The sequence below is a fragment of the Pristiophorus japonicus genome, chromosome 20 (genome assembly GCF_044704955.1).
Source record: "Pristiophorus japonicus isolate sPriJap1 chromosome 20, sPriJap1.hap1, whole genome shotgun sequence".
Classification (NCBI taxonomy): Eukaryota; Metazoa; Chordata; class Chondrichthyes; family Pristiophoridae; genus Pristiophorus; species Pristiophorus japonicus.
Window position 1 is genome coordinate 28576640 of NC_091996.1, and position 72089 is coordinate 28648728.

General features: G+C 43.8%; 1 protein-coding gene and 1 pseudogene across 4 annotated transcripts; both read right to left on the reverse strand.

The window, feature by feature from the left end:
* Nucleotides 1-6953: 6953 nt before the first annotated feature.
* Nucleotides 6954-7188, reverse strand: LOC139233276 (U2 spliceosomal RNA; annotated as a pseudogene).
* Nucleotides 7189-8930: 1742 nt separating this feature from the next.
* LOC139232898 (uncharacterized) lies at nucleotides 8931-56832 on the reverse strand. 4 transcript variants are annotated; one of them, XM_070863393.1, is made up of 7 exons: nucleotides 56661-56742; nucleotides 44724-44776; nucleotides 42579-42760; nucleotides 39273-39415; nucleotides 38593-38763; nucleotides 32429-32642; nucleotides 8931-12528 (listed from the first exon to the last, which is right to left on the reverse strand). In XM_070863393.1, exons 2-7 carry the CDS (start codon nucleotides 44772-44774, stop codon nucleotides 11907-11909), a joined length of 1383 nt encoding a protein of 460 aa, XP_070719494.1. In that variant the 5' UTR covers nucleotides 44775-44776; nucleotides 56661-56742; the 3' UTR covers nucleotides 8931-11906. The 4 variants fall into 4 exon arrangements, with proteins under 4 accessions (XP_070719494.1, XP_070719493.1, XP_070719491.1 ...); XM_070863392.1 differs by lacking the exon at nucleotides 44724-44776 and having other exon boundaries at nucleotides 56661-56832; XM_070863390.1 differs by lacking the exon at nucleotides 44724-44776 and having other exon boundaries at nucleotides 56640-56832.
* Nucleotides 56833-72089: the final 15257 nt, after the last annotated feature.

Sequence of the window (72089 nt, forward strand, 5' to 3'; positions counted from 1 at the left end):
CTAGGACACCGGGGAGAACTCACCTCCTCTTCGAAATAGAGCCATAGGATCTTTTACGTCCATCTGGGAGAGCAATCAGGGCCTCGGTTTAATGTCTCATTCGAAAGACGGCATCTCCGACAGTGCAGCACTCCCTCAGTACTCGCACTAGAGTGTCAGCCTTGATTTTTCTGCTTTAGTCTCTGGAGCAGGACTTGAACCCACAACCGTTTGAGAATGCTGAGCCACGGTTGACATCAACATTGAACAAAATTCTGAATAGTCTGCCACAGATTGAATTGAATGGCTGAAAAGAAATCTAAATGTACACTGTTGTTATAAGTTCCTTATTAAAAACAAAATGCAAACAGATCCGTTAAGTCCGGTTTATTAAAAAATCTCATGGTTTAGAATGGATTAACCTTGATAATTAAACACACATGTGCTACTAAATCTGCTATATTTTGTACTTAGAAGGAGTTATATGTCATAAATGTGGTCTAAGGCATTTTTAATTAAAGCTAACACAGTTCTTGTCCTTAGCAATTTTCCAGAAGCAGGAAGCATTCTTAAAGCAAATTTATAGATCTGGAGTTTCTGTTTGAGCATCATGTGAATTGTATGATGGAATAGCCTAGCTGTATAGATTGGAGATTCCAACATAGCAGCCCAAGCAAAGATAGAAATAAGAAAATATTGTTTAGTTTAATATTTCCTTGATTTTCAAAACTTTCAAGAAAACGTCAATGACATTGACCCCAAAAACACTGGATGGAGTTTAAAAAAAAAAGTTTAAAAAACCCAAAATGTAACAATCTCTTTTATTAATGTTCTAAACTGGTTGCCAAGAGATCTGAAATGGCAGCCTGGGATGTGGCTCCCTTCTGTTTTCTCTGCAGGGAACAGCCTAGCTGACACTCAGCACTGCTGGCCAGTGGCGGGACTGTGGGGTTGGGGGTTGGGAGGGGGAAGAGAAGACAAATTATTTGCCAGCTTGTCCCCTTGATTTGACAATTTCAAAATAAGAATTAATGAAGCTGCAGGTCAAAGAATTGAAGTTTTTATACATGTTAACATATTGTTCTTTTTGTGTGGAATTATTTTAGCTAGAATTCTCCCGCTGTCAGTCTAAACTTTCCAATGAAGTCTTCAATAGTCTATAACGGTCACTTCTGTTTAATTTTTTTTCTTGGCAGAGCCAAGGTCTGTTAAAAGCAATGTCTATATTAGTCTTTGTACAAGTTATGTTGCACATAATTATATTTTAATAAAACACCAGCTTTAGTAGTTCCTGGCCCACCTTTGAGTTGTTTTTCACTTAAGCAATCAGATACTGATGATGTGACCCATCCCTTCTGGGTAATATATGGTGAATGTATTCCACATGTGTGTATGGGTGCAATCAGGTAGAGCAGATAGATTTGGGGGCTGGTGAGAGGAAGAACAATTAAGAACTTAAGTAGTATTTCTGGATATGTTTGAAACAACTCTAAATTTAATGTACTGTGTTAAATCCTCCACTTTTGTTCCTTACAATGTGCATTATTGCTAATTGAGTGAGTCCATATTGATGATTCCAAGATGTGCTTATTCAGCCAAAAAGATTACAGCAAACCTATTTTGTGCTTCTCAATTAATGCTAATAATTTGTGTTTAGTGCTGTCAGACTCTCATTCTTTGTGATGATGACCAGGTTTGCCTTTTGCAGATTTAAAAAGAATTTCGGGTGTGAGGATGTTTTTGGTCTCATTCTGTTTGAAAATATTGGGGGGAAAAATTGCGGTCGGAGGCTTCCTGCGGGCAAATGCCTCTGACTGAAAATAATTTTATGAAAATACCTGGTGGTCCCGGAGGAACGTAGGATTGCGCTCGGAGGTCCAGTTTCACAGTCCAGCATACGGGAACGTCTTCCATGAATGTATGCGTATCCGGGAATCACGTGGATCTGGACCACCAATCACTATGTAGTGTTCTCATTCATCGTAATGGGAGCTCCGCGCTCTCATTCCTATCAATGAGAACACTCCTAAAATCAAATAAAACACAAACACAAATGAAAAAGAAACACTTCACTATAAAAAAAAATTAATATAAATTGCATTAAATTAAATGTTTTAGAGAAATTTTTTTTTAATTACATTTTTTTGTTAAAAAATAAACTTACCTTCTTGACAAGGTTTTTAACATAAAAAAATAAATAACATTAAATTTTTCTATGTTTTAAAACTCATGCTGGTAAAAGTAGGCCATACGCCTGCTTTTACCAGGCGTAAGAGTTTGAAGGATATTTGTTGGGCAAATAGCCTAAATCTCTGCCCGTAAATGTCCTCCCTGCGAGGATGCGTGCGATCTATCAAAAGAAAGTTTGACAGATCGCAAAAGCCTGTTTTCGGTGCATGCGCATTGCGCGCTGAAAACCGACATTTGCAAGACCTCTTTGGGTGCGTGCGCACATGCGCACATCATACGCATCTGGAGAGGCCACAATTTTCAGCCGTTGTTTATTTTAATGAAAAAAAAGTAATTGTATTTATATAGCTCCTTTCATGAATTGAGGATGTTCCAGAGAGCTTTACAGGTAATGTAACTAGTTCTGAATTGTAGTCACTGTCGTAATGTAGTAGGAAACATAACGGGCTGGATTTTTCCAATGCTCAAAAGGCGGGTCCGCTGTCAAAATCTGAAAGAATGACAGCAGGGCAGTATCCTGCTCTGAACACACCTCCGTGTAAGTTTCCCAAGCGCCGGCTCTGCCTGCGCTTTGCAGACCCGGCACTAAGCGGAGACTGAGCGAACTGAAATAGCTAAGACGGTGTTTAAAGGTATTTAAGCAGCATTTTACCAGCTACTAACCATTTTTGCAATTTTTTTCACGTCGCTCAGGGATCACATCACGAAAGCGCGTCGGGTTTTCAGTGACTCTCCATTGCTTTGAATGGGTGACAGTTTGCAAAACTGGTATACAAGCTACCATATCACAGCTGTTCACTTTCCAATGTTAGAAGCTGGAGCCTTCAGGATTTGGAATACAGGTTTGTGCTTTATACAGTTTGGAAGTCTTTGGAGTATACTCTCTATCCACTGTCACCTCCTTGGAACAATCTATCTTACCATTGACAGATCGCTTCTGTCATCTCAACTTCACCTGCCATCTATTCCATCAGCATCAGTGCCCTTGAAAAAAAATCTCACCTTGGTCCTCAGAATCCCACCATGATCATCAACATCACCAGGCACACCAGCAACACCAACAACAACACCAACCTTCTCCACAATCATCTGATGCTGGATAGGACACAGGGCATCAGCACATGACCACATTTCTGCCAGGGATGTCCTCGCCATGGCCAGATTTGCTTCACTTGTTGTTGTACACCCTGGCTGCCACTTGATGCACCAGGTTGGCACCAACCCACACCAGCTCCATAAAGTATCCCCACAATGCCCAAGTCATTCCTTTCACTCATCAACATTGCAGGGGTTTCGGGGGGGGGGGGGGGCGTTATATCTCACCATTCACTACAGCTCACTAAGTCACTTCCAAAGAAGCACACCAATCTGTCCAAGAAGGCAAATTGTTGAAAATAAAGATTTCACTGTTTGACAACACATTCACAGAAACTTGACACAAACATTTTCGAAAACATCCAAGTGCCTACTCTTGTGTGTTGCTAGTTGGTATGATTGGGCAAGGGTGAGAGTGAGGAGTGGCTAGTGAGATGGGCATGTGATAATGTGGAGGTGTAAGTTAAGTTGGTAGTAAGGATGGCAGGAGTAGGGTAGGGAAGGCAGAGCGATGGGGATGTGATGAGTGGCACAGCAGGATATGAGAGAGTGTGGCTTTGCAGTAACATTTCATGATCGACTGAGATCATTGAAAGGTTGCATCATTGCAGCCAGGTCCTCCTGTACAATGTGCAACCAAGCTGTGTTGGTGTCCTGGGGAGGTCTCTTCCGCCCATTGGAAGGGAAGAGAACCTCCTTGCGTGCTGTGACTCCTTCCATAAGCATATGGAGCGAGTTATGGGGGAGCCTGGGTGCAGCTGTGCATCTTTGTGCAGTGCTTGTCAATGTTTGCAGCACCTCGATGCAGCACCACTGTCAAAATTAATGTGGGCATGGTCCCTTTAAGGAAACCGGCTGATGACATGTCCTCAAATGACATAATCAGACCCGCTTCCTTTTAATTGGCCAGGAACCTCATAGGGCGGGTTTAACAAGCCCAATCGGGAAAGTCGTGGGCGAAGCGGACATTGAGCCAGTAGTGGCATTCGAATCCACACCCGATGTCGCCCATTTCTCTCCCGACCCGGTAGGAAAAATCTCGCCCTATGTGGGAGCCATATTGCACGTAACAATGAAATAAATGTTCAGGACATCTGTTTTAGGTTTTGGTTGAGGGATAAATGTTGGTCAGGACACTGGAAGAACTCCCCTGCCCTTCTCCAAATTGTGCCATGGGATTTTTTACATCTACCTGAGAGGGCAGATTGGTTTAATGTCTCATCTGAAAGATTGCACCTCTGACGGTGTCAGTCTAGATTTTGTGCTCAAGACTCTGGAGTGATCGTTGAACTTTCAACCTTCTGACTCAAAGGCAAGACTGCTACCACTGAGCCACAACTGACACCCCAAACTATTAGTATGTTAATTCTGCCTAAAACATTACTCTGTTAATACATAGCAGAAAAATCTGATAGGTGAACTTCATGTATGAATGCTTATCGCACTCGTGCTACATTCCTGTGTGTGATATTTTAATACCCGGTGTTAATCTGTTTAAAATAAATGGGTTAATATGTGTAAAAACAGAAAACACTGGAATGTTTTAATCATGATGTAGCTTTTCTGCTTGAAATTACCAAAGGACATAATTTCAATGAATTTAACTTCAAGAATATCTCACTGCTTCACATCCTTTTACCTGGGCACCTGATCAATGTAATCACATTCTTGCAACAACAAAAAAGTCCAAAATATAAACTTACCCACATTTGTATTTTTTAAATCTTCATTTTTATTCCCAAAATACTGTGAACTGAAACCATTAGTGGGCTTGTAATTGACGATTTTATAATCACCCTAATAATGAACTAGCATGCACAGCTTGAAAGCTAGAAATGTATTTCAATGCCCGAAAGAGCTGCCATTTTATTACATGTTTGAAATGGCTATTAGCTCTCTGACCTCACTGCGAGGTCGGGGGGCAGGAGCGCTGAGAGATTGCAGAGCGGCGTGATCGGGGCCCAGAAGAGGCGAGGGCCCAGGGGCAGCACGCGCCAGCCCACACTGCGATATGTGCGTGCACTAGGTCCGTGCAGCAGAGCTGGTCTCCAGTCATCTTGGTTAATCCTTGCCACTGGATGAAGACCTAGCTCTGTCAAGCCTGTGTGGTGGCTGATGTGACGGACACCACACGTTAAAAAAATCCATGCACAGGCACCTTCCAACCTTCAACATGTAGTTCGGGACCTGGAATATTAGGTTCTTCATTGAAACACCTGTGATCTCATCCCTTTTTGGCGTGGAAGCAAGTCATCCTTGATATGAGGGACTGCCTATGATGATGACATGCTGAATGTCAGTACCATAGAAGTTTACAGTACAGAAGGAGGCCATTTGGCCCATCGTAGCATTGCTGTCTCTTTGCTAGAACAATCCAAAAATGAATCCTATGTGCTCTCTTCTCATAGCCTTATATCGTCTTCTGCTTTGAATATTATCATCATCATAGGCAGTCCCTCGAAATCGAGGAAGACTTGCTTCCACTCTAAAAGTGAGTTCTTAGGTGACTGAACAGTCCAATATAGGAATTACAGTCTCTGTTGCAGGTGGGACAGACGGTCATTGAAGGAAAGGGTGGGTGGGACTGGTTTACCGCACGCTCCTTCCGCTGCCTGCGCTTGCTTTCTGCATGCTCTCGGCGACGAGTCTCGAGGTGCTCAGCGCCCTCCCGGATGCTCTTCCTCCACTTAGGGTGGCCTTTGGCCAGGGACTCCCAGGTGTCAGTGGGGATGTTGCATTTTATCAAGGAGGCTTTGAGGGTGTCCTTGAAATGTTTCCTCTGCCCACCGAGGTTCGCTTACCGTGTAGGAGTTGGGAGTCTTGTGTCAGACATGCGAACAATGTGGCCTGCCCAGCGGAGCTGGTCGAGTGTGGTCAGTGCTTCAATGCTAGGGATGTTGGCCTGATTGAGGACGCTAACGTTGGTGCATCTGTCTTCCCAGGGGATTTGCAGGATCTTGCGGAGACATCGTTGGTGATACTTTTTCAGCGATTTGAGGTGTCAACTGTATATGGTCCACGTCTCTGAGCCATACAGGAGGGCGGGTATCACTACAGCCCTGTAGACCATGAGCTTGGTGGCAGATTTGAGGGCCTGAGCTTCAAACACTCTCTTCCTCAGGCAGCGCTGGTGCACTGGAGGCAGTGTTGAACCTCATCTACGGTGTCTGCCCTTGCTGATAATAGGCTCCCGAGGTATGGAAAGTGGTCCACCTTGTCCAGGGCTGCGCTGTGGATCTTGATAACTGGGGGGCAGTGCTGTGTGGCGGGGTCAAGTTGGTGGAGAACCTTTGTCTTACTGATGTTTACTGTAAGGCCTATGCTTTCGTACGGCTCAGTGAAGATGTTGACTATGACTTGGAGTTCGTCATCATCATAGGAATCGAGGAAGACTTGCTTCCACTCTTAAAATGAGTCCTTAGATGGCTGAACAGTCCAATACGAGAACCACAGTCCCTGTCACAGGTGGGACATAGTTGTTGAGGGTAAGGGAGCGTGGGACAGATTTGCCGCACGCTCTTTCCGCTGCTCGCGCTTGATTTCTGCATGCTCTCAGCGATGAGACACAGATTTTTTTTTTTTAATTCGTAGCCAATCGTTCCAATTCTTTGTCAAATCACAAACGCCAGAGGTCACCTTGCACATGCCAAGGATCACTCTGCGCCAATGCTCTTAGCCAAAAGGCCTAGAGCCACTGCACCGTTCCTGGAAGTACTGCAATACCAGGTTCGTGCCATGGAGGTGGATGGCTCAGGTCCCCCACACACCTCCGTGGAGGTGGATGGGTCAAACCTCCCCACCCACCTCCTGTTTCCAAAAATGCAAGCATATACCTTCCTGACCAGGGAGAAACCACCCGGAGGTCATGGTGGCTGGTCAGAAACGGTACTACACTTGATCTTAGCCAAAAGGCCGAGAAGCGATGAGACACAGATGCTCAGTGCCCTCCTGAATTCACTTCCTCCACTTAGGGCGGTCTTTGGCCAGAGAGTCCCAGGTGTCGGTGGGGATGTTGCACTTTATCAGGGAGGCTTTGAGGGTGTCCTTGTAGCGTTTCCTCTGTCCACCTTTGTCTCGTTTGCCGTGAAGGAGTTCCGAGTAGAGTTCAGTCTCTGAATGTGCACAGATGCAAGCGTCGTCCACGTACTGTAGTTCGACGACAGAGGTTGGGATATTAATTAATATATATTAACATATTAATTAAGTTAAAGATCCAATGGGCTCTGCCTCAGTCACTCCTTGTCATGGCCCAACAAACCACTATATAAAAGACATTTTCCTAACCTCTTTCCCCACTCTCTTAGTGATGACTCCTCAATTGATCCAGCATCAACTGCCATTTGCAGAAGAAACTTGTACCACCCTTTTCGTGTTGAAGTGTTTCCTAACCTCACTCCTGAAAGGCCTTGTTCTAATGTTTAGGTTATGTCCCCTAGTCCTAGACTCCCCAACTAGCCGAAACAGTTTCTCTCCATCTACCCTATCAGTTTCCCTTAATATCTTGAAAACTTTGATCAAATCACCCCTTAACTGTCTACATTCCAGGGAATACAACCCCAGTTTGTGTGATCTCTGCTCTTAATATAACCCTTGAAGTCCAGGTACCATTCTGATAAATCTACTCCCTGCAAGGCCAATATATCCTTCCTAAAGTATGTTGTCCAGAACTAAACACAATACTCCAGGTGTGGTCTAACCAGAGCTTTGTATAACTGTTGCATAACTTCTACCCCCTTGTATTTTAATCCTCTAGATATAAATCTCAGCATTCCATTATCCTTTTGATTATTTTCGGTACCTGTCCATGACATTTGAACGATCTATGTACATGGACCCCTATGTCTCTTGGGTTTGCTTCTAATTCTTTGAAAGTTCTTATTTTAGTAAGTAGAGCTGCATTTCTTAAATTGTAATGATTAGTGATGGAATAATTCTTAATTATATACTTTGAATTAGGGAAGAAGGAACAGCTGCATCAGGAAATCAATTCCCTGATTTATATAAGTCCTAAATCAATTTGTATTGAAGTATCATGAGGAGGAATTAAACATAAGAAATAGGAGCAGGAGTAGGCCATTTGGCCCCTTGAGCCTGCTCCACCATTCAATAAGATCATGGCTGATCTGATCATGGACTCAGCTCCACTTCCCTGCCTGCTCCACATAATCCTTTACTCCCTTATCGCTCAAAAATCTATCTCCGCCATAAATATATTCAATGACCCAGCCTCCACAGCTCTCTGGGGCAGAGAATTCCATAGATTTACAATCCTCAGAGAAGAAATTCCTCCTCATCTCAGTTTTAAATGGGTGGCCCCTTATTCTGAGACTATGTCCCCTAGTTTTAGTTTCCCCTATGAGTGGAAATATCCTCACCTTGTCGAGCCCCCTCATTCTTATATGTAAACTGTATTAAAACTACATAAAATTAAAAATGTCATTCTTGTGCAGGCATGATGGGCTAACTGATCTGTTTCAGCACTCTTACATTCTATGATAACTTTAATAAAAAGTTGAGGTGAAAAAATTATATAATTTATACCTCTCCAAAACTATCTTCTTACTGTTGCGTATTCGAAGTTTTACTTATTTCATTATTAATAAAAATGTATATAGCGTTTTAATGAGTCAGTTTAATTATGCCTGCCTTGTGGAATACCATGCTTTTATTCAGAACTTCAAAGTACATTTCAAATAAGTAGGACATCTTGACCATAGAACACAGGGCTAAATCACTTGCATCACTCAAGTTTTAAAATAGTAAAATTCGGAAGGGTCAAAGTGAAATGCAAAATACACAGAACACAAACAAAGGCTGACAACTGATCCCCAGTCATTTTTTAAACAATTCACATCTATTGATTACTTAAATTGATTTTCTGAGAAATGGATTTAGACAAGGACTGCATATTGTACACATGTATTTTAATAAAAAGTATGAAACACAGTGTGACAAATAGTCACAGTTCAGTACCATTTTGGAATCTCCCTTCTGTGCTAATTACTGTACATTATTCTCATACACAGATATATTTAGTAATGGGCTTTAAAAATCCCCAGCAGATCAGAGATTGGCAGAATATTAATATCCTTCTTTAATTCTTGTATCCTTTTGTGCAGACATCATATAAATGAGAATAGATTGTCTGGAGACTAGCTGGCTAAAATATGCTGGGAAGCTTAAGGAGCCATTCCCTTCCCGCAGGCATCACGCATGTTTCTTTTGTGCACATTTGTCCATAGTTATTTATTCTGTCTTGATCTGTGCCTGAATAAATGCATTGAAGTTGTAGAAGACTACCCATACATCTGGAGCATACTATATGAATAATAGATCATATTTCAGCTCTTTATTACTATTTTACTACTTTATTCCAAATGCATCACTGTATTTAGTTAGATGTATAAGAATAAGTCCCACAAATCACAGTGATGACAAGATGCTGTCGAGTTCATAGGATAAAGCTTTGTTGAAGGGCTGTTTCAGACCTCGATGTTGCCATTTTCCTGTGCTGATTATTGCATATAAAGATTATTTTGTCTAACTTTACAGATTACAGTATTCGGATTAGGGCTAACCATCAATTAATACTCCACTGCCCCCAAATAATGCAGTGAAGCAGATAAATATGCCCAATGCAAAATAACAAACAACAGTCACGTGTCACATTTTTTTCTATTTTCAACTAAAACGTTGGGGGTTAACTAACCTACTACTATGGTGTATCTCTGCATTTGTTATATTCTATTTTATAAATTCCATTGGGCACAGAACTGGAAAAAAATACTGATATTGTGCATATAATTATGAACTCAGTCTGAAGACTATTAGGTTACCTAATCTGACCATGTTAATCCATAGTAATTGCATTCAGGATAGTCTAGTATGTAGGTTTGGTATATAGCTGTCTATTGAATAACTGAACTTGCAATGCTGCATAGTTCACTGTCCTCATGAAAAGAAAATAGTGGATCCTATGTGCAGAATAACATGGTTGTGAATGACTAAATTAAGAATAATTTTAGTTGAGTCCACATGAGCTCAAAAGCAACGAGTGCAGCTCAAGTCACTTCATGGATGTCTTCTGAACTCAGGATTAAATCATCTTGTTGTATCGTCACAGTTCTTTACTTTTAGGTTGCCTTAAAAATTGACAATTGCATTGCAGTTAAAGATGTTGGTCATTTTGCTAATAGGATTCATTAACAGCAGAATGTGATCATATGTTTTCTTGGGAGTATAAGGGAATTTACAGTGCCCAAATAAAAAATGACCATAATAGCCTGACATATCTTTTACATTAGAATTTCCATAGTAATTTTTCCTCCATTTCTTCAAATTAAACTGGATTGAAATCATTCATTCGGAATGATTTACTTTAAATAATTTTTGAAACTTGCAAAAAAAAAATGGTTGTACAATGCACGTTCAAAGAAACAGTAGGATATATGCCTCTGATCTTCACACCAACTGTATTAGAGCCAAGTATTCAGATCAATTCTTGGCTAAAGGGAGGTATGTTAATGCGTTGTCAACTTGAGGTCATTTTTCACACCACCTAGTGGTTGATATGGGTGATAGTGGCAGAGTCTCAGGCAAGTTTTCCACAAACAATGGAATGGTTTATCAGCCAGAAAGCCCTAAGGAGGGAGCAGAAAATAAAGGAGGTGGTGAGAATTTGACACGTTTTGCAGGAGCGTCTGATCGAAAATGGAAAAACTGTTTCCTCAAAAATTGGTGAAATTTCCCCTGCTGCAACCACCGGATTTTATTCAAGGTAAAAAGGGTAATTTAAAGCTCATCAAAAGATCCATAGTTCTCTTAAAAAATGTAATCAGAAGTAAATCTGGAAATGTGTCAGTTTCACTATGAACAAATTTTTGGATAAGCGCTAATTTTATCTATGCACCAAAGTATGATGCAATACGAGTGCCAACTATTTCCTGCTTAAGATATTAAAGTACTTTAAATCAAATCTAGGATGTTTCTCATGTTTGGTTTTTCACTTCATAAACCACCTGATAAATGATCAAAATATTTCTGTATGTTTGTAAATGTTTGCATGCTTTGAAACTGATATTACTAATTATTCCTGTAGTGACATCAAAGACTGAAGATATCCACAATATGCAACAGTAATTTCTCACTTGATAAGCTCAAATTCATTTCATATTTGGTTCCAATAATCTTAACTTTAAACAAAAATCCTCACTGCACAACAATGCTAACATAGAATCATACAGCACAGGAGACCATTCGGCCCATTGTACCTGTGCCAGCTCTTTGAAAGAACTATCCAATTAGTCCCACTCCCTTGCCCTTTCTCCATAGCCCTGCACATTTTTCCTTTGAGTACATATCCCATTCCCTTTTGAAAGTTACTGTAGACTCTACTTCCACCGCCCTTGCAGGCAGTGCATTCCAGTTCATCACAACTCGCTGCATAAAATAATTTCTCCTCTTCTCCCAAATGATTGTTTTGCCGATTATCTTAAATCTGTATTCTTTGGTTTCTGACCTTCCAGTGGAAACAGTTTCTCCTTTATTTACCATCAAAACCCCTCATCATTTTGAACACCCTTATTAAGTCTCCCCTTAACTGTCTATACAAGTTGATGATCAGCTTTTTAAGTTGGCAGTCACTACTGCTTGGCATGAGGCGGCTTATATCGGGCCATTTGTATCCTGGAAATGCATTGTTTTTGCTGAATGTTCTGTGGTCTACCCAAGAGGTTAGCTTTGTTATTAATATTGACAACCCAGTATTTTAGTTTGTATGTACTGAATCCAAAGGTCTTTGTTTTTTCTTTGTCATTCTCTGTGTCAGTAACAAGAGTAGGATTCTCATTGGTATTGGACTGTGAATTGTTGATGTGCGCATTCTCCTGAGGTCTGTGGGCATCGTCCGGTTCAGCTTCCAAGTCACATATGGTTAAATCAACCACTGGACGGTTGATGTAATTGTGCTCTAATGGTTGAGTTTGATTTAGACTGCTTGGATGGTCCGCAAATGTTTCTTCTTTTTTTTGTTCTATAAAAACACCAGTAATAGTAGCAGCAGGAACACTTTTCCTTGTACATGTTGGTCTTCTCTGCATCTGATCTTTGAATCCACTACCAGGCCGAGATGCCCAGGTAGAAACTTTGATCCTACTGTCTTTCTTATCATCTTGTTTTTTTTTAGTATTTTTGTATTTCTCTCTTCTCTTTAAATTTCCATTGGATACTTCAGAGTTCTTTGAAACATCATCTTCAGGTGGTTCACTGTGAGATAAGTTAAAACAAAAATTTCTCAAATGAGAAATTCTAGCGTTTTCACCATTCATTCTGTAGCTAACAGTTTTCATTTACACTAATAACTTTATAAACATATGCTCCTGGACAGATGCACTACATTTTAAAATGTAATAGTTCACAGATATTTTTGAAGGGGTGATAGCTTAATGTGTTAATGCATTGTATGGTGTGGTACTCAACCATACATATTACAAAGTCATCAGGTTTAATTTCTGGTGTGGGTTGAGTTAAGCTGATCTTTGTCAGAGTGAAGATGGGAGGAGGTTGGGCATGATAATTGGCCAACACATCCGTGAGCTTGGGAAGGGGCAGAATGGGGAGCCATCAATTCCGCTTCTGATTGCTATTAAATGCTCCCACCTTCTCCACTACTAATATGCTTATGTGAATTTTAGGTGATAACAGGAACAAGCTCAGCTGTGATGGCCTACAGAGTCAAATAACCCATCAACACTGTGACCCAGTTCACGTGAAAAGTAGTCCCTTTGGTAAGGTACTATGGCACTGCCAATACCACTGAAACTGTTTCCCAGCATGAATCTTTCTTTCTCTTCAGATGAGATGTGACAGAAATGATGCGTTTTTGTTCAGGTTTCGTTTTGACGGCTGCCTCGTTAAAACTCAATCATCGTGTATAAAGATTTTAACAGTCGATAGTAATGAAACTATACTCCAGTATGAGTCTTTCAGAAGAGGAGGGTAAGGGGAGAAAACTGGAGGAGGCAAAAAAAAAACGTAAGTAGTAATTGTTTTACCAATCAGTGCTAAATCTATCACTTTATGATAATGGTGGTCTGAATTATGAATCTTGACTGGATTATTAAACACAAATAAAGTGTGCTTCATTTTAATTGGTTTATTGCTGTGATTTGATTATCTCTGTTAAATGTCTATTTGAACATAAATCTGCCACTTTACTTTCAGTAGATATACACAAAGCAAGAACCACACCGCACCAACAAGAATGTGACATGATTCTAACAGTGTTCCCAGGCCCCTGTTTTTCACATATTTACAAGTATCCATGTTATTTGGTTATGCTAACTTTTTGACTTGTAAACAACTGACTGGAGGAATGCGTTGCATTTGGACAAACACTACACTCTCAATCCAGAGGGTCAAAATCCTAGTGTTGACTATCATTTGAATTCTGGCACCTTCACCAATTTTCATCCAGGTCACTAAAGGAAACATTTCATCATGGTAACAGAATCCTGTTCCCGAGGAATGTGTAGGGAGAAAAAGGGGATAAATGGACGGGGTCACTCCTTCACTTCCACCTCCACTGAGAGTATTCAATGTTTTATTGAAGGATCAGGGCGAGATATTAATTTTGTTCATGGTTAAGCCTTCAGCTTACACTGTTCTACGAGACGAACAAAGGGAGGAAGCACAGTAACAGCAGAGACCTTAACGGAGAAATTTAGGTTAACAATATATTTTAGCATGATTCATCCTATAAATGTATATATTTGGGACAGAAAGGAGCTGTACTGTTGGAACAGGCTCTACCTGAATCAGAATGGGACCAGTGTCCTAGTGAAAAGGATAAATAGGGATGTGGATAGGACTTTAAATTAGTAAGATTGGGTGGGGCGGAGGGCAGAGATGTATCTGGTGAAAGTAACATAAATCTGAAGATAAAAGAAATAGGAGATCAGAGTACAAGTCAGATCTAGGTAAAGAATAAGGCTATCATAAACGGTCAGGGAACAGATACAGTTAAAGAATATAAGTGTAAAAGGACTTAAAAATTAAGTGAGGGCAACAATTAATAAAAACAAATTAAATTGTCTGTACAGCTGGGACCACTGTTACAATTTACATTAATGATTTAGACTCGAGAATTGGAAGTACAATTTCAAAACTTGCGGATGACACCAAATTGGGAGGTGTAATTAACGCAAAACAAGAATGTGACAAAATACAGGAAGACATTAATAAGCTTGCAGAATGGGCGAGTAATTGGCAAATGAATTTCAAAATAGATAAGTGTGGGGTGGTTCTTTTGGTGGAAAGAATAAGGAGGCCATATACTGCTTGAATATTAAGTGGTGGAATAGCATTCGGGAGGGCGCTGAGCACCTCGAGTCTCGTCGCCGAGAGCATGCAGAAACCAAGCACAGGCAGCGGAAAGAGCGTGCGGCAAACCAGATTCCCCATCCACCCTTTCCTCCAACAACTGTCTGTCCCACCTGCGACAGAGACTGTAATTCCCGAATTGGACTGTTCAGTCACCTGAAAACTCACTTTTGGAGTGGAAGCAAGTCTTCCTCGATTTCGAGGGACTGCCTATAATGATGATGGATATTAAGAGTCTGAATGGGATAGAGGAGTAAATAGATTGAGAGGCACAATCAATCAAATCACAAAAAGTAGTGACGAAGCAATCTTGTTGTGCGAGGCCCCTTGGGGAAGAGTGACCATAATATGGTGGAATTCTACATTAGGATGGAAAATGAAACAGTTAATTCAGAGACCATGGTCCAGAACTTAAAGAAGGGTAACTTTGAAGGTATGAGGCGTGAATTGGCTAGGATAGATTGGCGAATGATTCTGAAGGGGTTGACTGTGGATGGGCAATGGCAGACATTTAGAGATCGCATGGATGAACTACAACAATTGTACATCCCTGTCTGGCGTAAAAATAAAAAAGGGAAGGTGGCTCAACCGTGGCTATCAAGGGAAATCAGGGATAGTATTAAAGCCAAGGAAGTGACATACAAATTGGCCAGAAATAGCAGCGAACCCGGGGACTGGGAGAAATTTAGAACTCAGCAGAGGAGGACAAAGGGTTTGATTCGGGCAGGGAAAATAGAGCAGGGAAGCTTGCAGGGAACATTAAGACGGACTGCAAAAGCTTCTATAGATATGTAAAGAGAAAAAGGTTAGTAAAGACAAATGTAGGTCCCCTGCAGTCAGAATCAGGGGAAGTCACAACGGGGAACAAAGAAATGGCAGACCAATTGAACAAGTACTTTGGTTCGGTATTCACTAAAGAGGACACAAACAACCTTCCGGATATAAAAGGGGTCAGAGGGTCTAGTAAGAAGGAGGAACTGAGGGAAATCCTTATTAGTCGGGAAATTGTGTTGGGGAAATTGATGGGATTGAAGGCCGATAAATCCCCAGGGCCTGATGGACTGCATCCCAAAGTACTTAAGGAGGTGGCCTTGGAAATAGCAGATGCATTGACAGTCATTTTCCAACATTCCATTGACTCTGGATCAGTTCCTATGGAGTGGAGGGTAGCCAATGTAACCCCACTTTTAAAAAAAGGAGGGAGAGAGAAAACAGGGAATTATAGACCGGTCAGCCTGACATCGGTAGTGGGTAAAATGATGGAATCAATTATTAAGGATGTCATAGCAGCGCATTTGGAAAGAGGTGACATGATAGGTCCAAGTCAGCATGGATTTGTGAAAGGGAAATCATGCTTGACAAATCTTCTGGAATTTTTTGAGGATGTTTATAGTAGAGTGGACAAGGGAGAACCAGTTGATGTGGTGTATATGGACTTTCAGAAGGCTTTCGACAAGGTCCCACACAAGAGATTAATATGCAAAGTTAAAGCACATGGGATTGGGGGTAGTGTGCTGATGTGGATTGAGAACTGCTTGGCAGATAGGAAGCAAAGAGTAGGAGTAAATGGGTACTTTTCAGAATGGCAGGCAGTGACTAGTGGGGTACTGTAAGGTTCTGTGCTGGGGCCCCAGCTGTTTACATTGTACATTAATGATTTAGACGAGGGGATTAAATGTAGTATCTCCAAATTTGCGGATGACACTAAGTTGGGTGGCAGTGTGAGCTGTGAGGAGGAAACTATGAGGCTGCAGAGTGACTTGGATAGGTTAGGTGAGTGGGCAAATGCATGGCAGATGAAGTATAATGTGGATAAATGTGAGGTTATCCACTTTGGTGGTAAAAACAGAGAGACAGACTATTATCTGAATGGTGACAGATTAGGAAAAGGGGAGGTGCAACGAGACCTGGGTGTCATGGTACATCAGTCATTGAAGGTTGGCATGCAGGTACAGCAGGTGGTTAAGAAAGCAAATGGCATGTTGGCCTTCATAGCGAGGGGATTTGAGTACAGGGGCAGGGAGGTGTTACTACAGTTGTACAGGGCCTTGGTGAGGCCACACCTGGAGTATTGGTCTCCTAACTTGAGGAAGGACATTCTTGCTATTGAGGGAGTGCAGCGAAGGTTCACCAGACTGATTCCCGGGATGGCGGGACTGACATATCAAGAAAGATTGGATCAACTGGGCTTGTATTCACTGGAGTTCAGAAGAATGAGAGGCGATCTCATAGAAACGTTTAAAATTCTGACGGGTTTAGACAGGTTAGATGCAGGAAGAATGTTCCCAATGTTGGGGAAGTCCAGAACAAGGGGTCACGGTCTAAGGATAAGGGGTAAGCCATTTAGGACCGAGATGAGGAGAAACTTCTTCACCCAGAGAGTGGTGAACCTGTGGAATTCTCTACCACAGAAAGTTGTTGAGGTCAATTCATTAAATATATTCAAAAAGGAGTTAGATGTAGTCCTTACTACGAGGGGGATCAAGGGGTATGGCGAGAAAGCAGGAATGGGGTACTGAAGTTGCATGTTCAGCCATGAACTCATTGAATGGCGGTGCAAGCTCGAAGGGCCAAATTGCCTACTCTTGCACCTATTTTCTATGTTTCTATGAAGGTCAATAGGGACATAAAAATGCAAACCATGCACTGATGTTTCTTTCTAGAGGGATAGAAATGAAAAGCAGAGAAGTTATGTTACACTACTATAGAACCTTGGTTAAAACACACTTGGAGTACTGTTCCAAATTCTGGTTTCAAGGATATAGAGGCATTGGAGCAGGTGCAAAAAAGATCCACAAGGATGATACCAGAACTGAGGAGATCTATTTATCAGGAAAGGATGAACTGGCTGGGTTCTTTTCTCTCAAAGAGAAGGCTGATGGGTGACCTGATAGAGGTCTTTAAGATAATGAAAGAGTTTTGATAGGGTTTGCACTTATGGGGAAAAATAGAGGCCATATATATAAGATAGTCACTAATAAATCCAATAGGGAATTCAGGAGAAACTTCTTTGCCCAAAGAGTGTTAAGATGTGAAACGCGCTACCATAAGGAGTAGATGAGGCAAATAGCATATATCCATTTGAGGAGAAGCTAGATAAACACGAGGGAGAAAGGAATAGAAGGATATGCTGATCGGGTTAAATGAAGTAGGGTGGGAGGAGGCTTATGTGGAACATAAATGAGACCAGTTAAGTTGACTGGCCTGTTTCTGCGCTGTACACGATATAAAAAAGACTATAGAAGGTTGACAACCACCAGACGTCCCAAAGTGCTTTACAGCCAGTGAAGTACTTTTGAGGTGTAGTCACTGTTGTAATGTAGGAAACCTGGCAGCCAATTTGTGTTCAGCACGGTCCCACAAACAATAATGTGATAATGATCAGATGATCTGCTTTTGTTATGTTGATTGAGGGATAAATATTGGCTAGGACACTGGGGATAACTCTCCTGTTCTTCTTCGAAATAGTGCTATGGGATCTTTTACATCCACCTGAGAGCTGATGGGGCCGCAGTTTAACGTCTCATCTGAAAGACAGTACCTCTGACAGTGTCGCGCTCCCTCAATAATGCACTGGAGTGCCAACCTAGATTTTTGTGATCACGTCTCTGGAGTGAGACTTGAACCCACAACCTTTTGACTCGGAGGCGAGGGTGCTACCCACCCATTGAGCCATGGCTGACATATTTGCCGGTGTATCGTCCAACCAAATACTCCTAAAATCTATAAGTCACCATGCTGCGTAGTGGACATACCCTTAATCAAACCAGTTATGGTCCTCGCAGTCAGTGTCGGAGCAGTGAATGACTGACCGCAACTTCAGGATTTCCGCATTAGGATGCGCTGGCGCTAAATCCTGAAGTTGTGCTCAGTTTTAAAGGGGTAATAACGCCAAACGCTGCTCATTCGCTGTTGTTACCCACTGCAAATTCTGGGCCATTATGATTTCCTGATTGTCAATGGTTATCCTGCACTGGTACAAAGGTTTTAAATATAGCACACAAAAATTAATTTTTCATTTCTATCATATTGCTGGGTGAAATTACATCACAATCTTTCAAAAAGGTGTTATTGATCTCTCCAAAGCAGTAAATGGGGAATATTCACTTTGAAACTGTTTTTGCTCTTAAAGGTGCATTTTAGTGTCAGGAAATAGATATTGGAGATGATGAATAGCAAAATTGCTTGGAGCCTGGAATTTCCTTTTTTATTAAAAAAAACACCACAGAATTGTACATTGCACTTATGGTAATTGCATCTAGAAACCACCAGCAACTAGTTTGCATTCAAGCCATAAATCTTCCATGGTTAGCGCCTTTGAATAGAAAATTACATTCTTAACTTCTGGCACAGTAATCTTTCCTAAATGTTTGATGTGCCAACGCATGTTTTTCAGTTGAAGATAAAAGTTTGGGGTTGTAGGTTTTTGATGTAACCAACCCTGTACAAGTAGGCATCTGCCTGTAGACTCTCAAAATATTGTAAGACTGTTGAGTTTTACAGGTTACATTTCTGCATCATAGGGCAATCATCATTATATACTTCAATATAATACACAATATAATAGGACTGCATTTTATGCTCTCTTCAGCAAAATTGCAAAGCAAGGGACTAAGAATAATTTATAGGCAGATAATTTGTAGATGTTCTCCTTTTACCCTCCTGCTCTTACAATCACATCTGCATATTCAAAATCCGTGTTTAGGACCCCTTCACCTTTCACTTGTTCAAAGGCATCACATTTTCCTGGGGCAATAGTGTAGTAAAGTGAGGGCAGTTCAACATCACTTCAGGAAAACTGAAGATGATGTAAATGCTGAATTGCACCAATTTGTTTTATATACACAGACAATTCTGTCGAAAAATTGCCATTTTAGAAACTGCAAAACAGTAATTTTGTAGATCAATTGTTGCAGATCAGCATTTCCTCTTTTATATGTCTTTTATAGTTCTCATTATTCGCTCAATGGCATACTTTTGTGTTGTTTGCAAATTTGGATATTGTACTCCCTTTGTCCAAGTCTAAATCATATACCGAGAACAAAGGTGGACCCAGCAATGACCCCTGGGATATATCACTTCCAACCTTTATTTAATCTGCGCAACACCCATTCACTGTAATCATTTATTTTCCTTCCATCAACCAACTTTCTTTCTATGCTGCTACATTTCCTCTTGTACCATATGCCTGAATTTTTGTAATAAGCTTCTCATGAACCACCTTATCACACACCTTCTGAAGATCTATATACATTATACAGATTTACTGCATACCCTTTATCCAATCACCTATTTCTTCAAAAGACTTGATGTTTTTTTATAAATACATGTAGACTGTCCATGAATAACCCATGCAGTTTTAAATGTTCGTTACTTTCCCTCAAATTATGGATTATAAATTTGTCCACAATTAACATTAGATAAGTGGTCTGTAATTACCAGGTTTATTCTTCTCTTCCTTGAACTGGAGTGTTACATTGGCTACCCTCCAAAAACAACCTATCCAAGAAAGATTGAATACTTGTGGTCAGAGTCTCTGGCAAGTTTTCTTTGACTTTCTTCAAAAGGCTAGGATACATCAGGGCCTGGTGACTTATCCATCTTGAGTTCCACTTTTTTTTTACAGAAACAATTCCTTTTCTACAGTTGCATATCCTTCTCTGGCCTACCTATATATCTCACTTCCACCATCATTTGTAAAGACTGACTTAAAATATTTATTTAATATATCGCCGCCATACTTTCATCCTCTAGTCAGAGTAGGAATCGCAGGATAGCTCAGATGAATACGTGGCTTGAGCAGTGGTGCAGCAGGGAGGGATTAAAATTCCTGGGGCATTGGAACCGGTTCTGGGAGAGGTGGGACCAGTACAAACCGGACGGTCTGCACCTAGGCAGGACTGGAACCAATGTCCTAGGGGGAGTGTTTGCTAGTGCTGTTGGGGGGGAGTTAAACTAATATGGCAGGGGGATGGGAACCAATGCAGGGAGACAGAGGGAAAAAAAATGGAGACAGAAGCAAAAGACAGAAAGGAGATGAGTAAAAGTGGAGGGCAGAGAAACCCAAGGCAAAAAACAAAAAGGGCCATTGTACAGCAAAATTCTAAAGGGTCAAAGTGTAATAAAAAGACAAGCATGAAAGCTCGGTGCCTCAATGCAAGGAGTATTCGGAACCCAGGAGAGGGCTCTGAGCTCGTTAGAGTGGGTGAGAGCTCAGATGAACAGGACCCCAAGAAAGAATGCAAAAGGCAGGAGGCATCAGAGCAGAGTAGCACTGGGGTAAGTGTAAACCACAAGGTGATAGGAAGGGACAATATGTATGAATATAAAGGGGCTGCAGGAGGGGTCAAAACTAAAAATCATGGTTTAAAAACTAGTATTAAAACACTCTACCTAAATGCACGCAGCATTCGAAATAAAGTAAATGAGTTGACGGCACAAATCATTACAAATGGGTATGATTTGGTGGCCATTACAGAAACGTGGTTGCAGGGGGGCCAAGACTAGGAATTAAACATACAGGGGTATTTGACAATTTGGAAAGATAGACAAGAAGGGAAAGGAGGTGGGGTAGCTCTGTTAATAAAGGATGATATCAGGGCAGTTGTGAGAGACGATATTAGCTCTAATGAACAAAATGTTGAATCATCGTGGGTGGAAATTAGAGATAGTGAGGGGAAAAAGCCACTGGTGGGCGTAGTTTATAGGCCCCCAAATAATAACTTCACGGTGGGGCTGGCAATAATCAAGGGAATAATGGAGGCATGTGAAAAAGGAACGGCAGTAATCATGGGGGATTTTAACTTGCATATCGATTGGTCAAATCAAATCGCACGGGGTAGACTTGAGAAGGAATTCATAGAATGCATACGGGATTGTTTCTTAGAACAGTATGTTACAGAACTTACAAGGGAGCAAGCTATCTTAGATCTGGTCTTGTGCAATGAGACAGGAATAATAAACGATCTCCTAGTAAAAGATCCTCTCGGAATGAGTGATCACAGTATGGTTGAATTTGTAATACAGATTGAGGGTGAGGAAGTAGTGTCTCAAACGAGCGTACTATGCTTAAACAAAAGGGACTACAGTGGGATAAGGGCAGAATTGGCTAAAGTAGACTGGAATCACAGACTAAACGGTGGCACAATTGAGGAACAGTGGAGGACTTTTAAGGAGCTCTTTCAAAGTGCTCAACAAAAATATATTCCAGTGAAAAAGAAGGGCGGTAAGAGAAGGGATAACCAGCCGTGGATAACCAAGGAAATAAGGGAGAGTATCAAATTAAAAACCAATGTGTTTAAGGTGGCCAAGGTTAGTGGGAAACTAGAAGAAAAATTTTAAACGACAGCAAAGAATGACTAAGAAAGCAATAAAGAAAGGAAAGATAGATTACGAAAGTAAACTTGCGCAAAACATAAAAACAGATAGTAAAAGCTTTTATGGATATATAAAACGGAAAAGAGTGACTAAAGTAAATGTTGGTCCCTTAGAAGATGAGAAGGGGGATTTAATAATGGGAAATGTGGAAATGGCTGAGACCTTAAACAATTATTTTGCTTCGGTCTTCACAGTGGAAGACACAAAAACCATGCCAAAAATTGCTGGTCATGGGAATGTGGGAAGGGAGGACCTTGAGATAATCACTATCACTAGTGGGGTAGTGCTGGACAGGCTAATGGGACTCAAGGTAGACAAGTCCCCTGGTCTGGATGAAATGCATCCCAGGGTATTAAAAGAGATGGCGGAAGTTATAGCAGATGCATTCGTTATAATCTACCAAAATTCTCTGGACTCTGGGGAGGTACCAGCGGATTGGAAAGCAGCTAATGTAACGCCTCTGTTTAAAAAAAGGGGGCAGACAAAAGGCAGGTAACTATTAGCCGGTTAGTTTAACATCTGTGGTGGGGAAAATGCTTGAAGCTATCATTAAGGAAGAAATAGCGAGACATCTAGATAGGAATAGTACAATCAAGCAGACGCAACATGGATTCATGAAGGGGAAATCATGTTTAACTAATTTACTGGAATTCTTTGAGGATATAACGAGCATGGTGGATAGAGGTGTACCGATGGATGTGGTGTATTTAGATTTCCAAAAGGCATTCGATAAGGTGCCACACAAAAGGTTACTGTAGAAGGTAAAGGTATGTGGAGTCAGAGGAAATGTATTAGCATGGATAGAGAATTGGTTGGCTAACAGAAAGCAGAGAGTCGGGATAAATGGGTCCTTTTCGGGTTGGAAATCGGTGGTTAGTGGTGTGCCATAGGGATCAGTGCTGGGACCACAACTGTTTACAATATACATAGATGACCTGGAAGAGGGGACAGAGTGTAGTGTAACAAAATTTGCAGATGACACAAAGATTAGTGGGAAAGCGGGTTGTGTAGAGAGGCTGCAAAGAGATTTAGATAGGTTAAGCCAATAGGTTAAGGTTTGGCAAATGGAATACAATGTCGAAAAATGTGAGGTCATCCACCTTGGAAAAAAAAACAGTAAAAGGGAATATTATTTGAATGGGGAGAAATTATAACATGCTGCGGTGCAGAGGGACCTGGGGGTCCTTGTGCATGTATCCCAAAAAGTTAGTTTGCAGGTGCAGCAGGTAATCAGGAAGGCAAATGGAATGTTGGCCTTCATTGCGAGAGGGATGGAGTACAACTCATTGAATGGCGGTGCAGGCTAGAAGGGCCGAATGGCCTACTCCTGCACCTATTTTCTATGTTTCTATGTTTCTATGTAAAAGCAGGGAGGTCCTGCTGCAACTGTATAGGGTATTGGTGAGGCCGCACCTGGAGTACTGCATGCAGTTTTGGTCACCTTACTTAAGGAAGGATATACTAGCTTTGGAGGGGGTACAGAGATGATTCACTAGGTTGATTCCGGAGATGAGAGGGTTACCTTATGATGATAGATTGAGTAGACTGGGTCTTTACTCGTTGGAGTTCAGAAGGATGAGGGGTGATCTTATAGAAACATTTAAAATAATGAAAGGGATAGACAAGATCGAGGCAGAGAGTTTGTTTCTACTGGTCGGGGAGACTAGAACTAGGGGGCACGGCCTCAAAATACGGGGGAGCCAATTTAAAACCAAGTTGAGAAGGAATTTCTTCTCCCAGAGGGTTTTGAATCTGTGGAATTCTCTGCCCAAGGAAGCAGTTGAGGCTAGCTCATTGAATGTATTCAAATCACAGATAGATAGATTTTTAACCAATAAGGGAATTAAGGGTTACGGGGAGCGGGCGGGTAAGTGGAGCTGAGTCCATGGCCAGATCAGCCATGATCTTGTTGAATGGCGGAGCAGGCTCAACGGGGTTGGTTGGCCTACTCCTGTTCCTAATTCTTATGTTCTTATGTACAATTAGATTTCTCCTACTGTCCTTGAATAGAGACCTACCCTGTATATAACTATTTTACTTTTTAAAATCTTATAAAAACCCTTTTTATTTGCTTCTAATATTATCAACTAGCCATGTTCCCTTTTAACCCATCTAATCTCCCTTTACACCGCTCCAGTTTTTATATTTATTCAAAATTTTCTTTAGCATTGTTAGCCCAAGTTGTCATAGTTTTAGTTTAGTTTAGTTTTCATTTTTGTATTTATCTACAAACTTTATCCTTAGTTTCACCCCTTTTATCCCAATAAGAATATATTTTGTACTCTATCCAACTAATATTTGAAGATTCTTCACTGCTGATAAATTGTTTCGATTGCTAACTTTTCAGCTAGTTAAATTGGACCAGATCTCCTCTCATCACACCAAACTTTGCCCTTTTTATGAGCTAGCACCTTTGATTATTCAGTATCCTTTTCTATTTTTGCATTAAACTTACTCTGTTGTGATTTTTATTTCTCAAATTGGGAGACCAGATGAAGACCAATGTTTGATCTTCATTAAAACATTGGAGATCTCATTACGTTTGCTGTTAGCTGAAAGATACTTTACCAACATCTAGAAAACAAAATACAAATGCTGTTTGGTATTGCCTGGTCGTGAGTTCTCTCCAATACTTTAAAATATCATTCTATCTTTATAAATGTCTGGTACTCATCTTTGTGGGTAATTTTTCTTGGATATATCCTCACTCACTAAGTGAAGTGTGAGTATAACAACTGTTAAATTTATGTAAGTTGCCAAAAATTGCCTGACTAATCTCTAACACTCTAGACCATGATTAGGAATTCTGTATGTAGCTGTTACAATGTCTCTTTTGCAACTCTGTTCTTTTCTGAGAAGGCATTCTATAAACAGTTCAGTTCTGTTGAACAGAAGATACTAATTTCTCATCACCAAGTAGCAGAGCCCAAAGTATCAGATTGCATGCAGAATTCATGTCTGGCTTTCACCGTTTTCAGGAGAAGCGTAACAAGAAGTTATTTTAACTATATTTTTTTGTTTCCACATTGTTTATAAACTTTTAAAATTCCAGTTGTTGTTAAAACTTTTCACTCTGGAGATCAGTTTAATTCCAGACTTTAATGAACTTTAACTTTTGAAGATCTTGAGTGACAAAACTTATTGAAGAAAAGACTGAGGGCAGATATGATGTAGGTCTTTAAATTTTATGAAAGATATAGATAAGATTGAAGTAAGCAACCTATATAGCTTGGATAATCAGCATAGGGGTAGAGGACCCAAATATAAAATTCACAAGTTTGACCAAAGTTAGGAATTAGTAAAAACTGTTTTTTCCCACAAGCCAGTAGATCAATGTAACAGTCTTCCGGAGATTTAGAATCAATTGACTGATTTAAAAGGGAGACCTTGCTACCTCTGACAAGACCATCTCCAACCACTTCTTTGTATCCCTCACCACCCACATCCCTTTCCAATTCCACTTCCTTCTGCATCTATCCCTTGAAAAAGCTACTCCCTAAGAGAATTCCAACAATTGGAATCATGTATTCAGTCAACTACCTAGCCTTTGCCTTCCAATCGCCACTATACTTCTGCATCTTTTGATCTATTCAACCACTCCATTACATTTGATGCCCTTTTATCCTGAAAATCCTTTGCTCTCTCTCATCCGGTGATTCTCCTGATATGGGGCCCAATTTTCCCCAACCCCTTTTTTCGGCGCACTTACCTTAAATGCGCCGACTTTGCGTGCTGGAAACGGTGCCGAAAAAAAGTGGCCCCATCCTGCCCGCTCTGCCAAGTTCCTTGGTGTCCCGAAGTGGGGGCGGAGCAACAGGCCAGCGCAGAGAACCCAGCCGGCAGCTGCGCGCATGCGCAGTGAAGTCTGCGCACATGCTCCTCGCCCTCTTAGCGTGTCCTGCGGGCTGTTAGCAGGGCCCGATGCTCGCAGCCCCTATCCCCGGCCAAAGGGACGCCCCGATGTTCGCTGCACCCTATCCCCGGCTGAGTGGCCTCCCACACCGGCCGGCCGGCCTGCTAAGTTCCCGGGCCGAGGTAGGACTTGAGTTTTATTTTTTATTTATTGATGGTTGTACTTTGTTTAGTGAGGAGAGTTTTGATTGGTGCGGGGGGGGAGAAGGAGGAGAGTTTTGATTGTGGGGGGTGGGGGGCGGCGTGGAGGAGGAGAGTTTTGATGGGGGGGGGGGGGGGGGGTTAGAAACTTTAAAAAAAAACTTGTTTCTGGCATAAAGGTAGGACTTCTATTTTTTATTTGTTAGTGATTGATTGCTGCTTACTTTTTGTGATTTGTTTAGTGCTTTGTAAGTCTTGGTGCAGGACCTCAGCTTCCTTCTTTTTTTTTGTTAACTAATTGCTTATTACTTTTTGGCCTTTGTTTAGTGCTGTGCAAGTCTTGGTGCAGGTCCTCTCAGCTTCCTTGTATTTTTTATTTGTTATTGAATGCTTATTTTTGTGCTTTGTTTAGTGCTTTGTAAGTCTTGGCGCTTTAAATGTACTAACCTGCACCGAATTCTTAACTGCCCGCAATGTTTTTCAGAGCTGATCACATACGCTGACCTAAGTCGATTTGGAGTAAGTTTTAGCTGGCCAAAGTGGCATAAATGGCCAAAACTGGCTTCAGTGACTGGGAATGCCCCCTTTTGGGGAAAAAAAAACTCAACTAAAAAAAATCGTACCTACAAAAGCATTACTCTGGAGCAAGTTTAATGGGGAAAATGGTGTTTTTTAAACTTACGCCACAAAAACCAACTTACTCCCCAAAAAATTGGAGCAATTCATGGCCAAAATTGGGCCCAGTGTCCCTATCTTGCCTTAAAACCAAGGGGCACTTACTTGAGCATAACTGGCAAACAACTGGTTTACCCAGCCATATCTGATCTGGCTGGAGTATATCTTTTCTCCATTACGACTTAAACCCCTCTCCCTTGTCCACTTCCAACAAGTGCAAGGACCTCATGGATTTTCTCACTAAGATTCAGACATCCATTCAGCTGTCCTCCATTGCATCCCACTTCCTCCCCACATCCCCCACCTCCCTCCAGGCTCTCCCCTGCCCTATCCCTGAACCCGCAACCTTCTAGTTTTTCTCCCATCTATCTATCATGTGCTCTCCAAGCTCATGCTGTCCATGCGTTTTACTTTCTGTTCCCTTCGCCCCAATCCCATTAAACTGCTGACCGCTCAACTTCCTTTCCTGGTCCCCATGCTAGATGACTATCCTCAGGCACTGACCCTTCCTTTCAGAACCTCCTTCATTACTACCCTTCCTCAAATAAACCTAGTCTCCATCCCTCTGTCCTTGCAAACTTTCTCATCCTTAATTTTAATCTCCCCCCCCCCCACCCCCACCATAGACGAATAGGTAAGGGTGGGGCAAAGGGTTAATATTGGGTGTATAGCATCCGGCTCCACTCTGCCGTGTTTCCGTTCAGCTATATTTTAATATCGGTGTCTCATCGCAGTGATGAAACAAGAACTTCATGAATGATATGTAAATTGGGGTCCTATGCTGCAATTAGGACCCAATGTTATCTTAACTGCAGCTACACAGGAAACACGGAGCTTGGCATTATCGCTAGAGGAGCCCTGGTGAAATTGGATCAGCACTGATGTAAAAGGGTCAGATGTGTGCCTGATGTAAAAAGGTCACGATGTGAATAAAGCTGCAACATTCTCAGGTTCTTTTTTTGTTCATTGTGGGTTGTGTTGCACTTTTGTGGAATTGAAGGACTTTTGTCAGTCAGCCACCCACAAGTGCATTAGGCAGATCATAGATGCTCAATTTGCTAAAGACAGCTGATACATTTTTTTTGGAACTGATGACAGCAGTCAGGCAAGACCGCCTTGGGTTTCACAGCAATAGCTGGTTTTCCACAAGTGCAAGGTGCAATTGACTGCGCACATGTAGTCATCAAGGCACCTTGCGACTAGCCAGGATATTTTACTGATGAGAAGGGCTTCCATTCTGTATGTAATCACAAGAAGTTCATGCAAGTATGAGCCCATTACCCAGCCACGATGCCTTCATTTTAAGACAATCCAATATTCCCTCCCCACCCGAATATTCCAATCTGGGAGCAATCTTAAATGATCTCTGCTTGGGGGCAAGGGATACTCCCTTCTACCATGGCTGATGACACCCCCTTCAAAACCCCACTACTCCAGAAAAAAACAGATATACAGCAGCCACATCACCACATTGAGCAGGCCATCGGGATACTCCAGTTAAGGTTCAGGTGCCTTGATAGGACTGGGGGCTCCCTGCAACAGTCGCAAGCCAAAGCATCAAGAATCATTGTGCCATGCTGCTTCCTTCATAATATAGCTCAACAGAGAGGACTGGTGGTGAAGGAGGTAGAAGGCCAGCACAAGTTATTATCTGATGAGGGAGAGGAGGGTGAAGAGAACGTTGGAAGATACGAGGAAGAGCGTGAGGAATATCTTGTGGTCTGAGATGCAAAGGATTCAATGATAGCTCTTTCTCCTCCCAGTCTTCTGTGACTAGATCCCCTTGTACTAACAGTCCTGTAACCTTTCCAGCATAGTTTATACTCTATTTTATCACCTTAAAATCATTAAACCAACTGCCACACCAAGGACACAATGACAAAGCAAACCCCAGAACTTGCCTTGAAAACATTGTGCATACCAAAGTGATAAAAGGTTAAAAGGTTTTAATATGCACAAGAAAAGTAATTAAACACCGGTGTCAACCCTCAGTGCTATTTTTAATGGATGGTTTCCTAGGTCTACCACTTCTGAGTTGTAACCCCAGTGGCTTGAGCAGAACTGGTGGAAGCCTGATGGGCTGCTTCTAGAGATGCTCATGACAAAGGATTTCTGATTGCTGGAGCCCGTGAGGGCCTGACTACAGACTGCTGCTCCTTGAGACAAGGGCGCAATCTTGCTCAGCAGGAGTTCAGATACCATGTCGGCCACGTTGAGGGGGTGGCGATGGAGGAGACATGTTGACATTCTGCGCGAGGTTGACATATACTACCTCCATACCTCCAATCACATGGGGCTGCGGTTCATCAAGGAAGATGGGTGGTACAGTGTGTCTTTGTGATTGTTAGCGAGGATTATTATGAATAGTGTGGGTGGGAAAAGAGGGAGTAAAGCAGGTGCATTGCAAGAGATGGAAAAATAATCTTTACTGACCTTTCCTGACCGAGTGAGGTCATTACATTGTTTTTGACACTGGATTCTGCTCCTCAGTGTCAGACTCCTGCTGCTGACTCCTGCACCACCTCAACCCATGCCTTCTTAGTGACGGCACCAGGTTTCTTTTTCCCACTTGATGGGAATAATACATTTCTTCTGACCTTCGCTGCAGCTAGCATCATCTCCAGGGAGGCATTGGACAATCTGGGGACCACCTCTTTTTCAGCCATCTAGAGACTTTCCCCCAGTGATTTACAATTCCTCAGATTTGAGCCCTGACTGAATGTAGCCTCCATTGAAGAGGTGCACTGACACTGTAAATAATGGCCGGCACTCCCACTAGAAATTACTTAATGTGGGCGGGACACGCACAGATGCGTCAACTATCTGGGAAACCCGGAAGCCTTACGGAAATGAGGCCTGGCCATTAAAATTGTCCAGGCATCCAGATCTCCCGAACTTAGGGGCCCCCATCGCCCACTTCTGTCACTGCACATTTGTGTCCGTTCCTCATTTAAAATCTGGCCACATGTATCTGACCGATTAATTTATTTAGTCACACCTGATTAATCTGATAAAGCAAGCAAACACCCAACAGAAATTGTCTGCAACTGTATATAAATAGATTTAACAGAACATTTGACCAAAAACTTCATAAATTTCACTTACCATTTAAACTGAGTATCAGTATAAAAATATACTCTGTCTTCAACAACAAAGCTGATCACATTCATGCAATCAATTGAACATTAGTCCTCAACACATACATCACCGCCTATAAACTATAGAACAGTATCTTGCACTCTGCTTTGCATCTTATTTTTAATCACATTACTGGATTCAATGGATTAAAATATATAGATTTTGTTTATCCAGTAATTTGGATTCTAACAAAACTAGTTTGATTAACATTAATATGACTGCATTCTGTCATAATTAAACTCAGCATCAAATGTCATATGATATCAGTCAATCTATGCCATATTGGTGCTGCTGTAATTAACCACGGATGATTTAGATATGGGACCCCCACTCACCGGCAACTATTGGACGCTGAATTCCTGGGCTTAACAGGTGTCCCTTTGTGTTCAGTTTTGGTCTCCTAATCTGAGGAAGGACATTCTTGCTATTGAGGGAGTGCAGTGAAGGTTCACCAGACTGATCCCAGGGATGGCTGGACTGACATATGAGGAGAGACTGGATCAACTGAGCCTTTATTCACTGGAGTTTAGAAGGATGAGGGGATCTCATAGAAACGTATAAGATTCTGACGGGACTGGACAGGTTAGAATGTTCCCGATGTTGGGGAAGTCCAGAACCAGGGGACATAGTCTTAGGATAAGGGGTAGGCCATTTTGGACTGAGTTGAGGAGAAACTTCTTCACTCAGAGAGTTGTTAACTTGTGGAATTCCCTGCCGCAGAGAGTTGTTGATGCCAGTTCATTGGATATATTCAAGAGGGAGTTAGATATGGCTCTTACGACTAAAGAGATCAAGGGGTATGGCGAGAAAGCAGGAAAGGGGTACTGAGGGAATGATCAGTCATGATGTTATTGAATGGTGGTGCAGGCTCAAAGGGCCAAATGGCCTACTCCTGCACCTATTTTCTATGTTTCTATGTTTCCCTTGTATCAAATGTTTAGCTGCTGCAAATGCAGGAAATAAATTTCCCTCATTTACATTTCTTTTACAGAAGCACGGCCAGAGGCTGTAGGCTCTGCTGCTGGTGGTAACTCATATGTGGTAGTTCAAAATGTAACAATTAGAATTCACAATATGTAGACCGATGAGATATGTTTGAACTTTGCCACTCCTTCAAATTTGATGGAGATATTTTAATACATTAGTAATAATTATGCAAGTATAGGGTTGCTACTTCAACAAGGAAGTTTGTTTTTAATCTAGGCTTTTAAGCTATATTTCAAAATTAAATATTTTTGTCTACACAATATGTAAAGGTGTATTTTCCTGTATGGGCAGCACAATTGTGCATTTGCACCAATGTGGTGTATCACCAAGTGTATAGGCAGTGGATGCGTATCCTCAATATATACCATAACATGTAATAGAAGAGATACTTCCAGTAATAGAATATCATGTCGAAAATAAAAGATTATAAACATGGAATATACTCATCAGCGAGTTTAAAAAGTTACCCTGATGAGCAAGGTTAAAGAACACTTTCATCCTGGCATGTAGAATATGTACCCATGTCCCATGATGAATTACTTCAGTGTAAGGTTAATAAGGCCATTAAAAAAGCAAAGAAAGCACTGGGGTTAATTTCTAGAAGGATATAATTGAAAAGAAGAGAAGTTATGTTAAACGTGAACAGTTCTGGTCTCCATATTATAAAAAACAAACCCAGGTGTTGGAGAAGATGCAAAAAAGATTTACTAGAACACTACCAGAACTGAGAGGTTATACCCATCATGAAAGATTGAACAGGCTGGGGGTCTTTTCTCTAGAAAAGAGAAGACTAAATGGTGACCAGATAGAGGCCTTTATGATAATGAAAAGGTCTGATTGGGTAGATGTATAGAAGATATTTCCACTTGCAGGGCAAACCAGAACTAGAGAACTAGGGGCCATAAATATAAGAAAGTCACTAATAAATTCAATAGGGATTTCAGTAGAAACTTTTTTACCCAGAGAATGGTTAGAATGTGGAACTCGTTACCAGAAGGTGTAGTTGAGGCGTTTAGCATAAATGCATTTAAGGGGAAGCTAGATAAACACATGAGGGAGAAAAGAATAAAAGGATATGTTGAGGGGGTTAGATGATGAAGGTTGGAAGGAAGCTCGTGTGGAGCAGAAACACCAGCATAAACGCCTGTTTCTGTGCTGTAAATACTATGTAAAGCTGAGGGAGTGCTGCTTTGTTGGAGATGTCATCTTTCTAAAGCGAGACTCTGTCTGTCCTGTCAGATGGACATAAAAGATCCCATGGCAGTATTCGAAGAAGAGCAGGGAGTAAGCTCAATCTCCAGGTTTACTTTTATCCATCAACCAACATTACTAAAACAGATTATCTGGTCATTTATCCTATTACAGTTTGTGGAACCTAGCTGTTTGCAAGTTGGCTGCTGTATTACCCTACATTACAACAGTGGCGACACTTCAAACGTACTTAATTGGCTGTGAAGCAATTTGCGACCTTTCAGGGGCATGAAAGGCATGATACCTGTACAAATTTTTTATTTGCAAAGAATATACTTGTCTAATATAATATAATAGGATTTACCATGCATTTGTGAACTCCTCCTCTTCCTGAATGTCATGGGTAGGCAGGTAAAGGTGAAGTGTTTCACGGACATTTACTTCAGTCTGCTGAAATTCTGAATCAAGAGACCCAGATGAAGAAGCTGTTTCACAGGATGCCTCCACTAAAAGTTCTTCTTTCCTTGAAAGATGGTCTTCAGCATCATGGTTAGTAATTATACAGGTATTATCTTCTCCTATTAAAAATTGAACCAAAATATCAATTTTGGTCTACACTTATAGAACTATAGATTCTCCCTTCATTTAAGAACACATGAAGGATTATATTAGACATCCAAGTGGGAGTTGTGCTGTAAACTATTGGCGATCAAACAGGAAGTATCTAATTCATTAGTTCTACCTATTCAGTCAAAATAAATGAAAGGCTGATTTCTAGATCTGCATTTTCAAGACTGCCCTATCCAGATTTCAAGAGTTGAGGGAAGTCAATCCTATAGTATGTACCTTCCATTGGTGAAAAGAATAAGCCAATTTCCAAATGGTCATCATAGGAACATGAGTATTCAGCCCCTCGAGTCTGTTCCACCATTCAAGCAGACAATGGCTGATTTGTACTGCACCTTCATTCACTGTTTTTGATCCATATTCTCTGACACCTTAATCGAATACAAATCTGTCGATCTCAGACTTGAAAATTTTAGTTGACCCAGCATCCACAGCCTTCTGGGGGGGGGGGGGGGGGGGGAGATAATTTTACATTTTCACTACCTTTTGTGTGTGAAATTATTTCCTGATTTCACTCCTGAATGAAGCACTAATTTGAAGATTGTGCCCCCTTATTCTGTATTCCCCACCCAACACCTAAATTATAGCACCCTTCAACTTTCTAAACTCAAGGGAATACAACCCAAGTTTATGTAACCTGATCTCATAATTTAACTCTTTAAGCCCTGGTATCATTCTGGTAAACCTGAGCAGTAACCCCTCTAATGCAAATATATCCTCTCTGTACCCTCTCGGTGCCCAGAACTGAACTTAAGACTCCAGATCTGCCATTTTTTCAACTTTTTAGTGGTTTATTTCAAATGTTCTCCTCCTGCAGTCACGTTTTGCTGTGATAGTGTTGCAGGTGCTGCCAGCCCTCTGGTATCTTGCTCTAGTTCTTGCTATTCTTAATATGTAAGACTAGATAGTGATAAAAGGCTAATAAATCATGAGATATATCACAGCTAAGCCTGATTCAGACCTCACCCAATGTCCACTTTCCAGCTGGGGGTCACTGGATAGCAAATAGGAACAGAAATTGTGACGTTAACACCAATATTCCCTTTAAGCCACAGAGGTTCCGTAAAGCCGGCTCCTTGGATTTTAAATGGAAAAACTGCACATGCGCCAAGTTTTGAATGAGCCGCGCAGCTCATTAAAGTGGCCATGTGTCCCCCCACAAAAATGAAATAGAATATTGGTTACCACTGTCACTCACTGATGGGGAGGGTGAACACTTCTTCTAGCAGAACGTAATAATTTCTTCTAATTGGGTTGTTATCTCACTTGCGTAGAATAAATTCTGCATTTCCTAATCATGAGCTAACAAGTGTATCTGGGCAACATTTTGCCTTTTACATTATTATTAAAAAACATATTGTATAAACTGATCTACATACTGAAGTCAAGGAATTTATTGTTCAGATTTATCAGATCAAAATAACTTTTAATTATGGTTAAATTAAAGGAAGTAGATAGAACTGATGAACAGATTTTCTGGAATTTGATTTAAAAAACAAAAAACTATCCATCTGTGAACAGCAATTGTTTGATATTTAATGGCTTTATTTTGTCAGATTTGATACATCTGTTTGGAACGTTTGATCAATAAACACGTCTGAGGATCTGTACACTTTCAATGTCACTGCATATCGGAAATCCTGTTACTACCCTTTTTATGTGTTGAAATTCTGGTAGAATAGGCTCTCTAATGCAATCAGAGTTCCATCTATAGCACTAGTACTGTTTAGATATTAGCCCAAAAAATGGAAAAATATCATTCTGAACTGACTGGAATGGGATTGCTTGCTTGACATAACAGGAATAAATGTTCCTCCATAACTTATTTATCAATTAGACATTTTTAAATATTCTTAAAATGGGATTTTTTAGTAAGTATTTTACTTACTAAAAATCGAATTTTAATTTTCTGTAATATTATAAATGCAGATATAGTTATTTCTGTTACACTACTAAACAGTGAAAGTATTTTCATATTCAATTAAGAGACAATGGAAAATGTTTTTTTTAATCTCTTTTTGGAGTGACTCTTATATTTTCTTCCTCCTCTGCCAATGCTTTCTCTCAAGTTCATTTCTTTCTGGGGTATAATTCTGTGGATACTAGTTGCCTCACATGGCCATTATTCAAATGTGAGCACTGACAGTGTGTACCAGCAATTATTCGAGGCATCACACTAGAGACTGATCCTGCCCTGACCAGATATCCATCTGCACACATTTCCAGCAAGATAGCAATCGTGGGGAAAACCCTGGATTGACGTTCCACTCCCTAACATGGGGTAGTGGAGACAGTTGTTATACTTCATTGGGGCCAACTTTCGGCCTGAGTTGCTCCTGTTTTTTTGGAGCAACTGGTTTAGAATGGAGTATCTTAGAAATTGCAATTCTCGGCATTTAGTTTGCTCCAGTTCTAGTCAGTTAGAACAGTTTCTGTTTGGAACAGATTTTTTTTTTTAAAGGGGGCGTGTCCGGCCACTTACGCCCGTTTTGAAAGTTTAGGCAATGAAAACTTACTCCAAACTAACTGAGAATGGAGTAAGTGTAGATTTTTGTACGCTCAGAAAAGCCTTGTCTACACTTAGAAAATCAGGCGTAGGTTACAAATCAGGCGTAGGGAATGGGGGGGGGGGGGGGTTATAGGGAAGTTTACAAACATTAAACACTTCAGTTTTACAAAAAGAGCCATCATCAATAATAAATGATAAATACATCAATAAATCAACCAATAAATCAATCAAAAAAAATTAATAAAAAATAATTTAAAAAAAAAATCAATAAATAAAACATTTTCTACTTACTGACTGCAACACTGGGCGTCCTCCAACAGCATGCTGGGACGGATCCCGCCCCCCCCCAGTGTGTCTCTGTCAGTGTCTCTATCTCTCTGTCTGTGTCTCTCACTCTCTGTCTGTCAGTGTCTGTGTTTCTGACGGTGAGGGGAGGGGGAGGAGGGGGGGAGAGGGAGGGAGGGGGTAGAGGGAGAGGGGGGGGCGGGGAGGGAGCGAAGGGGAAGAGAAGGGGAGTGAGAGAAGGGGGGGAGGAGAAGGGGAAGGGGGGGAGAAGGGGAAAGGGGGGGGAGAGGAGAAGGGGAAAGGGGGGGGAGAGGAGAAGGGGAAAGGGGGGAGAGGAGAAGGGGAAAGGGGGGAGAGGAGAAGGGGAAAGGGGGGGAGAGGAGAAGGGAAAAGGGGGGGAGAGGAGAAGGGGAAAGGGGGGTGAGAGGAGAAGGGGAAAGGGGGTGAGAGGAGAAGGGGAAAGGGGGGAGAGGAGAAGGGGAAAGGGGGGGGGGAGGAGAAGGGGAAAGGGGGGAGAGGAGAAGGGGAAAAGGTGGGGAGAGCAGAAGGGGAAAGGGGGGGAGAAGGGGAAAGAGAGGGGGGAAAGAAGAGAAAGGGGGAAAAGGAGAAGGGGGAAGGGAGAAAGGGGGAAGGGGGGGAATGGAGAAGGGAGAGAAAGGAGAAGGGGGAGGGAAGGAGAAGGGGGGGAAAGGAGAAGGGGGGGAGGGGGGGCAGGGAGGGGAGGGGTGAGTGGGGAGAGGGGGTGGGGGAGGGGGATGGGGGGAGAGAGGGGGAGGGAGAATGGTGGGAGGTGGGGTTGGGGGGAGGAGGAGGAGGGGAGGAGGAGGAGGGGAGGGGGAAGAGAAGGGAGGGGAGGGGGAGAGAAGGGAGGGAGGGGAGGGGGAGAGAAGGGAGGGAGGGGAGAGGGAGAGAAGGGAGGGAGGGGAGAGGGAGAGAAGGGAGGGAGAAGAGGAGAAGAGAAGGGAAGGAAGGGGAGGGGGAGAGAAGGGAGGGAGGGAGGGAGGGAAGGGGGAGGGGAAAGAGAAGGGAGGGAGGGGAGGGGGAGAGAAGGGAGGGGGAGGGAAGGGAGAGAGAGGGAGAAAGAAAGAAAGAAGAGGGAGGCTGAACGGGCTGGTCCCGGCCGGGCCCAAGACTTCGAGCTTAGACTTACCGGATTGACAGGTAGGTGGCGTCTGGTCCGGGGTCCGGGGAGCGCGGGTCGGTCGGTCAAGGGGGGGGTTGGTCGGTCAGTCGTGGGGGCAGTCGGTCGGTTCCGAGGGGAGAGAGGAGAGGAGGTCGGTCGGTCGGGGGCGAGGAGGGAAGGTCGGTCGGGGGGGTGGGGAGAGGTCGTCAGGGGTGGGAGATCGCGAGCGGAGGTCGGTCGGGGGGGGTGGGGGGGGGTCAGGTCGGGAGCGGAGGTCGGTCGGGGGGGGGGTGCAGAGGTGGTCGGGGGGGGTGCAGAGGTGGTCGGGGGGGGTGGTCGGGAGCGGAGGTCGGTTGGGGGGGGGGGGGTCAGGTCGGGAGCGCAGATCGGTCGGGGGGAAGGTTGGGAGCGGAGGTCGGGGTGGGGGGGCATCGGGAGCGGAGATCGGGAGTCGTGGGGGGGGGAGGTCGGGAGCGGGGGAAGCGGAGGTCGGGTCGGGGGGGAAGCAGGAGTCAAGTTGGGTCGGGTCCCAGTCCGGAGGAAGCAGGAGCTGGGCGTGGGACGCAGCCTTATCGACGCAGCCCCAGTGAGGCCATTCGGCCAGGGCTGAGGGCTGCGTGCTTTGGGCCCCTCCCACACAGTTTTGGGTGCCTGGAGCTACTGCACATCCGCGCCCACTGTAGCGCGCTTGTGCAGAGGTCCCGGCACTGTTTTCAGCGCAGGGACCTGGCTCCGCCCCCCATAGCTCGTGCTGCACCGCGCCCAGCTCCAGAGGGCCTGCAGGGAGCCGGAGAATAGGTAAGTTTTTTTTAGGCGCACTTTGTGGCACGAAAAACGGGCGTCCAGGTCGGGGCTGCGCCGTTCTAGGCGCGGCCCGAAACGTGGGCCCAATGTTACCAGAGATCAGCCAAGTCACTGAAACTTGGGACTTTCTTGGTCTGTATGGCTCAGGTAGTCATTGTGTAAATTCACCAAGTTATCAGGAGAGCCTATGGTGAAGTTAATACTCAAGGATGAGGAATGTAAAGTGTTGCCACTGCTTAGACCGAGTGTCAGCATCAACTCCAAAATCAATTAATTTAAAGGATTTACATTAAGTATAACAAACTTTTGAGGATCATAGTCACAACACTGAACTCAAATATTATTTTTGTTTTGTCAAATAATACTGCAAAGGCTAGCATGCTCTTTAGCTTCAAAATAAAAGGCAATGATAAAATTCAACTTTAGAAAAGAATATACGTCATATTTTGAAAGTGAAAATTGAAATGTCGAACAGAAGGATTTGGCTGTTTTATAGCATATTGCAAAAGTAGAAAATGGTATGGAAATAATTTTTGAATGTAACTCAGTTGAGAAGGTTTTACTGACAAAAATAAGTTGCTGTAATGCACTACTGCGAGAATATTCTAGTATTAGTAACATTCACATATGTTTATTTTAGAACATTTGAGCCCAGCTTGTGTGAATTACCATTTAACCACACCTAGAGCTAGTGTAAATGATCAGGAATGGGGAAATGTTTAATATGAAATGTCAACATGAATGATTGTGGAGGCAAAAGTAACATATAACAGGAAGTGACTATAAGCCGGTAATTTCTTTGAGTGAGATCACTTGACCTACACCTTGAGAATGAAGTTCAGGCAAATTCTAACAGTTACAACAGTCAAAAAAATATTTATAGTATGTAGTTTATGAGGTGTTTTTAAATCTAGCTTTTGTTCTGTTTTTGTGCTACCAGCGACAGATGCAAAGAGCTAATAAACGTCTTGCTTATTGAGAAGTGATGATATTCGCATTAATAATTGTGACATGACTACTGCAAATGCAACTGAGAAATAAGTTGCAGTTGATTACTGGGAAATCCAAAGTCAGTACACTTTTCTCAGGAGCATTGAATTAAATCTGTGTTGTTTTCACTCACCTTTTAAATTTAGGCACAAATTAATTCATCAACAAATTTTTGAATGATTGTACATACTCGTAAGATTCTGCTCATCAAGAAACTGGTGAATAAGTTTTTCTAGTCCATTGTCTAAACTTTCAATATTGATTGCCCTGATTGGTGATTCATTCTTTATGAATGTAGGACTACAGTACGAAGATACTCCGAGATTTCTTCTCTTCTGAAGGTCACACTTTGTTCCATATGCTGCACTTGGAAGTTGGGGGGAGGAAGAGAACAAAACCAAGAGAAGAAAAACTATTAAATGTTTATTATCAGGGTAAAGCATGCAGACTGACCCATAGTGTAAATACCAATTGGAGGAATCTATCTGCTGACTGTTAGGGTACCAAAATTTTGTTCTTTTTCCTCCTAGCTCATGTGCATTATCAGAAAAAATATGCGATATTTTGTAATATAACTCTGTGCGACACATTCAGAAAAGCAATTTTCATACACTGAACTCTTGAAATTTATGGCAGACAGCTTCACTAACCTATCATCCATTCAAGGGACTTAAGTCTGGATTGGGCTTGAGCGTTTCTGAACAGGAACTGGGCACTGTGCTCCCAGATCCACTGGGTAGGGAATTCAGCATTTAGTTTAATATATAGCTGAACAAAAATTTTAACCAAATCATAGTTCCCTTTCCACTTGGTAACCAAACATTCATTTGGCATATACATTTAAAATTAATGTTACATTAATAGTATTACCTGCAATGCATAACATTCTGTTCTCATCTGGTGTTTTGACTTTTGGAGTTGTTGATCTGAAAGGATATCTTCGAGTTTCTGCAGTAGGCCTACTTTGTGTAGTTTGGTTCTTTAATGATGCAGGAATGGAAGTTGTATTGCCCCTTATAATTAAAATAAATAGGTAAAACTTGTTTATCAGTTTTTTTACTTCATATATTAACCTCCAATGGGGACACACTTTTTTCTCTCTCTGCAGTTGATAGTAATGGGTGGCTTGCTTCCATGGTGCCAAAAATGCCACTCTTTATTAGGTACCAGAAGCTGCCTGACAGTAACTCGATAATTTCTCCTCCTGAGTTTAATTTCTCCCTGTGACAATGGGCCCAAGTTTCCACATGATAAAAAACGGGCGCCCCTCTGAGCTGGGCGTCCGTTTTTCACGCCTAAAACGGCGCCGGAAAAAAACCGAGTGATTCTGGAGCGCTTTGCAGCTCCTTGTCTGCTTGGCGCGGCGCCCAGGGGGGCGGAGCCTACACTCGCGCCGATTTTGTACGTGGGAGGGGGCGAGTACTATTTAAATTAGTTTTTTTCCTGCTGGCAACGCTGCACGTGCGCATCGGAGAGTTCGCGCATGCTCAGTGTGTAAAAAAACATTGGCACTCGGCCATTTTTGTAGTTCTTTGTAGCTGTTTAGTTTTTGAACATTTTTTAATAAAAGTACATTGCCATCAGCACAGAGGCTTCATGTAGCAGTGAGAAGGGTGCAGGAAGCCTCAGAAAGTTGAGGCAGCCGTTTCCCGACGACCTCCCCCTTTTGCCATCGGGAAATGGCTCCTCAATTTCTGAGGCTTCCTGCAGCCTTCTCTCTTTCCTGCCAGCCATCTGGAACGGCTCCATTCCCCCCCCCGCGCCCCCGCGTTCGGTCGGCTCCCTCCCTCCCACCCGCGTTCGGTCGGCTCCCTTCCCTGCCCCCCGTGTTCGGTCGGCTCTCTCCCTCCCGCGTTCGTCGGCTCCCTTCCCTCCTCCCCGCATTCGTCGGCTCCCTTCCCTTCCCTCCCCCCCGGTCGTCGGCTCCTTCCCTTCCCTCCCCCCCCCCCCCCCGCGTTCGTCGGCTCCCTTCCCTCCCCCCCCCCCCCACGTTCGGTCGGCTCCCTCCTCCCCCCCCCCGCCCGCGTTCGGTCGGCTCCCTCCTCCCCCCCCCGCCCGCCCGCGTTCGGTCGGCTCCCTCCTCCCCGCCCGGCCCGCGTTCGGTCGGCTCCCTCCTCTCCCCCCCGCCCGCGTTCGGTCGGCACCCTCCTCCCCCCCCCCCCGGCCCGCGTTCGGTTGGCTCCCCACCACCCCCCCGGCCCGCGTTCGGTCGGCTCCCTCCTCCCCCTCGGCCCTCGTTCGGTCGGCACCCTCCTCCCATCCCGGCCCGCGTTCGGTCGGCTCCCTCCTCCCCCCCGGCCCGCGTTCGGTCGGCTCCCTCCTCCTCCCCCCCCCCCCGCCTGCGTTCGGTCGGCTCCCTCCTCTCCCCCCCGCCCGCGTTCAGTCGGCACCCTCCTCCCCCCCCCCCCCCCGGCCCGCGTTCGGTCGGCTCCCTCCTCCCCCCCGCCCGCGTTTGGTCAGCTCCCTCGTTTTGTGAGGCTTGCTGCACCATTCTTCCTGGCTGAAGCACTTTCACACAGGTAGGAAGATGGTTTATTTAATCTTTTCTTTGCTTATAAATGTTTATTCAGGTTGGATTTATTTGTATAATATTTGTATAAGTATAAATAAGGATTGATTGTAGAATTTAATGAGTTCCCTTCCCCCCCCCCCCCACCTCGTTCTGGACGCCTGATTTGTAACCTGCGCCTGATTTTTTAATGTGTAGAACAGGTTTTTTCAGTTCTACAAAAATCTTCACTTGCTCCATTCTACTTTAGTTTGGAGTACATTTTCACTGTGGAAACTTTCAAATCAGGCATCAGTGGCTGGACACGCCCCCTTTTGAAGAATAAATTCTGTTCTAAAGTAGAACTGTTCTACCTGACTAGAACTGCAGAAAAAAAAATGTGGAGAATTGCGAATTCTATGATAGTCCGTTCTCCACCAGTTGCTCCTAAAAATCAGGCGCAAATCATGTGGAAACTTGGGCCCAATATATCTAATCTCCACTCAGTTCTTGATTTCATGCACAAAGAAGCACAGGGGCGCAATCCTGGTTCACTTCAATGGTGGGTCCTCTAATCAGATTGATGATTTCTTTTACATTTCTTGATTTAGATTTGACTGCACATATTTCCAAGTTTTATTCACTTAATTTAAAGTAGAAGGAAAGTTGACAAGTACCAGCATAAATTAGTAGTATTAACTAATATTGACAGAAAATAGAGCATACTGCCATGCTGCAACTCTGAGTATTGGTTTCAAGTAGGTGCAGCCACCACTGTGGCAAAGCACAACCCTCCCAGGACAAGCACGGTTAAAACACATAGAGGACTTGTTCCAATTTGAGCTCAGGAAGTAGCAAGCAATATGGGTCCTTTTTGGGAAGTTTACACAATGCAAGCCATCATCATCTCCCCCATCAATAGTTAGACTGTGAACCAGGAAAAGCACACCAACAATGCAAATGTCAAACAAGTTAGTAGAAGTCTCCCCACCCCAATTTCCGACAAAGAATAATGCGGCTCTTTTTAAAGTTGAGCTATCAGTTTACCTGAGATTATAGTAAGTTTAATCATATTGTCGGTGCTATCACCCAGGGATATGCCATTACTTCCATTAACAGGTCAAGATGTGAGTTACCTCTCATGGCATCTCTAACACATTGGGTCAGAAACCAGCCATGCATTATATTCACCAGGTAATTTTCCTCCCATATGGACACCTCCCATTAACCAAAGTGTAAAGGTGCAGGTTTATAAAGACTAGGCTTAAGGACCCCCACGCATGCACAGGGGTTCTGCTGTAGTTTTATCAACTAATACTGGGCAACTTGTCTGAGCTGCTTCCTGCCGCTTGCCCAGCTTAGGGCCAATCTACATGTTAGGACATGGCTTGCAGGGTTATCTGGAACTATGGGAAGAATCACATCACTCAGTGATGGGTCTACTCCTCAAGGTTCCATGAATAAGCCAGATTAACAGGTCAATTTCTCATTTCTGCTACTTGCAGGACAGATTAACAGGTCTTCTACAATGTTCTGCATTACTGCGGATTTGCCGAGTTTAAGTATCCAAAATACAATATGAAAAAAATGGATTTACCACTCTTAGAACCATAAAGTTGCACTGTATTACATCTAACAATTTATCATACATTCATATTTGTAAATAAATGACCGCATTGATTACTTACCATGCTGTTACTTTACCTAGATTTAGTTGAGAAGAATCAAGAGATGGTTTATATGAATAAATGACAGGTGGGTGTCGGTCAGTTGCACTAATTTCATATTTGTTTTTGATGGTAACTTTAAAGACTGTTGGCTTGATCAGTTCCAAGGCACGTACACAGTTTACAGAAGAATGTAACTGGTCCTATAAAAAAAAACAATTATTAAGTCTTGTTAATGCAAATTATATCTGTTGAAGTAGTCTGAAGCGCTGTTCCCTGACAAATCCTAATTGATGTCTTTTCATAGTAACCCATTGCTATACACAAACTAAAATGATGGGTCTTCAAAGTAGCGCAATCAATAATAAAACACAATTTCATTAACAAGGAAGATCTTTATCTTATTTTATATAGATGGTGAGAGTAGATGGGGAAACACATTATATGAAAGATCCCTTCCTATGACCCTCACCTTATTCTCCTCTAATCAACTGAATTTTATTGCAAAAAATATTCAGTCTTATTCAGAAGATATTCTTGGTGAATTGTATTTTTAAAAAGTCAAGGACTCATACAATTAAAATGACAAGTTACAGATTAAAGATGACACTGTAAAATAATACTCAGCAATGTTGGTATATAAATTTGCATTATGAGATGAGTGCCTAGTATCTGAAAAATCTAGATGAAATAAAGTGAGCTGACTTTTAATTCCCATGCAAATAAAGGTATAGTTACAAAGAAAATATTACTAGACTCCCAAAGCAAGCACTCTACTCTGAACTCCTTCATGGCAAACGAGCAAAGGTGGGCAGCGGAAACGTCAACGACTATCTGCCCCACCTGTGACAGAGTCTGTGGCTCTCGTATTGGACCGTACAGTCACCTAAGAACTCATGTTAAGCGTGGAAGCAAGTCTTCCTCGATTCCGAGGGACTGCCTATGATGATGATTACTAGTAAACAGTGAGGATAGTAACAGACTTCAGGAGGACATAGACAGACTGGTGAAATGGCAGATACATGGCAGATGGAATTTAATGCAGAGAAGTATCAAGTGATGCATTTTGGTACGAAGAATGAGAAGAGGCAATATAAATTAAATGGTATAATTTTAAAGGAGGTGCAGGAACAGAGAGACCTGGGGGCGTACATAAACAAATCTTTGAAGGTGGCAGGACAAGTTGAGAAGGCTATTTAAAAATAACATACAGGACCCATGGCTTTATAAACAGAGGCATAGAGTAGAAAAGCAAATAAGTTATTCCAAACCTTTATAAATCACTGGTTAGGCTGCAGCTGGAATACTGTGACCAATTCTGGACATCACACTTTAGGAAGGATGTCAAAGACTTAGAGAGGATGTAGAGGAGATTTAATAGAATGGTACCAGTGATGCGGGACAACAGTCACGTGGAGATACTAGAGAAGCTGGGGTTGTTCTCCTTGGAGCAGAGGTTAAGGGGAGATTTAATGGAGGTGTTCAAAATCATAAAGGGTTTTGATGACTAAACAAAGAAAAACTGTTTCCAGTGGCAGAAGGGTTTGTAAGCAGAGGACACAGATTGGTAAAAGAATCAGAGGCGACATAGGAAGAAATATTTTTATGTAGTGAGTTGTTATGATCTGGAATGCACTGATGCACTACTTGAAAGGTGGTGGCAGCAGATTCCATAGTAACTTTCAAAAAGGAATTGAATAAATGCTTGAAGGGGAAAAATGTGCAGGGCTATGGAGAAAGGGTAGGGGAATGGGATGAACTGGAGCGCTCTTTCAAAGAGCTGGCACAAGTAATGATAGACTGAATGGCCTCCTTCTGTGCTGTATCATTCCATGGGAAGTAACAAAAAGTATAAAAGACTTGGTTGAATTTTTACATGTGCTGTCCTGCAAGTAGCCGGAATGTGAAGTTTACAAAAAAAACCTAAGAAGGATTAAGAATCAAAAGCAAATACGGTATGCTTTTTTAAAAGAGATGAATTGCATTTTAGACCATAAGCAAATATTTTTAACTACCTAATATTTATGCACAGATAAGTCTATTTGGTAAACAATTTCTTTACACAGTGTAATATTTATCATGCTTTCATAACAATGAATCTATACTTTATAGTAAGGATAAAGATTGTTCTCAGCAATCACTGAATTTTTAATGTTTTCCATTCACCACAAATATCTCTTGGGTCCAGGAAAAGATTTGTTGCTTTATGTTCACCATCCCTTTGAAATAAAACATGAAAAGTTAATTCAAATGGCTATGTGAACAGTCTTTCCAAAGTCCCTTAAATCCTAAAATAGTTAAGTTGTTGATATAATTTCATTCTACAAACAGAAACTAACGTGAGGCAGCATTCTTTTGTTGAATGGTTTAAAGTTCACTTTCTCATGACCTTACTTATCTGCTGACTAAATGATCACATTGCGTTTTGATGGACCATTTAATGATGAGAATTAAAATACTTTTGTTAACTAGGTTGTGTACAGGCTTAGTGAAACAATGGCCTGGAAATTTCTGTCAGAGGCTTGCCGCCTGTGTACGCCTCCTAACCGAAAGAAAACGATGTACTGTCCTGGTGTCTCTGGAACTTCGGACTGTTCTGGTCCTGGGCCTGTACGTCTCTGTAAAGGTCCATGGATCCCAGGGACGCATGCGGTTCGCAAGCATCCCTGGGTTCAAGTGCACCAGGCCAACCAATGACAAAGGGGGATTCCTATTATGCTTAAAGGAAATCCATTTATGTACGGAATCCCCATAAGCATAATAGAAATCACCTAATAAATAAAATTTCACGCCACTGAAATAAAAATAAATGATCACAGGTTCAAAATTAATTAAAATACCCTTTAAACATTTCAAATAAAAATTAAATGTTTTGAAAAATAAATGTAAACATTTTTAAAAGAGCCAAAAGTTACCTAATTTTAAATGTAAATGAATGTTTAAATCATTAAAAAAAATTATTTTAACATTTATTTTAACCCTTACAACGGTAAAAGAACACCTTGCGCCTGCTATTATCAGGCATAAGCGGTTCTTGGGTATTCGCTGGGCAGTAGTTGGGAAAATAGCCGAACACTGCGACAGCGAAAGTGAATTTACAGCGGTGGAACTGTCCAAGCGAAACTTGACGGATCGCAACTTCCAGGGTTTCGTGTATGCGCAATTCATGCAGAAACCCAGAACTTGTGGGGCCATTCTGAAGGCTTGGGACAGCGCGCTGTGCGTGTGCTGTCGGAAGCACTGTAAAATCCGGGTCAATTTCTTCAAATCACTAAAGACAGCAAATTGCCTAATAAGGTGACAACACTCCTTTAAATGCCTTAATTTCTCCAAGTGGATGAACTTTTTGATTCCATAATATGGGTTGAAATTAGTCACCACATAGAAAGGTATGGGCTAATCAGAAACAGTCAGCATGCATTTGTAAGTAGCAGGCTATATTTGACTAATTTTAAGAGTTTTTTGATGAAATCAAAGTGTACAAATAAAGGTAATAAAATGGATTTCAAAAAATGGTTGATAAGATCTCATGCAAGATTCTTATTGCAAAAATTAAGGCACATGGTATTAAGGGGAATCTAAGCTCAAGGATAGAGATTGGTATTTGTTAAAAAGCAAAGAAAAGGGGTGAATGGATATTTTTCAGATTGGTGAATGTAGGTAGTAGTGTAGCCCAGGGATTGGTGCTGTTACCACTTTTATTTGGATTTTATATTAACAATTTGGACATTGACATGAGGAATAATATTGCTGTTTGATACCATTCTAGGGGTGTGGAAAATTGTGAGGGATAATGCAGAATAGGATGACAAGGACAGATTAATGGAGTGGGCAAATAATGGAGATGGCAGATGCAATTCTCAATGAAGAGAAATATGATTATATTTTGAGAAAAAGAACAGTGAAAGGCAGTGTATCCTAACTGGTAAGATTCTTAGAGGGGGAAATAGAAATGTCTAGGATTCAGATTTGTTGACCCTTAAAGCTGGAACTGCTAGTAGAAAAGAAAAATGAAATTCTGGGTTTTAGAAACATAGAAAATAGGTGCAGGAGCGGGCCATTCAGCCCTTCTAGCCTGCACCGCCATTCAATGAGTTCATGGCTGAACATGAAACTTCAGTACCCCCTTCCTGCTTTCACGCCATACCCCTTGATCCCCCGAGTAGTAAGGACTTCATCTAACTCCCTTTTGAATATATTTAGTGAATTGGCCTCAACTACTTTCTGTGGTAGAGAATTCCACAGGTTCACCACTCTCTGGGTGAAGAAGTTTCTCCTTATCTCGGTCCTAAATGGCTTACCCCTTATCCTTAGACTGTGACCCCTGGTTCTGGACTTCCCCAACATTGGGAACATTCTTCCTGCATCCAACCTGTCCAAACCCGTCAGAATTTTAAACGTTTCTATGAGGTCCCCTCTCACTCTTCTGAACTCCAGTGAATACAAGCCCAGTTGATCCAGTCTTTCTTGATAGGTCAGTCCCACCATTCCGGGAATCAGTCTGGTGAATCTTCGCTGCACTCCCTCAATAGCAAGAATGTCCTTCCTCAAGTTAGGAGACCAAAACTGTACACAATACTCCAGGTGTGGCCTCACCAAGGCCCTGTACAACTGTAGCAACACCTCCCTGCCCCTGTACTCAAATCCCCTCGCTATGAAGGCCAACATGCCATTTGCTTTCTTAACCGCCTGCTGTACCTGCATGCCAACCTTCAATGACTGATGTACCATGACACCCAGGTCTCGTTGCACCTTCCCTTTTCCTAATCTGTCACCATTCAGATAATAGTCTGTCTCTCTGTTTTTACCACCAAAGTGGATAACCTCACATTTATCCACATTATACTTCATCTGCCACGCATTTGCCCACTCACCTAACCTATCCAAGTCACTCTGCAGCCTCATAGCATCCTCCTCGCAGCTCACACTGCCACCCAACTTAGTGTCATCCGCAAATTTGGAGATACTACATTTAATCCCCTCGTCTAAATCATTAATGTACAATGTAAACAGCTGGGGCCCCAGCACAGAACCCTGCGGTACCCCACTAGTCACTGCCTGCCATTCCGAAAAGTACCCATTTACTCCTACTCTTTGCTTCCTGTCTGACAACCAGTTCTCAATCCACGTCAGCACACTACCCCCAATCCCATGTGCTTTAACTTTGCACATTAATCTCCTGTGTGGGACCTTGTCGAAAGCCTTCTGAAAGTCCAAATATACCACATCAACTGGTACTCTTTTGTCCACTTTATTGGAAACATCCTCAAAAAATTCCAGAAGATTTGTCAAGCATGATCTCCCTTTCATAAATCCATGCTGACTTGGACCTATCATGTCACCATTTTCCAAATGAGCTGCTATGACATCCTTAATAATTGATTCCATCATTTTACCCACTACTGATGTCAGGCTGACCTGTCTATAATTCCCTGCTTTCTCTCTCCCTCCTTTTTTAAAAAGTGGGGTTACATTGGCTACCCTCCACTCGATAGGAACTGATCCAGAGTCAATGGAATGTTGGAAAATGACTGTCAATGCATCCGCTATTTCCAAGGCCACCTCCTTAAGTACTCTGGGATGTAGTCCATCAGGCCCTGGGGATTTATCGGCCTTCAATCCCATCAATTTCCCCAACACAATTTCCCGACTAATAAAGATTTCCCTCAGTTCCTCCGCCTTACTAGATCCTCTGACCCCTTTTATATCCGGAAGGTTGTTTGTGTCCTCCTTAGTGAATACTGAACCAAAGTACTTGTTCAATTGGTCTACCATTTCTTTGTTCCCCGTTATGACTTCCCCTGATTCTGACTGCAGGGGACCTACGTTTGTCTTTACTAACCTTTTTCTCTTTACATACCTATAGAAACTTTTGCAATCCACCTTAATGTTCCCTGCAAGCTTCTTCTCGTACTCCATTTTCTCTGCCCTAATCAAACCCTTTGTCCTCCTCTGCTGAGTTCTAAATTTCTCCCAGTCCCCAGGTTCGCTGCTATTTCTGGCCAATTGGTATGCCATTTCCTTGGCTTTAATATTATCCCTGATTTCCCTAGATAGCCACGGTTGAGCCACCTTCCCTTTTTTATTTTTACGCCAGACAGGAATGTACAATTGTTGTAATTCATCCATGCGGTCTCTAAATGTCTGCCACAGTCAACCCCTTAAGTATCATTAGCCAATCTATCTTAGCCAATTCATGCCTCATACCTTCAAAATTACCCTTCTTTAAGTTCTGGACCATGGTCTCTGAATTAACTGTTTCATTCTCCATCCTAATGCAGAATTCCACATGGGGTACTGAATATAAAAGCAAGGAAGCGATGTTGAATTTGTACAAGAGATTAGTTAAACATTATGTGCAGTTCTGGGTACCTCATAGTAGTAAGGACATCCGGAAATGATTCCAGGTGTAAAAGTATATGGTAATGAAGAAAAGCATGATAAACTTGGTGTTTTTTTCATTGGAACAGAAATGGTTAAGGGGAAATCTAAGAGGTTTTCAAAATTATAAAAGGTTTGGGGAGGATAGTGAACATATTTCCAATTAGCAAATTGGTAACGATGGGACATTGAGTCAGGATTATCATTAGAAGAACAAAGAGTTAGAAGAATCTTTTTTTTTAACACAGAGATTTATTACAACATGGAGTGCCTTTACCATTAGTAGCTTTTGAGGCAGAGAATATAATATAATTTAAAAGGGAACCTAAAAGTAAGTCAAGCGCAGAAACTTAATGGATTTAATACAAGTATAAACAAAAATGATTTTAAAAAAAAGTCTAAAATGTAAATCAAGTTGTTTAAAAGTTAGTGTTCACTGCTAGCGACCTTTTTTTTATCAACTTTTAACCAACTCTTAATCTATTTATTAAACCTTCAATCAACCTGTGTAACTTTTTGAAAAATAATTTGGAAATACCTTTAAATTCTTAAAACAACTTGGAAACCTTTGGGAAAATTTCTAACCTTGGAAGAAACTTTCCAAAACATCCCTTGGAACCCCAGCGGACAGCTGACCTTCCAAATGCCTGCCCCCAACCAAGCCTCGGGCCATCAACCATCAATGGCGCTACTCGGCGCCGAGCTTGCGGCCAACACCTCACCGTAGGCAATTGGGCTTATACAGCAGTGCCTGGTCTCCAGTCGTCTTGGACCCCCTTGCCACTGGATCAAGACCCTTGCTCAGCTAAGCCCATGTGGTTGTCGGTGTGCAGCGGCCACCCCACGTTAAAAGAACTCGTGCACAGGCATCTTCCACTTCGCTAATATGAACGTCAGGACCCTCATGGACATTTCCAACAGCAACAGGCCAGAACGCCGCACCGCCATAGTTGCCAGGGAACTTAGACGTTTTGACATTGACATCGCTGCCCTAAGCGAGACCCGGCGGGCAGGGGAAGGCCTGCTCAAGGAACATGGTGGAGGTTACACCTTTTTCGGGAAAGGAAAACCAGAGGAAGAATGCTTCGCCGTCAAAAATGAATTGGTTGACCGCCTCAAAGACTCTGCCTGTGGGGTTAACGAACGCCCCATGACTCTTCGCCTTAGCCTATCCCGGAACCAATGCGCCATAGTCATCGGTGCGTATGCCCCAACACTCGATGCAACGGATGAGGCTAAAGAGGGTTTTTATTCCAAACTCGAGACATCCCTGTCCCGTGTCCCCACGGCGACAAATCTATCCTCCTAGGAGACTTTAATGCCAGGATCGGCAAAGACACAGCCCTCTGGGGTGGAGTGGGGGGTAGGGAAAGCCAACTCCAGCGGTACCCTATCCTGACAAAATGTCTAGAACACGAATTCCTCATCACCAACACCCTGTTCTGCCACAGGGACAAATACAAGACATCGTGGCAACACCCTCGCTCCAAACACTGGCACCTGCTCGACTATGTCATCATCCGAACCAGGGATCGCAAGGATGTGCGCATCACCCACGCCATGACAGGAGCTGACGACTGCTGGACGGACCATCGCCTATCCGATCCATCATCAATATAAACATAGCCCCAAAGCAGAGGGGACAGCAGAAGCAGTGTTGCAAAAAAGTTAATGCCGGGGCACTTAAAGACCCAGCTAAGAGAACCCTATACAGCCACCACCTCACAGCTAATCTGGAGTGCCTTGATGACCCTGAGATGCTGAATGCCCACAATGCTTGGTCTGCCCTCCAGGTTTCCATAACCAGTGCCTGTGAAGAGACACTTGGTTACTCAACCAGAAAACACCAGGACTGGTTTGATGAAAATGATCAGGAGATCCAAGAACTAATAGGTCGTAAGCGCAGAGCATTTCTGAGCCTCAAGCAACAACCCAACTCGGGAGCTGCAAAGCAAAGTTACAGACGGCTCAAGGCTGAGGTCCAACAAAAAACCAGGGACCTAAAAAACAGGTGGTGGATGGAGAAAGCACAGGAGATACAACAACTGGCTGAGTCACGATATGTGAGGATTCTTCATTGCAGTCAAGGCCACCTACGGTCCAAACTCCCAAGGCCCCACCCCACTGCTGGCCAAGAACGGGGAAACACATAGCCTCGTGTCCTTGATATCAGGGCCTGCTGGAAGGAGCACATTGAAGATCTCCTCAATTGAGACTCTGCCTTTGACTCCATGCCCACACAACCTCAGGTGAAACCCCAACACTGCACAAGGTAGGCAAAGCCATAAAACAGCTCAAGAATAACAAGACTACGGGTGCGGATGGAATTCCTGTTGAGGCGCTAAAGTATGGCGGAGAGGCGCTGTTGGCGAGGATACATGACCTCATCTCTTTCATTTGGAGGGAGGAGAGCTTGCCGGGAGATCACAGAGATGCAGTGATCCTGACCATCTTTAAAAAGGGGGACAAGTTCGACTGTGGCAACTTCAGGGGAATCTCCCTGCTATCAGCCACTGGGTAGGTTCTCGCTAGAGTTTGCCTCAACCACCTTTTCCCTGTGGCCGAGGAGCTCCTCCTGGAATCACAGTGCGGATTTCGTCACCTACGGGGCACAACGGACATGATCTTTGCAGTTGCAGGAAAAATGCAGGGAGCAGCGGCAGCCCTTATACATGGCCTTTTTCGATCTTACAAAGGCCTTTGACACCGCCAATCGTGAGGGTCTATGGAGCGGCGTCCTCCATTTTGGATGCCCCCAAAAGTTTGTCAACATCCTTCGCCTGCACGACGACATGCAGGCCGTGATCCTTACCAGCGGTTCCATTACAGACCCAATCCACATCGGACCGGGGTCAAACAGGACTGCGTCATCGCTCCAACCCTCTTCTCAATCTTCCTCGCTGCCATGCTCCACCTCACAGTCAACAAGCTTCCCGCTGGAGTGGAATTAAACTACAGAACCAGTGGGAAGCTGTTTAACCTATGCCGCCTCCAGGCCAGGTCCAAGATCACCCCAACCTCTGTCGTTGAGCTGCAGTATGCGGACGACGCCTGCATCTACACACACTCTGAGGCTGAACTCCAGGATATAATCGATGTATTTACTGAGGCATATGAAAGCATGGGCCTTACGCTTAATATCGGTAAGACAAAGGTCCTCCACCAGCCTGTCCTCGCCGCACAGCACTGCCCCCTAGTCATCAAGATTCACGGCGCGGCCCTCGACAATGTGGACCACTTCCCATATCTCGGGAGCCTTTCATCAACAAGGCAGACATTGATGCGGAGATTCAAATTCGCCTCCAGTGCGCCAGTGCAGCCTTTGTCTGCCTGAGGAAAAGAGTGTTCGAAGACCAGGCCCTCAAATCTACCACCAAGCTCATGGTCTACAGGGCTGTAGTAATACCGCCCTCCTGTATGGATAAGAGGCATGGACGATGTACAGAAGACACCTCGAGTCGCTGGAGATACATCACTGACGATGTCTCCGCAAGATCCTGCAAATCCCCTGGGAGGACAGGCGCACCAACATCCGTGTCCTCGCCCAGGCTAACATCCCCAGCATTGAAGCACTGACCACACTCGATCAGCTTCGCTGGGCAGGCCACATACTTCGCATGCCAGACACGAGACTCCCTAAGCAAATGCTTTATGCGGAGCTCCTTCATGGCAAACGAGCCAAAGGTGGGCAGCGGAAACGTTACAAGGACACCCTCAAAGCCTCCCTGGTAAAGTGTGACATCACCACTGATACCTGGGAGTCCCTGGCCGAAGATCGCCCTAGGTGGAGAAAGTGCACCCGGGAGGGCATTGAGCTCTTCGAATCTTAACGCCGCGAGCATGAATTGGTCAGGCGCAGGCAGTGGAAGGAGCGTGCGGCAAATCAGTCCCACCCGCCCCCTTCCCCCGACGAATGTCTGTCCCGCCTGTGACAGGGTCTGTGGCTCTCGTATTGGACTGTTCAGCCACCAAAGGACTCATTTTAGGAGTGGAAGCAAGTCTTTCTCGATTCTGAGGGACTGCCTCTGATGATGATGAAACAAAAATTGTAACGGAGAGAATAATTGGATTTAAGATAACCAAGTTTACAGGACCTGATGGTTTCCACTCCAGGACATTAAATTAAATACGTGAGGAAATTGCAGATGCATTAGTCATAATTTACAAAGCTTTCTAGATTCAGCAATTGTGCCTATGGATTAGAAAACTGCAAATGTTACTCCATTATTTAAAGGGGTGGGGGGCATGTGGAGAGACCAGGTAACTACAAACCTGTCAGTTTAACAAAAGTTGTGGGGTGGTTACTGGAATCTATCATCAAAAATGAAAGTGGACATAATTGGAGGTAATCTTGTGACAGGGGTTGGTAATTGGTTGGGAAGTAGGGGACAGAGAGTCGGGATAAAGGGAATGGTCTCTGATTGGTAGGCTGTGACCAGCGATCTGTACTGGATCCTCAGCTTTTCACTATGTAGACATATATAAATATCATGGATGAAGGAATAGAGGATTATATATCCAAGTTTGCAGATGGTGCGAAGTTAGGAGGTATAGTAAGTGGTGTAGAGGGGAACAGGAAGTTACAAATGGACATAGACTAAGTAAATGGGCAAAACTATGTGAGATGACATTCAATGTGGGAAGTATGAGGTCATCCACTTCGGATCCAAGGAAGATAAATTAGAATGATGTGTCTATGGTAAGCGACTAAGAGCTGTGGTTGAGCAAAGGGATTTACATAAATCCTTAAAAGCTAGTGTATTTGTACAAAAAGCGATCAAAATGGCGCAAGAACGTGATTCGGGCCAAAGTTAGGATTATTAAATGAAGATGAGGCACAAACTAGATGCTGAGTAATGTTGCAATGAAAGCTTGCTTGTCTCTTCCTCCACTGCAAAAGCTGGGAATGATGTTGGGTTCCCATGTGGTGAACATCAGAGGCTGCTTATGGTCATTTTAATTTTCTGGGTTGGGGGAAAAATATCCAAACTTTATCTTGATTCTATTTTCAGTCTCTTTTTATAAAATAGAAACACACAATACCAATGCACAATAAAAATGTAGTCCAGCATCAAGGTTTATTTGTATTCCAACAATTTACTACCTAGGACTTGTAAGAACTCGGATTCATACCTGTGATTCCCCACACAGTAAGTTCCCAAACACTGGCACTGAGAGAGTGTGACAGTAAATACCAGGCAGTTTGCTACTGGGTTTGGAGGGGAAACATAAGAAATATGAGCAGGAGTAGGCCATACGGCCCCTCGAGCCTGCTCCACCCTTTAATACGATCATGGCTGATCCGATCATAGACTCGGGTCCACTTCCTTGCCCGCTCCCCATAACCCCTTATTCCCTTATTGGTTAAGAAACTGTCTATCTCTGTCTTAAATTTATTCAATGACCCAGCTTCCACAGCTCTCTGAGGCAGTGAATTTCACAGATTTACAACCGTCTGAGAGAAGAAATTCCTCCTTTCAAATGGGCGGCCCCTTATAGTTCTAGTCTCTCCTATCAATGGAAACATCCTCTCTGCATCCACCTCAAGTCCCCTCATAAGCTTATACATTTCAATAAGATCACCTCTCATTCTTCTGAATTCTAATTAGAGGCCAACCTTCTCGACCTTTCCTCATAAGTCCACCCCCATATCTCCGGAATCAACCTCGTGAACCTTCTCTGAACTGCCTCCAAAGCAAGTACAGGCAACTCTCGATTATCTGTACACGGATCTAACGGAGAACCCTCTGCAACGGTACTTTTAAAAACTGTGATTCCAATCCCTGTACAGTTGCACACGACCATTAAACCCATCCCACACACAGTCCTGCGCTGCCACTTTCTGCACCTGTCCGCCACTAAGGGTGCCGCCCGGCCTCGGGGGTAAGTAAAGCCGAGTCTCATTCGACCTCCAGCCGTTGAAGCCTTTAGACTAGCCATTTCACCTTTCAGCCACACCGCTGGGCCTGATCGCGGCACCAACAGGGAATGAGCTCGGGTTTCTAGGCAGGATCTGAGGACCCTGCATGCTGGCACAATCCTGCTTGTCTGTGCTCTTTCTCTGCCGACCGATGACTGCCGAAGCATTGGAGATTAGGCTCGTCGAGTTGGTGTTCTAACTAGTTTCAACATTGATTTGAGGGAGGGGTCGTTGACTCCAGCAAGTTAATCTGGCATTAAAGTATAAATTTGGGACCTAAGCATTCTCGGCAAGTACGTGCACTCGCCCTAGCGGCAAAATCGTTTACCCGGAATAGCCCGATCCCCGAGGACCCCGGATAATCGAGAGTTTCCTGTATATACTTTCTTAAATATGGAAACCAAAACTGGACGCAGTATTCCAGGTGTGGCCTCACCAATACCCTGTATAACTGTAGCCAGACTTCCCTGCTTTTATACTCCACCCCCTTTGCAATAAAAGCCAAGATTCCATTGGACTTCCTGATCACTTTCTGTACCTGCATACTAACCTTTTGTGTTTCATGCACCAGGACCCCCAGGTCTCGCTGTACTGTAGCACTTTGCAATTTTTCTCCATTTAAATAATAACTTGCTCTTCAACTTTTTTCTGCCAAAGTGCATAACCTCACACTTTGCAACATTATACTCCATCTGCCAAATTTTTGCCCACTCACTTAGCCTGTCTATGTCCTTTTGTAGGCTTTTTGAGTCCTCCTCACACATTGCTTTTCCTCCCATCTTTGTATCATCAGCAAACTTGGCTACGTTACACTCGGTCCCTTCATCCAAGTCGTTAATATAGATTGTAAATAGTTGGGGGCCCGGCACCCCACTAGTTACTAATTGCCAACCAGAGAATGAACCATTTATCCTGACTATCTGTTAGCATGGATAGAGGATTGGCTAACTACTACATTATCCCCAACCCCGTGAACTTTTATCTTGTGCAGTAACCTTTTATGTGGCATCTTGTCAAATGCCTTCTGGAAGTCGAAATACACCACATCCATTGGTTCCCCTTTATCCACCCTGTTTGTTATATCCTCAAAGAATTCCAGCAAATTCGTCAAACATGACTTCCCCTTCATAAATCCATGCTGATTCTGCCTGAATTTTGCTTTTCCTGCTACTGCTTTTTTAATAATGGACTCTGACATTTTCCCAACCACAGATGTTGGGCTAACTGGTCTATAGTTTCCTGCTTTTTGTCTGCCTCCTTTTTTAAATAGGGGCGTTACATTTGCAGTTTTCACAATCTGCTGGGACCTCCCCGACCAGGGAATTTCGGTAAATTACAACCACTACCCCACTTTAGTCCCATTATCTTACTGAGTACTGCAAAATGCAGACAAACTATCTAAAAGTTTTGCTTTGCATCTCCTTGTGCAGGGTGCAAAAGTTCCATTGGCAGAATCTTGGCAACTAAGTACGGTCCACTAGCGTACCAATGATCCCAGCAGACTAGCCAACCATGGGAGTTTTCTTGTTTGACGTGAAATGGCGAACAGTTTCCCACGACCCAGTTACAAGGTGGAGTATAGAAAATGCAAACATTAGTTCCTTAGCAAAGCAAGTTTAGCCTGGAGAATAGAAGATACAAAACTATAGTTAGCAAAGCAAGTGAAGTACACTTTGCTTTTAATGTGCTCACAAACACGTAAACTGTCAGTTTGCATTGACACTCAGCGGCAGCTATCAAAGGACGCAGCTCGGTGTGATTCGAAGGCCTGCCTCTCTGACCTGCGCTCCTCCCGCGGGTACCTTTTTATCCGGCACTGCCGGATTCCCGCGAGTTCCTCGGTAGCGCAGCAAAGCCCTCCGCCTCTCGTTAAGCTCTGCGCATTTTTCCATCTGAGTTTCTCTGAGTTGGGGCAAGCGGTTGTTAGGGATTGATGCGGCCGGCGGGGCGCCGAGCTGGCTGCGGCCCTGGCGAGTGCTGGATGCCACAGGTGGCGCGAGCGTGGCTGCCCCCTTGTCGCCTTGGCAACCGGGCCCGCGCGCCTCGCGCCTCAACGGCCACCCTGCGATTCCGTTTATTTTCAAATACCCGCCAAGCTTCGCCATATGGCGGTGGCGGGGGAGAGAGATAATCGTGCGTTTCTGTGGGCACTTATTGACACCTGTCGAAAACGTAAGTTTTCATTGTTGAACTGACATCAAAGAATATATTTGGATGAGCTGCCAATGGTGTGAGAGTGAGAGCTCTCTCTGTCCCTTTTACCTCGGGGGGTAGCTAAAGCTGCCTGTAATATATAAGAAAGACTTGCGCTTTTTCATGACCACCAGACGTCCCAAAGATCTTTACAGGCAATGAAGTACTTTTTTGTTGTTTTGAAGAATAGTCACTGTTGTCATCATCATCATAAGCAGTCCCTCGAAGCAGGGATGACTTGCTTCCATGCCGAAAAGGGATGAGTTCACAGGTGTTTCAATGAAGGACCTAATATTCCAGATCCCGAACTACATCGTGGAGGATGGAAGATGCCTGTGCGTGGATTTTTTTACGCACACCAGCCACCACATGGGCTTGACAGAACTAGGTCTTGGTCCAGTGGCAAGGATTACCCAAGATGACTGGAGACCAGCTCTGCTGCACGGACCGAACACGCACACGTATCACAGTGTGGGCTGGCCCTGGGCCCTCGCCTTTTCTGGGACCCAGACTCACGCTTCTCCTGGGCCCCGGTCACTTCCTTTTACAAACTCTTGCTGCTCCTTCGCTCCGCCTGCTGTGTCTGCCTGCACTGCAGTCAGTGACCTGACTTTGTAGCCGTCGCCCTCCTGCAGTGGATTGCCTCTGCACGCTGCTCCCTCCAATGGCCATGGCCTGCTGATGGTCTTGCAGGCTGGGACCGCGCCGATTTCCGGGCCGGGCCGCTGCACGCTGCTCCCTCCAATGGCCCGGCCTGCTGACTGTTGTAATGTAGGAAACACGGCAAGCTCCCACAAACAGCAATGTGATAATGACCAGATAATCTGTGTTAGTGATGTTGATTGAGGGATAAATATTGACTACGACTACAAAATAGTGACTTGAGATCTTTTAGGTCTAGATCCGAATATCTGATATTACACATCTTTCAAATAAATGTGATCAAATATAATTTAAATTATATTCTTGTATAGTATTGTGGAGCATAGATGTGTTCTGGTACTGGATTTTTATTCTGAATTAAGTTAATAAAACTCTAATAAAATTTCTCGCCCCACCCCCCCCCACACCAAAATAATTCCGAATTACACTCCTGTTTAGAAAAGATCTGTCATACAGATATTTTGAACTAATTCTGGCCATTAGAATTCTCGCAATCTATTTGATTGTGGTTAAATGTCGCAGCTTAAAAAATTTCACTCAGTAGCGAGTTGGACCACTGCCTGAATAACTTGTCTTGAACACTTCATCACTTGTGCCAGTTGAAGTTGAATTTTGGCTTGTAGACCGTGGGCCAAAGCCTGTTTTCTTGCCTAGATTTTTAGTTCCTTAGGGCCCAAGTTTCGGGCCGCGCCTAGAACGGCGTAGCCCCGACCTGGACGCCCGTTTCTTGCGCCACAAAGTGCGCCTAAAAAAAACTTACAGATTCTCCGGCTCCCTGCTGGTCCTCTGGAGCCGGGTGCGGCGCAGCACAAGCTGTAGGGGGCGGAGCCAGGTCCCTGCGCTGAAAACAGTGCCGGGACCTCTGCACATGCGCGCTACAGTGGGCGCGCATGTGCAGTAGCTCCAGGCGCCCAAAACTGTGTGGGAGGGGCCCGAAGCACGCAGCCCCTAGCCCTGGCCGAATGGCCTCACTGGGGCTGCGTGCATAAGGCTGCCTCCCACGCCCAGCTCCTGCTTCCTCCCGACCCGTTCCGACTCCCGCTCCCCCCCGACCCGACCCGACTCCCGCTCCCCCCACCCCTGGACCGGACCCGACCTGACCCCCCGGACTGGACCCGACCCGCGCTCCCCCCACCCGATCTGACCTCCCTCTCCCTCCCTCTCCCTACCTCTCTCTTCCCCCCCCCCCACCGACCCGAATCTCCCTCCCTCCCACCACCCCCCCGACCCGACCCCCCCCACCCGGACCCAATCTGACCTCCCTCCGCCCCCCCCCTGACCCGACCCGCGCTCCCGACCCCGACCCGCGCTCCCCCTGACCCGACCCGCGCACCCGACCCCGGACCCGACCCGACCCAACGCCACCTACCTGTAAATCTGGTGCTGGCGACGGGCCCTGCCCGAAGTCTTGGGCCCGGACCGGCCCGGCCCGGCCCGTTCAGCCTCCCCCCCTCTTCTCCTTCCCCCCCTCCCCCCACCTTCTCCTTTTCCCCCTCCTTCTCCTTTCCCCCCTTCTCCTTCCCTCCCCCTTCTCCTTTCTCCCCCCTCCCCCTTCTCCTTTCCCCCCCTTCTCCCTTCCCCCTTTCTCCCTTCTCCTTCTCCTTTTCCCCTTTCTCCTTTTCTTTCCCCCCTCTCTTTCCCCTTCTCCCCCCCTTTCCCCTTCTGCTCTCCCCTCCTTTCCCCTTCTGCTCTCCCCACCTTTTCCTCTTCTCTCCTCCCTTTCCCCTTCTCCTCTCCCCCCTTTCCCCTTCTCCTCTCCCCCCTTTCCCCTTCTCCTCTCCCCCCTTTCCCCTTCTCCTCTCCCCCCTTTCCCCTTCTCCTCTCCCCCCTTCCCCTTCTCCTCCCCCCTTCTCTTCCCCCCACCCCTTCTCCCCCATCCCTCCCCCTCTGCCTCCCTCCCTCCCCTGCCTCCCCCTCCCTCTACCCCCTCCCTCCCTCCCTCTCCCCCTCTCCCCCTCCCCCCCCCCCCCCCCCCCCCTCACTGTCAGAAACACAGACACTGACAGACAGAGAGTGAGAGACACACACAGACAGACAAAGAGATAGAGACACTGACAGAGGGGGGGGGGGGGGGGGGGGGGCATCCCAGCACGCTGTTGGAGGGCTCCCGGTGCTGCAGTCGGTAAGTAGAAAATGTTTTATTTATTGATTTAAAAATAATTATTTCTTATTAATTTTTTTTTGATTGATTTATTGGTTGATTTATTGATGTTTTTATATTTATTATTGATGATGGCTCTTTATTTGTAAAACTGAAGTGTTTAATGTTTGTAAACTTCCCTTTAAAACCTGCCCTCCCCCCCCCCCCTCCCCCAATTACGTACGCCTGATTTGTAACCTACGCCTGATTTTCTAAAGTGTAGACAAGGTTTTTTTGAGCGTACAAAAATCTTCACTTACTCCATTCTAAGTTAGTTTGGAGTAAGTTTTCACTGAAGAAACTTTGAAAACAGGCGTAAGTGGCCGGACACGCCCCCTTTTGAAAAATAAATTCTGTTCCAAAGTGAAACTGTTCTAACTGACTAGAACTGGAGCAAACTAAATGCTGAGAATTTGAATTTCTAAGATACTCCGTTCTACACCAGTTGCTCCAAAAAATCAGAAGCAACTGAGGCCGAAACTTGGGCCCGTAGTCTCCATATGGGAGGTACCTAGAACCATGTTAAATATGTTAAACATATGTACCTGAAGCAAGCTCCCATATGTATGAAAATTGAGTGTTACCAAGAAATAGCCAAAAACACTGAAAAACCTAAACATGGTTGTGATGGACTTTTCCCTAGCAACGGTGACATATCAGTGCTACTGCTAAATTTTAAGCATGAAGTATCACTGAGTATATCTGAGATCTGGACGCATCATATGATACAGTTATACATAAATCTAAATTTTGTTTTCATATCCGTTGCTAAGAAAGAAATCTATCATCATACACACTTATTGACATTTCAGATGGACACCTGCACATTTGTCAACCATATAATTATAAGAATAATTATAATAAAGTAATAGCATTGAAATTTTTTAAAAGATAGAAGTACTGAAAAAACAAAATAGATCTGAAAAAAGTTCGAGGCTGAAAAGGAAGGCATATCTATGAATCATCATCAGAATCAAGGGTATTTGTTTCCTCAGCTCTAAACGTTTTGGGCAAAGATGCAACATTCTCACAACCTGCACACGAGCAGATTTAGGTGTAAGGTAGCTACTGATAAGTGTCTGGAGTCTCTCTGAGTTGAGGATGTCATCAAAATTATCATTGGGGAAGGCAGTCTGAAGATCAACTGCAAGATTGTAAGCAACGTCTTGCTCCTCTTCTGGTAGAGTGTCGGTGTAAGCCTGCCATTTCAATCTCTGTAGAGCTTCACACACTATCTTGTGAGTTTTCACACTCCTGTTGTAATGATGGCCACTTACAACACCATTGACAGAACCTGCACAATTAGTTTAGATTCGATGACACTGTCTTGAAGACCGGCATCTGCAAATCTTTTCCTGAAGTAAGCTATGAATGCTATTGCAGTATGAAACTCCCCCATGTGAAGAATAAGTCTCTGCATGAAGAGGGCATTCGTCCAACGAATCTCCTGGGCTTTTGCGCAAATTGCCTGGTCCATTACCACGACAATCTTAGCCAGTCCGATCTTGTCTGCAATATCAACACTTTGTTGCAAGATCGTGTACACTGTACTAAACTCAGTAGGGCTGGCATCGATGACTGGAATGTAGCCAATGTTTGACTTGGGTTGGAGTGAAGTTTTCTGTAGCAGGGTATTGAAACCAGTCCATCCAGGCAAGACATCATCGTTCATCTCTGGCAACTTGCTGAGGAAGTATGCACTCGCTTGCATTACTGGAGTTGTGGCATTATTGGGAAGGTTACAGTGTATGTATCAGATTCAGTCATGTTGTTGAATAGAAGGAATCTATAACAATGTGACACAATATGAAACTAAATACAACACAATGATTTTTTTTATAGCAAAATCAGTCAGTTACATCATGTGTTTAGATTTTGCTTATTAAGTTGTTCTGTTGCAGTGCCCATAGAGACATATTGCACTTTTAATTTTGACTAAATCTAGAGAAGGCCAGTGGGTCACAAATGCAATCAATACCTCTAGAATTTGCTTCTGAGCTACTCGCGAGTAAAAGTCACTGGCATACTCCGCATCAACAACATTTAGGACAGTTGACCTTTTATACTAGGATGATAAAAGTAATGTGAAAAATAAAATTAATATGCGAACAGCATGCAAAACTTTCTCTTTTGGCATGACAGTGCACATACCATGTGATATGCATGTGATTTTCAAGCTCCAGTCATACTCCCTCACTGAATGGCTGTGGGCCTTCCCTTTGACTTCCGCTATACAAGTCAATATTTGTGGCAGGTAGTAGTAGGATCTTTTTTTGTTTTCTTCAAGGCAGGTAGTTCTGGTTGTTTCATTGTAGTTGACTCATCCCTTTGTATTGTATGCTATTTGTATTGTGAGTTGTGCCATTTCCTGACAATGGGCCCAAGTTTCGGCCTCAGTTGCTCCTGATTTTTTGGAGCAACTGGTGTAGAACGGAGTATCTTAGAAATTCAAATTCTCGGCATTTAGTTTGCTCCAGTTCTAGTCAGTTAGAACAGTTTCACTTTGGAACAGAATTTATTTTTCAAAAGGGGGCGTGTCCGGCCACTTACGCCTGTTTTCAAAGTTTCGGCAGTGAAAACTTACTCCAAACTAACTTAGAATGGAGTAAGTGAAGATTTTTGTATGCTCGAAAAAACCTTGTCTACACTTTAGAAAATCAGGCGTAGGTTACAAATCAGGTGTAGGGAATGGGGGGGTTTAAAGGGAAGTTTACAAACATTAAACACTTCAGTTTTACAAATAAAGAGCCATCATCAATAATAAATGATAAAAACATCAATAAATCAACCAATAAATCAATCCAAAAAAATTAATAAGAAATAATTTTTTTAAAAATCAATAAATAAAACATTTTCTACTTACCGACTGCAGCACCGGGAGCCCTCCAACAGCGTGCTGGGATGCCCCCCCCCCCCCCAGTGTGTCTCTGTCAGTGTCTCTATCTCTCTGTCTGTCTGTCTGTATCTCTCACTCTCTGTCTGTCAGTGTCTGTGTTTCTGACAGCGGGAGGAGCGGGGTAGAGGGAGAGAGGGGGCAGGGGAGGGGAGGTAGGGAGGCAGAGGGGGAGGGAGGGATGGGGAGGGGAGGGAAGGGGGAGAAGGAAGGGGAGGGGGGGAGGAGAAGGGCAAGGGGGGGAGGAGGAGAAGGGGGGGATGAGGAGAAGGGGGGTTGAGGAGGGAGAAGGGGAAGGGGGAGGAGAAGGGAAGGGGGGAAGGAGAAGGGGGGAGGGGGAAAGGAGAAGGGGGGGAGAAAAGGAGAAGGGGCGGAGAAAAAGAGAAGGGGGGGAGAAAAGGAGAAGGGGCGGAGAAAAGGAGAAGGAGGGGGAGAAAAGGAGAGGGGGGGGAGAAAAGGAGAAGGGGGAGGGAGGCTGAACAGGCCGGGCTCGGCCGGGCCCAAGTCTTCGGGCAGAGCCTGTCCCCAGCATCAGATTTACAGGTAGGCGTTGGGTCGGGTCGGGAGCGCGGGTCTGGGGGAGCGCGGGTCGGGGTCTGGATCGCGGGTCAGGTCGAGGGGGTGGTGGGAGGTCGGGTCAGGAGCACGGGGGGGGGGGGGTGGGGGAGGAGGGAGGTCGGGTTGGTTCGGGTTGGTTCGGGTGGGGGGATGGAGGGAGCGCGGGTCGGTTCGGGTCGGGGGGGTGGCGTCAGAGGGAGGTCGGGTCGGGGGCGGGGGAGGGAAGTCAGGTTGGGTCGGGTCCGGGTGGCGGGTGGCGGGGTCGAGAGCGCGGGTCGGGTCGGGGGGGGTGGTGGGAGGGAGGTCGGGGAGGTCGGGAGGGAGAGGGAGCGCGGGTCGGGTCCAGTCCGGGGGGTCGGGTCCGGGGGCGGGGAAGGGAAGCGGGAGTCGGGTCCGGTCCGGTCCGGGGGCGGGGGAGGAGGACGGGGGGAAGTGGGAGCTGGGCGTGGGAGGCAGCCTTCTGCACGCAGCCCCAGTGAGGCCATTCGGCCAGGGCTAGGGGCTGCGTGCTTCGGGCCCCTCCCACACAGTTTTGGGCACCTGGAGCTACTGCACTGTAGCGCATGTGCAGAAGTCCAGGCATTGTTTTCAGCGCAGGGACCTGGCTCCGCCCCCTACAGCTCGAGCTGCGCCGTGTCCAGCTGCAGAAGACCTGCAGGGAGCCGGAGAATCTGTAAGTTTTTTTTAGGCGCACTTTGTGGATGAATTCTAGGCGCGGCCCGAAACTTGGGCCCATTGTCTCCTCTCCGAAATCATTGTTGTCCCAAACCAGTGTTGCGTGTACATTGGGCTTGATATTGGATGGGATATACTGCTCACCTCGTTGAATTTGAAGCTCAGCCAGGTAGCTCTTCTATGCCAAGAGCCACCAGCCACAGTGTGTCTCAAAAAGAAAAGGAAACATGAATGTATTTTGCAGTATCTTAGATACTCACTTGCATTACTCAGAAATGGGATTACCAGGATTTTGGTTCATTCAGGGATTTAATGTTGTATAGAGTGTTGGTTGTGTTTATTAGTTAACAGGTTGGATGGTTTAGATTGCATATAATATAGATTTTATTGGTATTTAGCATGTTTGAATAATAAAGCATCTCTATTCATCTCAAAGAATTTGCAATTGGTTTTGCAGTTTTCTAATAGAATTTCACTATTGTTTATGACTTCACAGTGGTGGTAGTATGAGCATGTAGAAAGTTAGAGTTTATGTGTTCCATGGCCTTCTTTTACCATCCCACTGTAGCCCTTTTGCCAAGTTAGCGATTGTAAGGATATGTTTTAAAAATGCTTTGAAAACCACAGTGTTGGAGTAAATGGTATGTGCACTGTCATGCCAAAAGAGAACATTTAGCATGCTGTTTGCATATTAATTTTATTTTTCACGTTACTTTTATCATCCTAGTATAAAAGTTCAACTGTCCTAAATGTTGTTGATGCGGAGTATGCCAGTGACTTTTACTCGTGAGTAGCTCAGAAGCAAATTCTAGCGGTATTGATTGCATTTGTGACCCACTTACAGAATATTAAAAATTCATGTTTTAAAACTGTAGGATACTGCTGGCCGCCTTTAGATTTAGTAAAAGTTAAAAGTGCAGTATGTTTCTACAGGCACTTCAACAGAACAACTTAATAAGCAAAATCTAAACACATGATGTGATTGACTGATTTAGTTAAAAAAAATCATTGTATTATATTTAGTTTCATATTGTGTCACATTGTTAAATATAGATTCCTTCTATTCAACAACATGACTGAATCTGATACATACACTGTAACCTCCCCAATAATGCTACAACTCCAGTAATTTATCCACATACTTTATGACAAGGTATTGGTTTCAAAACATGATAGAGTAAGAAACATATGGAAACATTGTTTATTTTTACTGAATTTATCTAGTCGTCATGTATTTGTTTGTTTTAGGTTGTTCGTATTTTAAAACAGTGGGGGAGATAACAGCAATCCTTTTACAGGCTGCAGGTTGGGTCTTCAATGCCTGGAGAAAGATGGACTAGCATTCATTGCACACACTGTCCATTTCTCCATGGAAATTGCAATTGGGTTTCTACAACTGGCGTAGGATCTCAATTTTCATATTTGATCAACCTTCTGCCCAGTTTTGGACCCCATATAAATGTTATTGGTGATGAACAGGCACTCTGTTGTTACTTGCCAGATTGCTGTGGAAACTCAGTTGGTCTGCACAGAGCTAGCCAACAGGTAGGGCCTACTATTGGGGAAGAGTGTATTCTGGAGTTGGAAGGGCAACTTAGGGCTGGCAACAGGCCAATAGATCTTTGTATGAGTGCTCCTCCTAGCCATACAAAAGAAGAAAAAACATAACATCGGAACAGCCTTCAGTGGTCCCTTTAATGACTGCTGGTTAGGCCTCTCAACCTCTGGAAAAAATGGAAGCGGCATGTACTTCACATTTCTCCTCGAAAATTGCAATCAATATTTAAACAGTCCCCACTGGTTTTGGGGTCGAGTCATGGTGCTTATTTAAAGGCCGACCTGAAAATTCAATCAGGCAGGCAAATGGGTGTATGAGGTCCCCACCAGAATTTGCTCTGTTGATTCACTTTTTCTCAGGTACCAAACTGGCAGCCAGCGGTTGAAAATTTCCCCCTCCCCCAGTTCCCTCCTCCCCCAGTTCCCTTCTCCCCCCCCCCCCCCACCCTTCACAAACTTCCTCCAAGGTCTTTAACTTTGAGTTGCAAAGGCTTTCAATGTATTGGAAATTTAATCCCAACCTTCTTTATAACAGAAAATATTTGAACACCAAGAATGTCCTTCCACCAGGTGAGCAAACCTCACCTAGGGTAATGAAACATCTTGTGTGTAAGTGTGTTTTTGTATAAGGAATTTGGAAATTAAAGTTTCGCATACGCTCAACTGCTTTAAGGCCTCAATTGTTCAACCCTAGGATGACAGGGAAAATGTTTTACCCATGTGACTGTGCGAAGGATTTTTTTAACTGGCATTTAAAAAAAATATGTGTTTTCTTCCTCAGTTTTGTGTCCAGCTCTTCTGAAGGACCTGATGCATACTGGGGTATGGTTCTGCAGGTACTGGCAGCCCTCAGTACTTCAACAAAATGATCAGTTTTCATTTGTTAGCCCAGACAATAAGCTCAATTTTCCCCAAAGATGTTTTTTGGCACATTACAAGAGTTACACCCGTTTTTATTGGCCCCGACTGCTCCAAAAAAAATAACTTGCAAGTTTCCTCGTTCTATTTTTTTAAATTGGCGCCGCACAGCCTGTCCTTTAGCTTCAGGGAGTGGAGCCTAATGTCTGCGCCAAAAAAGCAATGACCCCCCTTCTACGCATGCGTGAAAAAAAAAATGCTGTTTTTGACGTGACTGCTATGGGTGCGCATGCCCAGCACAGCCCCCGGTCTGAATTCGGCCATTTTTAAAGAACCAGTTGTGTGTGAGAACTTTAATTCTCATTGGGAAAATCGGAGCTGCAATACAATATGCAATGCAGCTCAAGGACCAAGAATTTCTCACAGGACGAAGTGGAGGCACTAGTTACTGTAATTGAGCCAGATGACACAAGCTAGACACCAGCAAAGGTCCCATAAAAGTTTCACCAAAAGAAATGAAGAAACGCTGGAACCAACTTGCAGAAGATTACTGTGCAGTGGTGACCACCCTGAAGGCTGGAGGCCAGTGTAAAAAGAAGTGCGGGACCTTGGTCAAGTAGTTAGTGTAAGTAATATTTTCATTTATTCACTGGAATTGCAATTGTAAATGTGACCATCTGAATGTCCCAACCAGCAGAAAGATACCCTCTATAAAAAGTTATATTTTCATCTTTGCAGAGGAAGGTGGCACACAACAAAAGGGAAAGAATTCAATCAGGAGGAGGCCCGGCAAATCTGCACCCACTGACACACTTGGAAGACAGGGTCGCTGCTTTGATGGGTCTGCCTGGAGAAAAGCAACTACCACTGCACAAGCTGGGCCCACACTCGAGGGAGAGGGTAAGTCCTGCAAATTACACAGTCTGGCTTTGCTAAATGTTAAATACTGTGTGGGCTAGCCTACGCTTCGGTTGATGCGGTGTGGCATCATTCATTGTGGTCCTTCAAATGAGCCTGCTGCCTGCGCTATGTGAGCCTACTCATGCCACCCTGCCCCCTCCTCTGCTGCTAACCATTTGTCTGTTCTGTTACATTTTGCAGAACTTGAGGCCAACCCTGAAGAGGCTGAAGCCGATGCAGAGAAAGATTCAGACGTGGATGAGCCTGAAGAGGAGAAAATCTTCCAATCCCACCTTCCAGACCAAGAGCATAGGGGTGAGGAGGTGGGGCAAGGGGAGGGAGAGGATGAAGCCCCCACTGTTGTACTCACATTGGAGGAGGAGCAGGTGCCGCCCATTGAGGTGCCAGCCCCTTTCCTGAGTGGTACGAGTGTTGGGACATTCCATGGTTACTCACAGTCCAAGGCTGGGGATTCCAGTGGGGTGCAGCAAGGCACATCCAATGCCCCACTGTCCGAGGCTGCGGGTCCCAGAGGAATGCAGCGAGCCACACCCAGGGTGAGGAGGGGAAGGAGAGCTCGACAACGCTCTCCTGAGGTGCAGGATCTAACTGATGTGGTTCAGATGATGGCAATGAGTGCGGAGAGCATTGACCTTACGCGATCACTCATGGACACCATCAGTGGGGTGGGTGATGAGATATCGGGACTGTCGGGAGAAGTAACAACACTCTCACGAGAAATAGGAACACTGTCCGGGCACACGAGGGAGGGAATGTTGAAGGTAGCTGATACACTGTCGGTGAACGTGAGGGAGGAAATATTGCAGGTAGTTGAGACACTGTTGGTGAACATGAGAGAGGGAATGTCGCAGGTAGTTGAGACATTGTCAGGCCAAATGAGGGAAGTAATGTCGGAATTGGCTGCTGCAATAAGGGAACACGCCCAGACCCCGTGGCCATTGACACAATCAACTGCCACTCCCACTCCAATCCCCAGATCAGCCTCTGAAGAGGCCCAAGTCGGGCCTTCCACATTACCGCCTGTCCACACCCCCCATCAAGAAGTGCGCATTACCCGAGATGCTCGAAAGAATAAGCTTGGTACCAACCCAAGAAATGCTGTGCCACTGCCTGCGGGCAAGGGTGAAGTCACCAAGACCAAGCGCAGCGGGCGGTTTTAGAATAAAGTGAAGGAGAGATGGGTGCAGTCTTTCTTTGCTGCTGTTGTTGTTATTATTGTTTTTACTGTTCTCAAATTAAAAGTTTTTTGTAAGTTATGTAAATTTACAAGTTTAAAAGTTTGTAAGTGATCTAAACTGAAAACTTTAACGTTTGATACAAGAATATTTTTGTTAAGTACAAACAAGTGTTAAACTTTTGAATAAAATATATTTTAAATTATAACTGAATAATTTCCATTATTTGTTCCATTAACACAACACAACATTATGGAACAGATCCAAACGGTAATCATGGTCCATTTGGAATAGTTACTGCTGAGCCTTCAGGCAGCAAAGTATTCATGTATGAGCTGCTGGTGCAAGGCTTGAGCCGTCAGCTAGTTGCATGGCTTCCTCGTCTTCCTCCTCCTCATCATCATCATCTGTATCTTCCTCCTCATCATCAGCCACTCTTACCTCAGATGGGTCTTCTACTCCCAGCTGCTGCTGCCTCATGATGGCTAAGTTATGCAGGATGCAGCACACAACAGTGAACTGACCGACAATCTCAGGGGAGTATTGCAAGTAGCCTCTAGAATGGTCCAGGCATCTGAAACGTTGTTTCAAGATGCCAATGGTTCTCTATTATGTTGCGCGTCGCAATGTGCGACATGTTGTATTCCCAGTCAGCTTCCGTCCGGGTTTGGCTGCTGTTGAAACATGGCAGATGTAGGATGAACGCATCATGGGTGCTCCCAGAATATCTCGCATCAACTGCCATGATGCGATGCATGTCGTCACACATGAGCTGCACATTCACGGAGAGACAGTTCCTGTACATCTCAGAATCCTCCAAAGATGCTCGCAATCAGTGCAGCCCTGTTCCTTTGGGAAGCCAGCAATCCTGGGAGAAGCCCACAGCCCTGTCACACATTGTCTGGACGGTCATGGGGAACTTTATGTAGTCATTCCTTTGGGCATATCGTGCAGCAGTCACCTGCTGAATGCAGATATGTGTTGCATGTTGAGAAATGGCGCACACATCCCTAGTTGCAGCCTGGAATGATCCAAATGCATAAAATGAAAGTGCAGCTGTAACCTTCACTTCAACTGACAAAGCAGTCCTCCTGATGCTTCTAGGTTGCAGATCTGCTTTTACTAACTCACAGATCTCAGTTACAACTTCTTTGCGGAAACGCAGTCTTCTCACACAGTCTGCATCACTCAGGTGCAGGTATGAACGCCTGTCTCTCTATACCCAATGTAGTGCCCATCATCCTATGTGCTCTGAGGTTCCTCATGTGACGATGTCTAATCAATCTTCTCCTCTGCAGCACAATCATGCAGAAGGCTTGCACGAGATATGGCATTGTCAATATTACCCCCATAATTAAATTGTAGCTTTGCAAGACGCTCAAAACAGCAGGACAAAAGTCTTAAAGCTTCTTTCTTCTCTTTCCCCCCAAGGTTGACGCCCCAGTATGGACCACACTCTGGTCTGCGCATGCGCAATAGGTTTGCTTAAAACGGGAAGCTAGGCATTCAATGAAGACATTTGCGGCAATGAAGTCTAATGCAATTCTTTAATTTTAGAATCGCTCCCTCGCCTGGACATGGGCTCGGCAAACAAGATCCCCCCGCCCCCCAGTCTAAGGGTTCTCTTCCCTTCAGTTCGGCTTCCAACCCAAGGCTTCTTTTGAAGTCGAGCCTTGAGCTCCTATGTCCAGGTGAAGGAGTGATTCTGATGACTGCCGCTCCGACCCTCGAGCCCGGTGAGCCGTTCGGTGGTGGCGTGGTACTTTGAAATAAATGAAAAATTAAAGAATCACATTGACTTCCATTTTCTCCCTTTTGACTTTCAAAAAATTAAACTTCATGACACATATTCTCTGTCTTCTTGATCCCCTCCAAAACTTTGCCTAAAAATAATGGCTTCTTTCTGCACATTTTTTAATGTGTGCTGGTTTTCTTAAGTGCCCGGATGGTTTTTTAGGAGTGGTCACGTATGTCATCCGAGGAAAACTTGTAAGTTGGCCAAACTTGCTTAAATGTGAAAAACTGGTGTAGGCATCTGGTTACACCACCTATGATGCAAAAAAATCGTAACTAACTGTTTGCTAGTGCAGAAACTTTGGGGAAACTTGGATATTTTAATTTACGCCAAAAAAAGCAGCGTGCACCAAAAAAACGGTACAGATAACTCGGGAAAATTAAGTCCAATGTTTTAATAGAATAATCAACCATAGAAGGCAGCAGATTGAAGCTCAATCCTATCCTTTTTTAAAAAAATTCATTAATGGGATGTGGGTGTCGCTGGCAAGGCCAGCATTTATTGCCCAAGCCGAATTGCTCTTGAGAAAGTGGTAGTGAGCCACCTTTTTGACACTGAGTGGCTTGCTAGGCCATTTCAGAGGACAGTTAAGAATCAACCACATTGCTGTGGGCCTGGAGTCACATATAGGCCAGACCAGGTAAGCACAGCAGATTTCCTTCCCTAAAGTACATTCGTGTACGAGTTGGGTTGTTACGACAATCCAATAGCTACACAATACTTGTTTCATACTCTGGATAGCAGTCTGGAGTGGGAACCTTGGCTGATTTTTTTCTTCTTCTTTTGCCTAGGGCAGGGAACTCAGCCCGTTTCCAGCTTTCCAAATGCTGCCTTGACTGGGAACAGCTAATGCAGTACAGATTGGAAATCAAACCTACATCCTTCTTGTTTGTATGGCTTAATGCTACATTGTACATTTGTGCCTTCCAGGTCTTTGGGGGATTCTGATTCTTTAAAAAAAATACTGGCTATATAACTTCTCTAATCCTTGCAGAAAATAATTTCTAGTGGAAATACATCTTATGGGGCTTTGCTGTAAGATGCAAAATATATAATTGTGGTTATGTTTTTCTAATTACCTGAATTCAGGGTTCAAATGCAGTGTTTTTCCTAAGGTCAAGCTTTGAAACAGCATGATTACAGAGTAATTTTGGTTACAAACAATTATTTATTCTCGTAGATTATATTGAAATGGATTTAAGCGGCTTGTCTTTTAAATCTCACTGGGTAAATAACATTCATGTTTTACTTACCAGATATTATTAATTAAATCATCGGTAAAAGATCTAGAGGGGGGGATGAGTAGACTTTCTCACTCAGAGAATTGTTGGGATCTGGAACAGTCTACTTTAAAAGTTGATTCCATAAATAATTTTAAAAGGGAGTTAGACAGGTACTTGAGGATGAGCAACTTACAGGGTTACAGACAAAAACAGGGATGTGGGACTAAGCATGACTGCTCCTTCAAAGAGCCAGCACAGGAACGACAGGCCAAATGGCCGCTTTCTGTGTTGCAAGATTTGATGAATCTATTCTATAAAGTCAATTGTGCAAGCTACTTCAAGCACTGTCTAACAAATTAAGTAGGTAGGAAGTTGATTATTAGTTAATGATCTCTTGGGATTTTTTCCAATTACTACTCTATTTAAATGTTACTTTCTTTTTTCGATAGCATTATTTTAAATGTAAAAAGATGTATTTAAAAAAAAAAAGCAAACTTGTTAAAATTGGCATGTTATACATTACTTGGAGTAACTGTCAGACTTTTTAATTGGAGCTTTACTCTTGGCTCCCAAGGGCTCT

Bases quoted from the DNA above. Each gene is read 5' to 3' on its own strand.
- LOC139232898 (XM_070863390.1), bottom strand. From the start codon at position 56,750: ATGGAAAAATGCGCAGAGCTTAACGAGAGGCGGAGGGCTTTGCTGCGC. The intron at 42,761-56,639 runs GTCAGAGAGGCA...TTTTTTTTATAG, and splicing joins TACCCGCGGGAGGAGCGCAG to GACCAGTTACATTCTTCTGT. The intron at 39,416-42,578 runs GTAAGTAATCAA...TTTAATTATAAG, and splicing joins CTAGGTAAAGTAACAGCATG to GGGCAATACAACTTCCATTC.